General features: G+C 40.8%; 2 protein-coding genes and 2 pseudogenes across 2 annotated transcripts; all 4 read left to right on the top strand.

Annotated features, from left to right (window-relative positions):
• The first annotated feature begins 21,628 nt into the window (after nt 1-21,628).
• Nucleotides 21,629-29,545, top strand: LOC143850595 (pentatricopeptide repeat-containing protein At3g05340-like). Its single transcript, XM_077359825.1, has 5 exons — nt 21,629-21,811; nt 28,570-28,708; nt 28,859-29,007; nt 29,082-29,278; nt 29,365-29,545. Exons 1-5 carry the CDS (start codon nt 21,629-21,631, stop codon nt 29,543-29,545), a joined length of 849 nt encoding a protein of 282 aa, XP_077215940.1.
• A 357-nt stretch (nt 29,546-29,902) lies between these two features.
• Nucleotides 29,903-30,855, top strand: LOC143851218 (purple acid phosphatase 18 pseudogene; annotated as a pseudogene).
• A 16,837-nt stretch (nt 30,856-47,692) lies between these two features.
• LOC143850594 (pentatricopeptide repeat-containing protein At2g37320-like) lies at nt 47,693-48,593 on the top strand. The gene is made up of 4 exons (XM_077359823.1): nt 47,693-47,796; nt 47,899-48,055; nt 48,130-48,326; nt 48,413-48,593. The coding sequence occupies exons 1-4, from the start codon at nt 47,693-47,695 to the stop codon at nt 48,591-48,593; spliced, it is 639 nt and encodes a 212-aa protein (XP_077215938.1).
• Nucleotides 48,594-48,950: 357 nt separating this feature from the next.
• On the top strand, nt 48,951-49,903 carry LOC143851243 (purple acid phosphatase 18 pseudogene; annotated as a pseudogene).
• Nucleotides 49,904-72,089: the final 22,186 nt, after the last annotated feature.

Here is a 72,089-nt window from a genome sequence, read left to right as displayed (position 1 = left end):
TGTTCCTCTTGAGGTGCCCGGAATCCATCAATATTTTGCAAGTGTCCTGCATGAGTAATATAAAGTAGTTGTTTCGTTATTGTCATATGTCTTTACTTGTTCTTGGTATTTTTTTTCCGTAATTGTAATAGACAGTTACCCTGTGTTGGTACTTTTCGTATGTAGATTACGATTTTACCCTAAAGAAAGTAGTTAATATCATAACTTATTATTAAAGATAATAGGCATAACACAGCTGGGATATAGATGGGATTTTTGGCAAAGGGTGGAAGAACTTAACCCACGATTCCGCCTTTATATATAGTAGTTATTATTATTATTATTATTATTAATTAATTAATTTATTATTATTATTATTATTATTATAGTAGTTATTATTATTAATTAATTATTATTATTATATTATTATTATTATAGTTATTATATTATTATTATTATTATTATTATTAGATTAGATTAGATTAGATTAGATTAGATTGGGGTTCTTGACAAGCCTAAACCAAACCATTTTCAAGATCAATTTAAGCATCTCTGATGAATACAGAAGAATATTTCATAGGCCTAGTTACTACCACATGAAAGGGTTTTACAGTTTCATCTAGGCCGTTGTCAGTAAAATATTTAAGCTTTCAAGCTCTATATTCAAAACCTAGATTCTTGAAGACTCTGATTCAGTTAGGATTAGAACGAAGGATCTTCTTAAAATTCTGAACGTCAAAACCCAAAAATTTCTTACCTTAAAACCCAAAAAAATCCCATCTTTCAACCCTAATACAGAAACTTACTAACCCAAAAATCCCATCTTGGCTTTTTAGATACTGGGCCGTTTGGATACGCAGATTTTAGATACATAGATTTCTTCAAAATTGTAGCTAGGAGACAAGAGAAGAAGCGGACCAGCCGTCGTTTTTTACTTGTTTTTGACTTCTTGCCATTCTTTCCATCAGCAAGCCATCTTTCTAGGTTTTAGAAATCTCAGGATGCGGGAGAGATTTTTAAAACCTGAATTTCTCACTTAAAATCCAAGAAACGATGTCAGGACAGCAGAAGCTTGATCATGAACTCTCTTTTACACTAAGGGGCCGTTTGGATACACGGATTTTAGAATCCAGGATTTCTTCAAAATTCTAGCTAAGAGATGAGAAGAAGCGGACCAACCAACGTTTTTTACTTCCGCCCTTCTTTCCATCAGCAAGAGAGTAGCAAATCCTTCCATATTTTCAGGTTTAAGAAATCTCAGGGTGCAGGAGAGATTTTTAAAACGTGAATTTCTCACTTAAAATTAGACCTGCGTGGGCCGGGCCGGGTTTGACCTGACCCGTACGGGTCCAGGTGAAACAGACCGGGCCAGAAATGGGTCACAAAATATACGGGTCACTAATCACCCGCACCCGGCCTGTACGGGCCCGTCTACCCGCGGGTCACCCGGTTTTTTGACATATTTTCTATTATTTTTTTTCCTGTTTTTAATTTTTATGCCCACACAGCCACACTATAATAGGATGATCCAAACCGTCCATGTGATGGGTTGGGAACCAAGCTTCTCCCACTGCGTCCCACATTTGAATGATCTGAACGGTCCATTCAATCAGATTGTGCAAATTTTAATCAGGTTCAACTGAAAATTTTTCAAGAATTTGCAAATTTTTAATAGGGTTCAAACAGTTCTAAAAACCCAAATTACCAACAAATCCCATACAACATGGACCCAAATCAGTTGTAATCACAGAAAATTAGTTGAATTACTTGCAACTTGTAATCACAGAAATCAGTTGTAATCACATACCCTAACCCTGTTAAGAAAATCAAGACAAGGGTTCAAACAGTTCTAAATGTTAAAGTATAAAAGATTAAATACTGCCTTTCTCCAACAGCTTAAGCTATTGGAGAAGTTGGTAAGTTAACATGGTATCAGAACAAATGCCTGGGTTCAAACCTCCTTGATAGCAAAATCCACATGCAATGACTAAACCCAAAAGTGGGGCCACATGTGCCACGTGTAGGCCAACCCTAGAAAGTGGGGCCACACGTGAGGGGGAGTGTTATAGTATAAAAGATTAAATACTGCCTTTCTCCAACAGCTTAAGCTATTGGAGAAGTTGGTAAGTTAACACTAAAAACCCTACCCCTAATAAAAACCCAAACCCTAACCCTATTGAAAAAAATCAGAGAAGAGAATAAGAGATAAAAGATATCCTAACTCTGCCCCAAAAATCTACAAACCCTATTAAACTCAAGAGAGAGAGAGAGAGAGAGAGAGAGAGAGAGAGAGAGAGCGAGAGAGAAGGCTGGAGAGAAAGAGAGAGAGAGAGAGGGGGGACTACGTCAGAAAACGGCGACCGACGGTCGGAGATGGCCGGAGTCAACGAAGAGAAGACGAGAGGAGGAAGGAGCAAGTTTTAGGTCAAAACAGAGGCTTCTTTTTGGGCATTGATATTTCCCGCCCGCCCCCGCCCCCCCCCACCATTTGACCGGTCTCTCTCTCTCTCTCTCTCTCTCTCTCTCTCTCTCTCTCCACACACAACAGGAACAATTGGTGGGCCCAACAGAAACCATTGGTGGAATGGTGGGCCCATCTTTGAACAACGTAGGCCCCGCCCATACCACACCATAGGATAATCCAAACCGTCCATTTGATGGGCCATAAACGTAAATAGGTTGCGTCCTAAAATATTTTTCTATAGGCGGATCCTAGCCCTCCGATCTAAATAGAAACTACATCTTATGCAACCTCTATAGATTGTAGGGTTGTGATCATCCTACGGTAATGATTTTTGGGGCACAACCTATTTACATTGTGGCCCATCAAATGGATGGCTCAGATCATCCTATGGTCTGAACGGTACACTTCATTTTCAAAAATATGGGTGGGGCCTAAATTGGTACGAACCACACCATAGGATGATCCAAACCATGGACGGCTTGGATCATCCTATGTTGTGGATGGTACGATTCAATTTGAAAAATATCGGTGGGGCCTACGATTGTGCCTTAATGTTAGTGTACGAGCAACTCCATAGGATTATCCAAACCATGGACGGCTTGGATCATCCTATGTTGTGGATGGGCCTTAATGTTACTGTACGACCACAGGTTGATCCAAACCATTCATTTGATGGGCCAACCCTTTTGGGGGCACAACCCATTTACGTTATGGCCCATCAAATGGACGGCTCGGATCATCCTATGGTCTGGACGGTACACTTCATTTTCAAAAATATGGGTGGGGCCTAAATTGGGCCTTAATGTTACTGTACGAACCACACCATAGGAGGATCCAAACCATGGACGGCTTGGATCATCCTATGTTGTGGATGGTACGCTTCAATTTGAAAAAAAATCGGTGGGGCCTACGATTGGGCCTTCATGTTACCAACTCCATAGGATTATCCAAACCATGGACAGCTTGGATCGTCCTATGTTGTGGACGGGCCTTAATGTTACTTTACGACCAACTCCATAGAATGATCCAAACCATTCATTTGATGGGCCACAATGTAAATAGGTTGTGCCCCAAAAATCATTTCCATAGGATGATCACAACCCTACAATCTATAGAGGTTGTATAAGATGTAGTTTCTATTTAGATCGGAGGGCTAGGATCTGCCTATGGAAATGATATTTTGGGACGCAACCTATTTACGTTTATGGCCCATCAAATGGACGGTTTGGATTATCCTACAGTGGTATGGGCGGGGCCTATGTTGTGTAAAGATGGGCCCACCATTCCACCAACGGTTGGGCCTACCAACTGTTCCTGTTGTGTCTGGAGAGAGAGAGAGAGAGAGAGAGAGAGAGACAGAGACCGGTCAAATGGTGGGAAAGTGACATATCCTAACGTTTAACGTTAGCCAGCCGTCAAGGGGGGCGGGGAATATCAGCGACCTTCTTTTTTGCTTTTGTAAAGCCGATTAAAAAAAATTCTGTTTTTGCTTCTGCAAAGTTGAAAATTCTAGACGACTTTGAAAAAGTAAAGTCGATATAAAAATTTTGTTTTACGTTTTACGGGCACCCGCGGGTCCACCCGGCCCGGACCTTTTTTCACATCACCTGTACGGGCCGGGTGAAAATTTCTACGGGTCATATTATTGTGACTTGGACGGACCCACGGGTCTGGGTCACTTTTTGCGAGGTCTACTTAAAATCCAAGAAACGTTGTCAGGACAGGCATGTAGCAGCTTGATCATGAACCCTCTTTTACACTGTTTTCAAACTAAAAACCTGGATTCTAAAATCCACGTATCCAAACGGCCCCTAGCTTTTCTAATTAAATTTGGTTTCTCAGCTCTTTTTATTTTAGGAAAAATTATATGTTGCCCGATCGGGTATGACCTTGAAAAAAATGCCATCCTTGATATTTGATCCAACAGCAGCCCCTTAAACCCTTTGTCTTTCTATATAAAGGCGCCTGCTGTTGGATCATTAAGGGTGGCGCTTTTTCCAACAGCATGCCCGATCGGGCATCATATAAAAACTCTTTTTTCAGAAACTTACTAACCCAAAAACCCTGTCTTTCTATATAAAATCACAGAAAAGTTACTTCTTTTATTACTCTACCGAATCCCAAACTTTACTAAACAAAATTTTCTCCAAAAATAACACTCACTCAAAACATTATAAAATTCACCCTTCTCATCCTCAATCCAAGGAGTTGTACGAGAAGGAAGAAAAAAGCCTTAAGATTTTTTTGTGGTTTTACAATGTCAATGCCATTTGAGCAGTACCAAGCCCCACCCATGGTTATAAATCAACATGAACCTCATAGTTCTCACAGTGGTTTTGGTTCGATGGGTTGGAAGATCGTCATTGTTGCCTCAATCCCGATCTTAGCCGTCCTTTCCTGCGTGATTAATCGTCTCTGCACTAAGAAATCAGAGCAAACTTCTTAAAATCCACAAGAAATTTCTGGTTCTTGACATGGATATAAGTTCTCTCAAGCTATGTTTGAAGTATCTGACTTAGTTTTTTGTTTCAGCACTTATTATTTTCTGTTATGTTAGTTTTTCTGGGTTTTTCATGGATGTAAGAGATCACTTAGACTGAGTTTTTTCGTTACCTGTTTTGTCTATATAGCCAATTTCTCCAATTTTTCTTTTTAGTAGTGTTTGGTTATCAACTGAAGTAGTTTCATAATGATTGTCATTGTGGCCCATCAAATGGATGGTTTGGATCATCCTATTGGAGATCATTTTTGGGGCAAAAAGAATGGTTTAGATCCGGCATGTTCGGCAACACTTCTCATTCTCGCCTAAAGAACTCGGCGTAAACGGAGTGATGAGAACTTTAGAAACGGTTATTTATCGCTTCGAGGTATCATATTTTTTAGTCGAAAACATAGCAGAAATTTTGGAAACGGACCTTAGCAGGTCACGCAGCCGAACAAGATTTTTGAGATTTTTTTGGCTTTCGTCATTCTCCACCCCTAAAAAAGGGGAAAATTCCGTAAAAGAATAGTTGCCAAACACGCCCGAATGTTCACAAAAAAAGTGTATTTTATGTTAAAAAATCACTTGAGCCCACTTGGTTTGGGTTCCGACGTAAATAGGCCTTGCCCTTAAAATCGTCTCCATAGGATGATTTTAGGTGGGCCCCAGTGTGTATTACTGGTGATCCTTTATTTTGAAAAATAAGATGAAGCCCATCATGTTCACAGATCCAGACTATTTAGTTGTCGGCCCCACCAATGTCTCATTGTGCCCCAAAAACCATCTCCATCGGGTGATCCTAACCCTCTAATTTGTAGATAAAATATACCATATAGAAATCTCTATAGATCGAAGAGTTGGGATCATCCAATGTTGATTTTTTTTTTGGTTACGGTGTATTTACGGTGGGGCCTACCAACTGAATGATTTAGATCTTTGAACGGTAGACCCCACTTTATTTTTAAAAAAAATACGTGCACCTCTGTATATACATGGAGTTGATTTTATAGCAAGACCTATTTATGTTGGGGTCAACAAATGAACGGTTTGGATCTTTCTGATGGGCCCAAGTTTTTTTTTTTTTCTAATACACTGCATGATGTCCACCTTCTTCAAAAGATGTAGACCATTCATCATTCTCTACTTTCACAGTTCTATATTCAATACCCAAAGTGTTTTACAGTTTTTGAAGAGGATTAAATAAAGATTAGAACTAAGGATCTTTCTAAGATTCTGAACCTCAAAACCCAGAAATTTCCAGGCCTAAAGCCAAGAAAAATCCCATCTTGAACCCTCATACAGGTTTTTTTCGAAAACTTACTAACCTAAAAACCCTAGGATTTCTAATTAAATCTGGAATTTCTCGGCTTTTATTTAAAGGAAATGATATCAGCCAAACTATATTTTGATATTTTCACAAACCACCTTGTCTTTTAGTATTAAGAGAGCTATCAAAAGGTCTTTACATGATTACCAAAAAATAAAGGTCATTACATTTCCCAAGAATCTCTTACAAGTAGGGTTGCGACTTGGGTCGGGTTTTACCTGATCCGCATCGACCCGACCCAAAAATAATCCGGGTCGTGTTTAGAAATAATGGGTCTTGGGTTAGGTAGAGTTTGAGGTTAAAAAACCCGACTCAATCTTGGGTCATATAAGATTTATTGAAAAAAAAAAAAAAAAAAAAAAACCGACCCGACTCTTATAGGAGTACTATGACTTTCTTAAATATCTCTCGAATAAAATGATAAATTATTTTCTAATATAGTAATATAATTGTTTTCATTATCTGTTTGTCATGTGAAAAAAATAATTTCTTTCTTAAATATATATACTTGATGATATAAATCTAGAGATTTTTTGGGTGAAATTCTGTTATTTTCCTGGGTCGGTTCGAGTTTATGAATCTAAGGTTTTCTCAAAGAAAACTAAATCCAACCGGTCCCGGTCAACCCACGTTGCAACCCTACTCATAACCCAATTAAAGAATACGTGACAGCTGACTTTGTGCAAATACCAAAATACGGTTTTGCTGATAACATCTCCATATACATTCCCCAAAAACCCCTAGTCTTTCCATATACATACAATTTTACAATCACAGAAAAATTTACTTCTTTTATCACTCTTCTTGCTTCATCCTTTCTGTACCGAATCCCATACTTTACAAATTTAAAATTTTCCCAAAATAACACTCACTCAAAAGTCAAAACACTATAAATTTCAGCCTTCTAATCTTCAATCCAAGGAATTGTAAAAGAAGAAGAAAGAAAGCCTAGATTTTTTTTTGGGTGGGTTTTATAATGTCAATGCCATTTGGGCAATACCAAACTCCTCCCCTGGTTATAAGTCCGGGAGAAGATGATAGTTCTCAAATAGGTTTTGGTTCCATGAGTCCGGCGATCTGGGTTCTCGTCCTAATCGCAATCTTAGCCTGCCTTGCTTGTGTGATTAGCCGTCTCACACAATCAAAAGAGCATAGTCCTCAAAACCCACCAGAGACTTCTGATTCTTGACATAGATATCTGTTCTCTCTAGCTATATATATAACTTTGAAGTATCGGGGTGGTTTTATCTTTCATCTTATTCTTTTGTCTTTACTGAATTTTCTGTTATATTAGTTTATCTGGGTTTTTCCATGGATGTGACAGATCCCAACAAAGGCTAATTAAAGAGGTAAAAGACAAGTTGAGTTCGTGCCATTATGAAAACATGTACTGCATGTACCAGTAGCCTTTTCTTTGACATTCCCACTACCATGTTTTAACGATGGGACAAACTCACATTCTCTTTTATTTTTTAGGAAAAATTGTGAATCGGTGACAGAAAAATGCAAAAATAGTGAATGGGTGACACCCTTTTGAAAGTTTGTGAACGGAGGTCGAAATACGTTTTCTGACATGGCCTTTTACGTAAATACCCTTGAGAACGAAAATGTACAGAGGCTTTTTTTTTAACTGTAGAGAGGCTTTTTTTCTCTTCGTTTTTAACTGTACAGAGGGTTTTTTTTTTTACTTTTACTCCATTTTCATTTGAACCACCTGAAACCCATCTTCTCCGGCGTGAGGTGTGACCGACGTGAATATCTCTCATTTTTCTCTGGAGTGGGGCGGTTGCCTGCATTATTCCGAACCTCTCTCCTCCGTTATCAAGTGTATTCCGGCAAGGGCTTCATTTTTCTCCGGCGAGGGCTTCATTTTTCCGGCGAGGGATTCATTTTTTCCGGCGTGGGCTTCATTTTTCCCCCATCCCCATCGTGCAGGTATGTTAGGGTGTTGTATTTCATATTTTTTTACTTTTTTTTTTCATTCTATTAAGTTACCTTTGTGGTGTATTGTTTCATTGTCAGTATTTGGAAGTCTTTCTACGTCTAGGGTTAAAAAAAAAAATTTGGTTCCCTATTTTGTTTGATTTTGACTGTGGAGAACCCCCTTTTGATAATCTCTCATTCTCGGTGTTGAGAATCCCCTTTTGAGATTCATAATATCCCTTTTTCAGTGTTGAGAACCCATTTCCAGTGTTGGGATGCTTTATATCCAGTGTTGGGACCTCCTTTTGAGGTTCATAATCCCTCAATTTAAGTGTTGAGGACTCCCTCCAGGTAGATTGATAATCCCTCATTGCCAGTGTTGAGAATCCCCTCATTTCCAGTGTTAGTAACCCTCTCTAGGATGTTGATAATCCCCCATTGCCAGTGTTGAGAACCCCCTCTAGGTAGTTCATAATGTCCCATTTGCAGTGTTGGGAACCCCTTTTCAGGCTGATAATCCCCCACTTTCAGTGTTGAGAATCCTTTCTAGGTACATTGATAATCCCCCTTCTCCACTGTTAAAAACCCCTTATTGAGGTTGATAATCCCCCTTCTCCAGTGTTGAAAACCTCTGAAGGGAGGTTGATAATCCCTATTGCCAGTGTTGGGAACCCCCTGTTGAGGTTGATAATCCCCATTCTCGTGTGTTGAGAATCCCCTGTGGTTGATAATCCCCCTTCTCTTCTGTTGAGAACCCCCTGTTGATGTTGATAATCCTCATTGTCCAGTGTTGAGAACCCCCTCCTGAGGTTGATAATCCCCCTTCTCCAGTGTTGAAAACCCCCTCAAGGGAGGTTGATAATCCCCATTTCCTGTGTTAAGAAACCCCTGTTGAGGTTGATAATCCCCTACTCCAGTGTTAAAACTCCCTATTGAGGTTGATAATCCCCCTTATCTAGTGTTGAAAACCCCCTCAGGGAGTTTATAATACCCATTTCCAGCGTTGTGAATCCCGGTTGAGGTTGGTAATTAATATTTGTAGTGTTGAGAACTCCCTGTTGAGGTTGATAATCCCCCTTCTCCAGTGTTGAAAACCCCCTCAAGGGAGGTTGATAATCCCCATTTTCAGATTGTTGCCAATCCTCTTTTGGATCATTGTTCATATAGTAATTTTTGGTATGGTTTCTATACTTGAGAATCACATATTTGAGTTGCGAACCCCATTTTAAGAAACATGACTTACATTACAATTAATTATGTTCTTTTTTTATGACAGTTATATAGTTGGATTGGGAGAAGGCAAAGTCTACAATGAAGACGCGTGTAAGTGTAGTCTTTTTTGTTCTCGTTTTAGATTGTTAGTCAATAGAATGCTCTTTTATTCTCTAATTGTGTTAATAGGCAAATGAGAGCCGGAGTCGAAAGTCTAATAGGAAGCCCGCAATGGGTTTAAAGAATGAGGAGATTAAAATGAAAGGTGGTAAGGGGATAATGAAATTGAAAGGTGAGAAGGCAAAAATGAAAAATAGAGGTGAGAAGAAGATAGTTGAAGTGAAAGGTCAGAAGATGAAAACCAAAGTGAAAGGTCAGAAGATGAAAAGAGATGTGAAAAGTGAGAAGATGAAAAGCAACGTGAAAGGTCAGAAGAGTGAAGTGAAGGCGAAACATGTAAGTGTATTTGATCTTTACAGTTTTAATCTAAGTTACTTGATAAAAGTTGAAGCTCTGATTATGTATGTTGTTTTACAGGATCCATATGTCCCTGCACGATGTTCTCCATCGTGCTTTATTAAGGAGATGCGGAGTACACAGTTCCGGCAGTCCCACTATGATGCTATAGGCAAGACCCCTTTCAAGGACTTCATCCGCTTAGAACAGAATCCACTAGAAGAGGCTGTCATGTATAAGCCTCTAATTAGAGCACTACACAGTAAGTGGGATCCGGCGACGAAGACATTCATGCTAGGAGGTATCGCAGTTCCATTTAGGGCTAGCGATGTTGCATTGGCTTTAGGCCTTCCCCTTAGAGGGGAAAAAATTATTTTGGCGAGGGTTCCGTGGACGGACAAGAGTAAACCCACTCCTTTACTGCCTGGGTGGCCATTTCGTAGAGGATCTGTTCTGGCATCTGACATTTCTGTGCAAATCAAGGCCTTAGTTGGTCTAGAGGACCAACCCTCCATAGAGACTTGTGTGAAATATGTCGTGCTACACCTATTCGCTACTGTGTTATTCACTCAGGCTGCACATCGGGCCGACCAGCTGTTTTGGCCCTATATCGATGATTTAGAGAAGATGTGCGACTATAACTGGGGGGAAGCAGTATACAATTGGTTACTCGAGTATTTAAACGCATCCGTCGCAGGGGAAAAATATCTTGGAGGTTGCTCCCTCACATTGCAGGTATCATGGCCTCTGCAATAGTTTGCCTTTTTATTTATCTTCCTATTAATAAAATATTAACAAAGTCTGTCTTGTGTGTGCAGGTGTGGCTTTTCGAGCACACGAAGTTGTGGATACCAAAAAATCCAGATGCCTCTCCACGTATTCTGAAGTGGAAGTCGAAAGGAAATGAAGCGAATAAGTACTATATGATTGAGCATGGGAAGATAGACAAATCTGAGGTGAGACCCTATCTACTAGATACCATTTTAGATAGTCTGTAATATTTTTTGATCTAACAACTTTCTCAAATCGTTAGGTAGTGGTGACATTGACGCCACGAGAGGACGAACTGCGGTACATTCCTGAGCAGGTATCGCAATGGACCTCTTTTTATATTATGTTTTATTTAACTTGGTAATGTTTACAAATTTTGTGTGTTGTATCCCTTATTTGTATATTAGGAAGCCGATGAAGAAGGAATCATTGGGCAGGGAGAACGATTAGGGCAGTCACCTACTGTCCCAGCATTGAGCGGCACACCTGCGTTTGAAGGAAGGGATACTGTAGTTGAGGAGGGTGGTCAGGAGGGTGCTGAGGAGGCCAGTGAGGATATGAGGATAAAAAGAGAGTGGGAGAAGATAGGAGAGGCATGGGACAATATAAAAAAAGAGAGGGGACAGAATGAAGAGGAGAAGTAGAGGTTAAGAAGAGTCAGGGTGGAGATTGAGGCGGAGAAGGAGAATTTACGAATACAGATTGCAGCTGAGAGGGAAATTATACAGAAGGAGTGGGAAGCGATGAGAAGACAGGAGGGAGACGAAGCTGAAATGGAGAAGGAAGAATTGAGAAAAGATGGGGAAAAAAGAAGAGAGGAGGAAGATATGGAGGTCATAAATGTGATGAGTCAGGCTGAAGATGTTGGCTTCGTAAATGAAGCAGTTGTAACAGGAGCGTCAGATGTTGTTACCATTCTCGATAGCCCTGAGGGTAAAGAGAAGAGGAAGAGGACGGAAAAATTAGGGAGCATTGAGAGGAGAGTGAAAAATCAGAGAAGGGATAGGAAACCAAGCTACGCCAAGAGTAGCCCCTATACAGTACCCCCAATGACAAAGAAAAAAAGTGAGAGGGCAACGAAGAAAGTAACACGAAGGCGAACTGATCTCATTGAGAAGTTGAAAAAGCAAGACCAAAGGCAAGTACACTTGTTTTCAATTAACCATTATTCAAAGTTAGATACTTGCTTCCTCTAACCTTTGTATATTTTTGCAGTCGTATTCTCATGACCGTTGACGGGGTAAAAGTCTTGGCCGAGGATCTCGAAACGTTGTGGAACCTGAAAGGAGTCCTCAGTGGCCAAGTAAGTGTCATTTTTTAAATTAAGTGTTGTCTTCAGTACCCATTGTTGAGGTAATTAAGAAATTTTTTTGAGTTGTAGGTGTTGGATGTATATGGGAAGTATTTGTGCGCCTCCAGCAATGCCTTGATTGGACGGATTGTATATATTCATTCGTCAGTACATGTAAGATGCTTTTTTGTAGCTATACATGTTACTTTACAACTTATCCATGATTTAGTGTTCCCACAAAATTCATTTCATTGTATAGGGATATAAGACTTCAGGGCGTGATTCAATGGATGACAAAAATAAGTTGAACTCCGATCGGTTGGCGAACGAGCTATTGCATCGTACACTTGACCATATCCCTTCAGAAGATATTGGGATGCTTTTAATCCCATGCTGTCAAGACTTTCATTGGGCTCTTGTGCTTGTTGATATGGTGAATAAAAAGATGGTCGAGTTCAACTCAATGGAGGGGGACTCATTTCAGGAGCGAGCATCTCCCACTGTAAGTAAATTAACATCTTCCGTAACATTTAAAGTTACTTCCATATGTATAACACTAAATATTCCTTCGTTGTCTTAAATTCAGGTAGCATTAATGAAGGAATATTTGAAGGGCCGGGGTTGCAACATCGATGACTTTCCATATTCACAGATGAATGGCTTCCGAAAGTAGAACAATGGGTGGGTTCAAACTTAAAACTTTTGAATTTTTGTTAGTATTCCTATCTCATTCGTAGTTAGCTTAAAAGTAACTCCATTCAATGCATGCTTTTATACAGGGTTGATTGCGGCGCTTTTGTCCTAAAAGCGATTGAGCATCTCTACCATGGTCAACCACTGAACTTTGGGCCGACAGACATTCCTGAATTTCGGCTACAACTCTGTGAGAGATTTTTACGAGGAGAGTTTGGGGACTGCACACTTATATAGGAACACCTTCTAATGTTGATGGATGTTTATTTTTTCTGATGATCAAACTTTATTTTTTAATGGAGATTGGCAGGTGATTTGTTAAATGGCAAGGGAAGTTGTTATGGTCTGTGTTTTTGTTTGTGAATGGGTGGAGAACTTGTAAATTGAAATAGGTTTAATGGAAGTGTGTTTGTGTTTGTGAATGGGTGGAGAACTTGGTTGGTGAAACAGGTTTTATGGAATTGTGAACTTGTTTATAAATGTGGAGAAGTTGTAAATGTAAGCAGGTTTTATGGAATTGTGAACTTGTTTATGAATGTGGAGAAGTTGTAAATGTAAGCAGGTTTTATGGAAGTGTATTTGTGTTTGTGTTTCAATTTGAATATTGGAACTTGTAAATTTAAACAGGTTTTAGACATGTGTGTTTGTGTTTCTGAATGAGTAGGGAAGTTATAAATTAAAACATAATATGATGTGTGTTTGTGTTTGTGAACAGAATATGAAGTGTGTTTGTGTTTGTGTTTAAACAGGTTTTAGACATTTTCAATTCCAGCAGCTTTACTCCCCTGGAAAAGGGTTGGTGACCCTTTTTCTGGGTTGATAACCCACATTCGAAGGTTAATAACCCAAATTTTTCTGGGTTGGTAACCTTAAGTTCCAATTCCAGCAGCTTTACTCGGCTGGAAAAATGGTTGGTGACCCTCTTTCTGGGTTGATAACCCACATTCGAAGGTTAATAACCCAAAAAGGGAGGTTGGTAACCTTAAGTTCCAATTCCAGCAGCTTTACTCGGCTGGAAAAATGGTTGGTGACCCTTTTTCTGGGTTGATAACCCACATTCCAAGGTCAATGACCCAAAAAATGGGAGGTTGGTAACCTTAATTTTCAAGTCCAGCAGCTTCACTCCTCGGACGGAAAAATGGTTGGTGACCCTTTTTCTGGGTTGGTAACCCACATTCCAAGGTCAATGACCCAAAAAATGGGAGGTTGGTAACCTTAATTTTTCGGTCGATCACCCACTTTCGAATGTTGGTAACCTCGTTTTGAGGGAGTCGATAACCTGGATTTTGAATTCCAGTAGCTTTATCAACCAAGGGAATGGGTTGATGATCCAATTTTGAGTGTTGATAACCTCACTTCTGATTGGTTGATGACCTATTTTGGGGGAGTCGATAACCTAGATTTTGGTTGATAACCTAGGGAATTGGTTGATAATCCTATTGTTTGTGCCGGTAATCCAATTCTGACTGTTGATAAGTCGCTTTTCATGGTTTAGATGTAGGAGAGCGACAACTAAATAGAGAACAAATAGCATATCTATATCCAAAAAAAATGTTTATGTATTGATGTTCCAATTACAACCATTCTTTACAAAATAACAAAAAAGAAGTCATCACAATATTTGAGAAGATTCAAAAAATTCAATTACACCCTTACACAAAGAAGGGAGCTTGGCAAGGTACCCGTTATACGCCATTTGCAACCCTCTACCTTGCATCGAACGGTATACTTCTTCGGTGTTGACTTTGACCTCACGAATATAAACCTCTGCCGAATAGCGTACTCTTTGACATCCTTTTTGAAGTGTTGCATATTAGAAAATATTGCCCCAACCGTTAACTGCTCAAACTGAAGATTATTAGTATCTACATCATGGGCCCCAACAAACATCTCATCTGCTTTCATTGGCCGACTACTGTTAGTCGGAACCGGTTGAGATCCCTCTCTGATAGGAGAATCCGCACTGAAAGGCTGAGCGCATGGACTAACACCGATATTTCCATAATCGTCATCATCATCATCCTCTTCCTCCTCCTCATCATCATCATCACTACCATCATCATTATCATCATCATTTCTTTCTTCTTCTAAATCTAAACCCCTCACACAGAAACCGTCTTCAAAAACGTTACTGAAGTCCACTTCAAGATCTCCCACATTTTGGAAGTCATCAATACCTCCACAAACATGGTTGCCATACAAATCACTTGCCAATGTTTTATTTAAGTCAATTTCAGACCTGCATAGTTCGGCAATATATAATCAAGTTGGATCCATATGAATTATAAATTGAAATATGGAAGTATTCAAACATTGCCAAAGAACTACAATACCTTATGACAGGTTCTGCTGGAGCACATCTGATCTCTTCACTAACATATCTCCCATCAAATTCACTTTCGTAGTCTTTTTGCAAGTCCACTTTAAAACGAAGACGTTTTTAGGACGGAATCGAAGTAGAAGGAATGCTACGATTAAGAGAGGGTGTCTCCTAGTGCAGAGTTTGTTTGAGGGAAGCATTGACGAATTCAAGGAATTAATACATTTGTCATTTATGCTCTTAGTTATGTATATCATCACAGAATTGAACATGTATCTGTCAAACATCCTTAACATTGTTTGGAGGACATCATCATCATCGACGTCGATTAAAGTGACTATATATGGATCCACAACATATCGACATTTTATCGATAGTAAAACCTGCCTTTCTATAACATCAATCCTTCTTCGGATTGCAGCTTCAAATTCGTCGAAATTGATTCCGCGGTTGACAGATAACAATGTCTTCTTCCCTCCGATGTATTCCCAAGAAACATCATCCTTCAAATCTCCATCATAGTGTAAAAGAAGAGAAACCATTGTTTCAGACATTTTTATAAAATTCTAAATAGGGGTTCTAAACAGAGTTGTTACTAAAAGGGGATCTTCATATCTTCTTGAGGGGTATTCAAGTGTACACAATGGGTTACCAAGTTCATAAGTGGGGTTATGGACTCTAAATGGGGTTTTACTACCTCAATGGGGGTTTGAAAGTCAGTCCACAAGGTGTTCTAAGAGATTATTAGCTACCTAATGGGGGATTCAAGTCCGTACGGAGGCTTCTGTAAAGGGTAATCAAGTTGCAAATTAGGGGTTTTCAACTCTCTACACAAGGGGGTTTTCAAGTTTGTAAAGGGATTACCAAGTACATAGAAGGGGAGTTACCAACAATATACAAGGGCTTTTCAACACTCTCCAAGGGGGTTACCAAGCCTCTCCGAGGTGTATCAAGTGTCAAAACAAGTTTATCAGGTAAATATATGGGACTTACCAACAGCAAATAAGGGATTATCAAGTGCAAAAAATTGTGATTCATGTACAAAAGGGTTTACATAAACCATCTATATTCGTGTCATCAAACACTAATACCAACTTTATTAGTAGGGTACCAACTCTATAAGAACAATTTCAGAGATAATAGAAGCAGAAGCCCTAAGTCACCATTTTAAAAAGGTTATAAGATAGGGTTATCAATCACAATAAAGATAGGGTTATCATACACAATACAGACAGGGTTATTATCACACTCTAAAGACAGGGTTCAAACGCATTAATGGAAGCACTAATCCTAAGAGAGTAGATAAGCTACTAACCTTCACTTACACTTCGTGGGTTTCAGGCGTTAATGGAGAAATTTGCAAGAGGTAGGCGGTAAACTTTGGTAGGTGAAAAGTAACAGAGAGAAAAATCTAGTATACCGTGTTCTTTTTGCCATGAGGGGTATTTTGGTAAAAGGCCATGTCAGAAAAAGGTGTTTCGACCTCCGTTCACCAACTTTCAAAAGGGTGTCACCTATTCACTATTTTCGTATTTTTCTGTCACTAGTTGACAATTTTTCCTATTTTTTAACTAGCTGTCAAAAGCTATTACAATTAAAGAGGAAGTGACAAGTGGGGTTCGTGCCATTATCAAAACATGGTAGTGCATGTATCTGTAGCCTTTTCTTTGATATTCCTCTGTTTGTCTTTGAGGAGCCCATTTTATAGGATGATCTAAACGGTTCATTTCTTGGCGCACATCATTAATTGAGGTTTTATATGGTGTAAGCCCGTATGGTCCAGTATTTTTCAAAAAGTACTGTACAAGGATGATCCAAACTGTCCATTTGATGAGCCAGAACGTAAACATGTTGTGCCCAAAAAATCATCTCCAAAGTATCATCCTGGCCCTCCGATCTATAGAGGAACGTCATGATGGTGCCGGAATCCGGGTCTGCGATTGCGCAGTGGGTAGAGGGCCTTCGCCGGTGTCTGCAATCACAAACAGAGGGGTCAGGGAGGTCCGGGGTGGGTCCCGGACGACCACTTCGACACCGAAGTCAGATTCTGGACCAGCAATATAATGAACAACAAGAAATGGCTGAGGTATGATCAGGTGTACCGAGACCAATACGCAGGTTCTTTCTCTGATATCTGGGAGGGCGGACGGGTCGGAGGCAGCGGGTAGGAAAAGGAGGGGAGGGGGGGGGGAGGGAATAAGGCGTCTAGCACCTCTTTCCCCTCTCTTGCCTAGGGTCCGGCAATCTTGGTGACAAACCCAGAGCTTCCTTTTAATGGTGCCTCATTTTTTAGAGTAGCTCCTTTCCTTTGGCCGGGTTGGAAGGGGGGATAGGATGGGTTCCAATCCCCTTTCTTTTTCTTGAGTCGTTCCTCCTCCTTTTCTTAGGGACTTAATGGTGTATTTATACTTTGATCTCGCATGAAATTCTCTTTAAGGGGCGCCACGTGGACATTTTTTATCATTTCAGAGAGAAAGCCTTCTTTTGCTGGATTGGGTTGCTCCCCTGGTTAAACGGTGCGCGTGACTTTGTTGTGTAATCTTGTCCATAATCGTGATGATGAAGCTTTTGGAGGCGGGGAGGTGACAAGTGGCAGAATCACACGGTCTTACCGTGTACTAAGGTCTCTTTTAATCATGATTAGATTCTTCCGCCGCATGTGTGACACGTGGTGGGATCGAACGGTCCGTCGTGTTTATGCCCTATCATAATACCCCCTACTCCTTTGGTCCATTGAATGGACCAAGGGAGTAAGTTCGTTTATTTGGTCAAAGAATGTCGTGATGAGGGCATTTATAGGAACCTTGGAGTACGAGGAGACGTGCTGTTCCGTTTGGCGGTTCCTTCCTGAGGAATTGTAGTGCCATTATGTGGCATTGGTCGGTCATCCAATAGAAGGGGGACACACGTAGGGTAAGTCACTTCGTTTCCTAACCTAAGGGTTTTTCTTTGGGTTTATAAAGGAAGGTTTTTTCCACCTTTTAGACAGATCGCTTTTCCAAACCTTTTCCTTCTTTGACAATATGTCCAAATCTTTCGCCGGCTCTTCTTCGCTGGTCAGGGACAAGGCCTCTCTTTCTCAGGAGTCTTCGAGTGACCTTGACCTGTATTCTGACTCGGAGGAAGACCTCATAGCCCATCAAAAGAAGGCTAGAAGGGATTCAGGCCCTCCTCCAAGCTTCCCCCCTCTCTGCCTCTCTTCCTTGCCTAGCAAGGACAAGTCTTCTCGTTCCTATGTTGAGAAGGAATGGTCTTTTTTATCCAAGGCCTATCGGCAAGGGATGGAATTGTGCGACCAAGTCTTGAAAATGAGCAAGGAGATTGAGGACTTGAAGCGAAGAAACGAGGAGCTGCAAAGGAAGGTCCACGCTCTCAACGAGCAATTGCTAGAATATGAGTTGGACCCCTGCTGGAGAGCTCCTGGGAGGAGGAGGAGGATTCTCTAGAAGAGAAGTCTACCCCTAGTCTTTCAGACTGATTTGGGGGTGGAAGACGGGAGGTCAGCTTCTCAGGGGCCAGGCTTCCTCTTTTTCTCTCTTCTTTTCTTTTTTGTATTGGGGGTCCTGGGGGCCCGGGCCTGCGTGCCCCGTGTTCTGTGTCTTTCTCCCCCCATTTTTTGTAGATCTGTGGGCTTGAAGAAGATAATCATGAATAGTTTTTTTGTGTGCTTCTGACGTGTTTCTTATGCATCTGTGTGGTAGTTAAGTTTATTTGAACGGAGTGGTAGTAATAAGGCCAGGCCTTTGTTATGGGACCTGAGCCCTTTCCCCTGTACTTGGTATTTTTTGTTTCGTGGGATTGTAGTGGCCCTGCCGGACCTTTGCGCTGGGTCCCGAGCCTTTTCTCACCGTACTTGGTCTTTTTCATCTGGTGGAATTGTATGTCGGGCCCTTGTGCTGGGTTCCGAGCCTTTTCCCACCGTACTTAGTATTTTTCATCTAGTGGAATGGTACGCCAGACCCTTGTGCTGGGTTTCGAGCCTTCTCCCACCGTACTTGGTATTTTCCATCTGGTGGAATTGCATGCCAGACCCTTGTGCTGTGTTCCGAGCCTTTTCCCACCGTACTTGGTATTTTCCATCTGGTGGAATTGTATGCCAGACCCTTGTGCTGGGTTCTGAGCCTTTTCCAACCGTACTTGGTATTTTTCATCTGGTGGAATTGTATGCCGGAGCCTTGTGCTGAGTTCGGAGCCTTTTCTCACCGTACTTGGTATTTTCCATTCGGTGGAATTGTATGCCGGACCCTTGTGCTGGGTTCCGAGCCTTTTCCCACTGTACTTGGTATTTTCCATCTGGTGGAATTGTATGCCGGACCCTTGTGCTGGGATCCGAACCCTTTCTGTTACGAGTACGGTTGGGTGATTTAAAATCTGAGCCCTCTTTTTCATCAGGTGGGGCCAAGTTTGGGGAGGATGCTTCAAATGACGTTTCACCTTGTTTTAGGCGGGAACGTTGTAGGCATAACTTGCTCGGGAAGTTAGTGGTAGGGGTAGAAATCTCTTTTAGCCAGAAGAAATGGTGCTTCGATTTTCGGCGGTTTCCTCGAATTCCCAGGCGCCACGTCTGTACGTCCCATCCGATTGGAAAGGGAGGGAGGTTGGTTGACACGTGTCAAAACCCTAACTTTTAAGGCTTTATAGGGATTGTTTTGCCTTATTTCTTCGTCTTCTTTGAGTGAAGTGGGCTTTTTTCCGCAGCAATTTTGTCCGGCGGCCGATCTTTGTCAACTCTTCTCCGGTTCTTGTTCGTCTTCATTATTCGCTCAGGTGAGTTCCGTGCCTTTTGTTTCAACTGATTTCTGCTTCTTTTATGATGTCTGATGCAACCGGTTCTCAAAGTCCATCTAATGAGTCAGTAGAAGTAGTGGAGTGGGACCTGCCAAGAAAAAGGAGGCGGTTGGTAAAAGGCGGTGGTGGCGGTTCCCGAGATGAATAGATGCCCAGAGAGTTGGAAGATAATCTCGGGGCTTCTGGCTCGTCATCGGGGACCGCTTCTTCTGAACCCCTCGCTCGAGTTCCTTCAACTCGCGAGGCGGAGATTAGGGATATATGGTCCGGTGCTGTTATCCGCCATGGTCGGGTGGCGTCGTGCAAGAGTTTCTTGGAAAAAGGGGCGGCAGTGAGGATTAGAAAAGAGTATCACATTCCCGATGATTGCAGGATTAGGGTCCCTTCTTCTCGGGATGGGGTGTGTGAGGACGTCACAGAGGAGGAGGTGGCTTTTTACGTGGAGGCTTTTAGGGCAGGGGTTAGGTTCCCGCTCTTGGGCATTATAGTCGAGGCCCTCGAATTTTATCGGGTGGCCCCCTCCCAACTGGCGCCCAACAGTTGGCGCACTCTCTTGGCCTTTGTGGCCAAAGTGGGTCTTCACAAGATACAGCCTACCCTCCATTTGGTTAGGAGTTGCGTCGCCCTTAGCCCTTTGGTGAAGGGTGAGGACAGTTGGTTGTACCTGACCCAGTGTCCTCAGGTGAAGATTGCGGGGAACTTACCTTCTTCCATTAAGAAGTGGAAAGAGGAGTATGTGTTTATAATCCCTCCGTTGGATGCGGGTTGGGGCTTCCCTAGGTCCTGGAGGCGCTCTGACGAGTGGTGAAGGAAGTCCACCCCCAACGAGTCTGATTATAGCAAGTTTGATCTGGAGAAGCTTGCCTTTAGGGAGGCTATTGATGTTTCCGAGTTTCGATGGAATTTGAGGAGGTATGGTCTGTTCCGTGCTATGGGTGAGGGTTCCGCCAGTCATCGTGGTGAGCCCCTCCCCTTGTTAATAATTCTTTCTAGGTTTGTCTTTCTTTGGTGTTCTTTCCTGAGTTTTTTTTTTTTTGTGCTCCTTGTGCCAGGTATGTCTTCTTCCGAGGACGATGTTAAGGGAAAGGGGGTCATGGTGGAGGTGACGAGGGGTCCATCTGGTCGGCCGAAGATCCCTTCCGGTTCCATGGCCGTGGCCAGGCTTCCCGAGCCTACCATCTAGCTCCTCCGGCCGCTCGGTTGGGGTAAAATATACGACAAGATCTCCTTCTAAGGAGTTGGAGCCTCCCGCCAAGAGGGTCATTCCCCCTCGTGCCACTCAGGGGAAAACCGGTCGGCCAGCCCGTGCTCCGACCGCACCTGCAGAGGACATGCCCAGCCGGTTAGAGGGGTCGGTCATGACCAAGCTGCTCTTGGATATAATGGAGGTCCTGGCACATTGTTACCAGGTGCAAGGAGAAATGTTCAAGCCGGAGTGGAAGATTGGTGTTGAGGAAGGTGTCCTTTCGAACCCACGGGTTGGAGTAGAGCTGGGGTTGACGACTGCTCTTCCTGGTGATGAGGCCGAGTTGGAGAACTTCCCCCGTAGGGCGTTGGGGGCCCGATACCTTCATTCTACATCCTGTGTAAGTATTGGGTGGTTGACTTTCTTTTCTTCTATTGTCTTGAGATTGCATGTGGCGAATTGCTAATGGTCCGTTTGTGGTGAGACTCTGCAGGCTCCGAGTTATGCCAAGAAGATGCTGCAGTACATGATCGAGGATGAGTCTGAGATGGGTACTTTTGAAGAGCGTATCCGTAAGCTGAGGGAGGATCTTGAGAAGGCCCAAGCCCAGAAAGCGACGCTTGATGACACCGTCGAGAACCTTCAGGGGTAGCTCCAGATGTTTGAGCAGGGGAGGGATTGGGCGGAGAATAACCTGCTGGTGGCCTGACTGGCACATGCTGAGGAGCTGGTGAAAATGCGAGAGGAATGGCGAGATTCCGAGGAGTTCTTTAGGGCCGCAGCTGCGTTTAGCGTCGATGTCGAGATAGAGGCTTTTATCGAATGCCGGTGGCGCGTTCGTGATGTCGATCCTTGTTTTCCTTTGGTGAAGTTGGTGCATGATGCTAAGGATGCCGTTCCGGAGGACCTCTCTCAGGGGGTAGTGGATGCCGGGGGGGGGGGGGGGGGTCAAGGATCTGGTGGCAGCTCCAAATGCCTCTACCGAAGCTGAGGCTCCCGCAGGAGGCCAGTAAGATGCAGATACTTTTGAACTTTTCCCGACCTTTGTTTCTTTAGGACCTTGTTTGAGGTTGATGTGTTTGGTTTGTAATAACTCTTTGAACACTCTTTCTTTTTTCTCCTTTCTCCCCCCCCTTTTTTGTTGTGAGGACCCCAGAAAGGAAGGCTCGCTTGCTTCCTGTATTTTATGTGACACTGTATATGGTGGCTGAGCCCTCTTGTAGGTTTTTCTTCTTGATGGAATGTTGTTGATTTTTAATCCAGTCGGCAATAATACCTCTATTGCGCCCTCGCGGGGTGTCACTCCTGGGTATCTTGTTCGTGGAAGGGCTATCTTCCTCTCGAGTGATCAGCACGGAGTTGATGGGCCCTGCCTACCCTTTACAAAGGACATGTCCTTTTCTCATGGGGAGCGTTTTAGGGTATTTTCGGGGGGATCAACCCAGATGTTACCTCTGTCTTCCTCCCTGTGTTCTTTCGGGCCCATATATGTCACGGGCTAGAAAGTGGAGATGCGTAGACTTTTGGAGGGAATGCTATTCATTGATCGAAAAGGAAATACATAGCTTTGTGCTGAAAATAACAAAAGGAGACAAACAAACAAAACATTCATAACAACTTAAAAGACAACACAGCTCTTACCCTTTCTTTTTACTGATAAAACTTTCGGAGGTTGTCCATGTTCCAGCTTCGAGGGACTGGGGTCCCGTCGAGGTGTTCAAGTTGGAAGGCTCCAGGGCAGAGCACTCAAGCGACCTTGTAGGGTCCCTCCCATTTTGGTGCGAGCTTTCAGGAGTTTCGGGGGTCGGATACCTCTGCTCGCCGTAATACCAGATCCCCGGGTTTTACCGTGCGCTTTTTCACGCTGGAGTTGTAGTATCGCGCCACCTTTGGTTGGTAGGAGGCGATCCGGAGATGGGCCTGCTCTCTTTTTTCCAAGACAAGGTCGAGAGTGATCCGGAGGAGCTCGAAATTTTCATGCTCGTCATAATTTTCTGTGTGGAAAGTGGAGAGGCCAATTTCTACTGGGATGGCCGCTTCGACCCCAAAGGTTAAGCTGAAGGGAGATTCCCTTGTCGCGCACGGCCCGCGACGTTGTCCGGTAGGCCCAGAGGACACTGGGGAGCGCCTCTGCCCAGCACTTCCCTGCTTCTCCCAACCGCTTTTTGAGACTCTGGAGTAGGATCCTGTTGGTTACCTCCACTTGTCCGTTGGCCTGAGAGTGCGCTACGGAAGCGAACTGGTGTTCAATGCTCAGATTATCACAGAACTTGCAAAATTCAGCACTTGCGAACTGCGGTCTGTTGTCCGTTACAAGCACTTTTGGGATACCGAAGCGACAGACCATGTCATGATAGAAAATTTTTTCTGTTGCCTTAGAGTTTGGTCTTGCCACAGCTTTAACCTCGACCCACTTGGTGAAATAATCGATGGCGACATATAGCATTGTGTGCCCTCTTGGGGCTTTTGGGAATGGGCTGACCAAGTCCATGCCCCACATGGCGAAGGGCAGCAGCCCCGCTACTGAGGTGTACGGGTGGCTAGCTGATGGGGGGTGGTGGCGAATCTCTGGCATGGGCAGCACTTTCTGACGAATTCCTGAGCGTCTCTGAGGATCGTAGGCCAAAAATAGCCGTGTCTTATGATTTTCTGGGCTAGAGTCCTTCCGCCTCCATGGTCTCCGCAGATCCCCTCGTGTACCTCCCGTAGTGCGTATTCTGATTCGAAGGGTACCAGGCATTGGAGGTATGGCCATGTGTATGACCGTTTGTATAACTTGGATCTGTGGAGTACGTAGTGGGCGGCCTTCGCGATTAGTCGCCGGGCTTCCAGTTTGTCCTCGAGTAGTATCCCATCTTTCAAGTATCGTACTATGGGATCCATCCAGTTTGGCCCTGCCGGGATTTCCAAGACTTGCATTTCATCGATGATGGGGTGAAGCATTATCTCTATGTACATGAAACCAAAGTTATGGTTCTCTTCAGAGGCCATTTTGGAGAGGGCGTCGGCGCAATCGTTCATGCCTCGTGGCACCTGGAGAATTTTGACTTCCCCCATTCCTTTCAGCTTCTCCCTTACCTTTTGGAGGTATCTTTTCATCCTGAGCTCTTTGGCCTCGTACGTCCTGTTTACTTGTTCGACCACCAGTTGTGAATCACTGTAGATTTTTAATTTCCTTGTGCCTAGTTCCGTGGCTAGACTCAGCCCTGCTAATTAGGCCTCGTATTCAGCCTTGTTATTGGAGGCTTTGAAGTCTAGTCGTAGGGCGTACTCTGCTATGAATCCATCCGGGCCCTGGAGGACCACTCCTGCCCCGCACCCTCCTTTACTCGCTGAACCGTCCACGTGCAGGGTCCAGTGGACCTCGTTGTCATCTTCGGGTAATCCAGGCCCATCGCGTTTGCCTCCATGGATCGTTTGCTCGGCGGGGGCCCTGGTTTCGTCCATCACCATCGGTTCCGTGGCAGGGGCGGTGAATTCCACTATAAAATCGGCGAGGACCTGGGATTTGATGGCCGGTCTTGGTCGGACCTATATGTCAAATTCTCCCAACTCGACGGCCCAGCTTACCATTCTTCTTGAGGTCTCCGGCTTTTGTAGAATTTTTCTGAGGGGTTGGTCAGTTAGAAGTATTATGGGGTGGGCCTGGGAGTAGGGACGGAGCTTCCGGGCGACGATGACGACGGCGAGGGCGAACTTCTCTATATCTAGGTACCGAACCTCCGCACCATGGAGGATCCTGCTCATGTAGTACACTGGATGTTCCTGCTTGTCTCTTTGCCTAACCAGTACCGCGCTTACCGTCGTAGGACTGACAACCAAATACAAGAACAGCTCTTCCCCGGGCTCGGGCTTGGTCAGTACTGGCGGCGTTTGGAGGTATTGTTTTAAGGCGTTGAAAGTTTCTTGACAGGCCAGGATCCACTCGAAATCCCGTATGTTCTTTAGCTGCTTAAAGAATGGCTGGCATTTTTCCGCCGATCTGGACATAAAACGGCCGAGGGCGGCGACCCGTCCCATAAGCCGCTGCACCTCTACTGCCGTTGCCGGGGCTCCATGTTTAGGATGGCTTGGATCTTTTTAGGGTTAGTCCCGATGTCTCTTTGGCTAACCATGAATCCTAAGAATTTCTCAGAGGTCACCCCAAAGGCACACTTTGCTAGGTTGAGCTTAATCCGGGCTCGTCGCAGAGTGTCGAAGGTTTCTTGGAGGTTGGAGATGTGTTTGTGGGCTTCCAGGATTTTTACCAGCATGTCATCCATGTATACTTCCACGTTTCTACCTATCTGCTTCTAGAATAGCTTGTTCATGAGCCGCTAATACGTGGCCCCACGTTTTTCAACCCGAAGGGCATGACAGTTTAGCAATAGGCGCCCTGGTAAGTGATGAACGCAATTTTTAGAATATCGGGCTGCTCATACATTTTTATCTGGTTCTAGCCGGAGAAGGCATCTAGGAAGGTGAGAAGTTTGTGTCCGGAAGTGGCATCGATGAGCTGGTCTATGCGTGGAAGGGGGTAGGGGTCTTTTGGGTAGGCTCAGTTCAGATATGTAACGTCTATGCAAGCCCGCCAACCTCTATTGGCCTTTTTGAGCATGACCACATTGGACAGCCACTCGGGATACCAGATTTCCCAAACAAATTCGGCTTGTAGCAATTTTTCCACTTCCGCTTTGATGTGAGTTTGTCGTTCTGCCATGAAGTTTCTCCCCTTTTGTCGGGCGGGCTTGAGGGTCGGATTTACGTTCAGCCGGTGAACTGTCATCTCAGCAGGTATGCCGGGCATGTCCGAGGCAGACCACACGAACACATCTTTGTTGGCTCTAAGGAAGCTGATCATTTGGTCCCGTAAGGTGCCCTTTAGTAGGGAACCAATTCGGACCTCTCTCTCTGGCTGCTCCTCGGATATAGGGATGGAGTCTAGCTCCTCAATTGGCTCCCCTCTAACCGTGCGGGCTCGCTCTCGGGGGTCTTCACTCCCGATCGTGAAATTTTCGGCGGGGGCGTTGCTTTTCTTTGAAGCTCGCCGCGTAGCACTGGCATGCTATCATCTGCTGCCCTCGGACTTCACCTATCCCGGTCCGGGCGTGAAACTTCATTTTGAGGTGAGGGGTAGAAACTACTGATCCCAGTCTCTCAGGGCCGGGCGTCCTATGATGGCGCTGTAAGTGAAAGGTATATCCACGACAAAAAGGTGGCCATAATGGTTTGTTGTAGGGGATATGTCCCGATGGTTATGGGTAAATCGATTTTGCCGCTGACTTGTACGGACGTCCCAGAAAACCCGTAGATGGAGTACTCCGCGGGCCCCAATCTTCCCTCGCCCAATTTCATTTCTTCGAAGGTTTCAAGGTTCAGCACGTTGATAGAGCTCCCCGTGTCTACCAAGATCTTTCCTATATCGAAGTTGGCGATGATCAACCTGATTACCAGCGCATCGTCATGAGGAACTTGCAGTCCGTTGAAGTCTTTGGAAGAGAAAGAGATGACCTGGTCTTCTCGGGGAGGATCCGGCCGGGCCTTTTTGGAAGGTATTTCCAGGGAGAATACCCGTTCTGCGTATGCTCACCGACCGGCTGTCGTTGGCCCCCCTGCTGCAGGTCTTCCCGCGATGATGTTGATCTTTCCAACAATAGTAGGTGGCTGACGAGGGGGTTCTCCTCTTTTGAGGGACCGGTGGTGCAGTGAGCGATGGCGACGGCCTCGGGAGCGATGTATGTTGGAGGATCGGTGTTTGGTGCGGGATCGATGCCGGCCCCTTCGTGCGAGCGTTCAATTCACACGGGGCTCCTGAGGTATTGATTTAAATGACCCTCCTCGACCAGTTTTTCTAATTGGAGTCTGAGATGGAAGCAATGTCGGTTTCGTGGGCCGTGGTCCCTATGAAAATTTCAAAACCTTCCGGTGGAGCGCTTCTTTGGGTTCGTGCTCATTTTCTTTGGAGGGGTTAGAAGACCCTGATCTCTAATGGCGAACAGTACATGGGAGAGGGGGACGTTCAGGGGAGCGTTTCCTAACCTTTCAAAGATGGGGGTGGGGTTCCGGTTCACCTGTCTTTCTTAGGCTCACTGTTTCCCGGCCCCTCTATCAACAATCCCTCACTATTTTTTTAAAGGAAAACAAATAAAAAATAATAATAATAATAATAAATTCTAAGTCAATATATCAAGTATAACTGACATTGCCACTGCGACTAAGAAGAGAACATTTATAATGAATCTTCTCAATTGGAGTTTTGTAGGACAGTTACGATACTTAATATACTGTGGGCACTGGTTCACGCAGCGGTTGCGCTTTCTATTTACATAGGTGTAGACACCCCATTTTGACCGAACCCCAAATAGGTTAGTTCCAGATCCTATGTAGGTCTTAGCAAGGTTTCAAGTGAATCAAACGAAGCATGGTAGAAAAAAAGGAGGCGAGCTTGTGCCATCATCCAAAGTTAAGTGTGTGGGTCTCATTTTTCTTATCAACAGGCAAACCAAAGAGAAAAGAGAAAGGACTAGTTGAGTCTGTGTCAATATCAATCCGCAGGGGTGCCCATATCATTTTCCTGCAAGAAGCAAAAAGAAAAGCAATTCATGTTCTTCCTGTTTTTCCATGGACCCCCATATAAGGTAAAGGAGTAATCAGAATACACTATGAGGGGGTTGTCCCAAGAGAGAAAAGGGGTGTGATATATCATTTATTTTTTAGGTTTGTACCCCTGCTCTTACCAAAGACCACCCCTTGTAGAGTGAAGGAGTAGGCATAAATATACTAAGAGGGAGCTGTTCCAGGGAGAATGTAGGGTGCAAATTTATTTGTTTCTCCTTTTAAAGCAGCAAATTAGGGCTTCAAGGGGTGGAGCGGATTTCGTTGATAAAAGGGGGAGTTAGGTTTTTTTTTGCAGAAGGGGAGGCGCCTCATTTTTTTGAGAAAAAGGAGAGGGAGAAAGAGATTGCAGAGAAGGGGAGGAGCTGCCATCTTCACCATCTCCGGTCCCCACTCCGGCCGTCCCATCTCCATCCCCTTCTTCTTCTTCTTCTTTTTCTTCTTCTTCTTCTTCCCCACCTCCGACCACCATCCCCATCTCCGGCCGCCTCCATCAAAGCCACACCCAACCACCAACAGCCACCACCTCCATTGAAACCCACCTCCGTCTACCATCTTCTCCGGTGAGAAATCCCCAAATCCAACCATCCCTACCCTAATTTCTCACTCCCTCCTCGCCTTTGCAATCTCCTCCAATCGGTTCCAACCCCGATTTCCACCCCCACCACCATCGTCCTCTAAAATCCAAAACCCATCTCAAAGCTCCATTTTCGTTGGGGAATGATTGTAAAACAGAGCAGAGAGAGGGCGATTGAGAGAGATAGATAGATAGAGATCCGACTACCATTTTTCCGACCATCTTCGTTGTCTCCATTAAACCCTCGTTGAAATCCATACCAGCAGATCCCATTCTCTCCACTTCTTCCATCTCCATCCTTTGTCTCATTTTCGTAGCCACCAATCCTTCATCTCAACCATTTCCTCCAAACCGACACTCTATCTTATAATGCCCTCATTACAGGCTGTGTCCAAAACCAAAGATTCAAAGAAGCCATAGCCTTTTTTTCGCCCAAATGACCCACAGTTCAACTAGGCCTGGCACTTTCACATACACAATTATCATTCCATGTTGCAATTTGAAAGGTGGGAGACGAATTCATTCACAAATCATTCAGGTTTATTCGTGTTCGGACGCCTTTCTGGGCAAATCTTGTGAAAATGTATGCGGAATCTGGAGAAATGGGGGGCGCGCGGAAGGTGTTTGATAAAATGCCTGATAGAGGTTTGGTATCTTGGAATGCTTTGATTGCTTGCCATTCAAAGTAGCTCTTTAGAGAAATGGTTTGGGAAAGAATGGGGGTAGACGAGTGCACTTTAGCGACTATGCTTAATGAATTTGCTTTGAATTCTCGAGTTTTTTGAAGCAATGCAGCGCGGGTGTTTGAGGAAATTCGTGAACCAGACGTGGTTTCTTGGACGGCGATGCTCGTTGGGCTCACGCAAAATGGTTGTGAGAAGGATGCAATGTCGGAGTTTGAATGGATGCGTTGTCGGGATTGGAACCCAATTCTTTTACCTTTGGTGGGTTGCTTAGTGCCTGTGCTAGTGCTAATGCATTTGGAAGGGGTTAGCGATATCATGGTCTTGTTTTGAAGTTTGGATTGGAATTTGATATGGTTGTGGGAAGTGCAATTATAGATATGTACTCAGAGTGCGGGGAAATGAGCGATGCATTTAGACTCTTTCAGAGCATGCCAGAGAAAGATTTTGTTTCTTGGAATGGAATCATATGTGGGTTTGCCCAAAGTGGAGAAGGTATGAAAGCTTTGGAGCCTTTTGATGAGATGGTGAGGTCAGATCAAACTATGATCGCTCCTAACCGGGTCACATTCGTCGGCTTGTTAAGTGTGTATAGCCATTGTGGTCTGGTTCTCGAAGGCCGTCGCTTTTCAATGACATGATCAATGTGTATAAGATTGAGCCGACAACAGAGCATTACACATGTATCATCGATATCTTGGCACGGGCCGGACATTTGAAGGAGGCAGAAGCTTTCCTTCTTGCCTTGCCGTGGAAGCCTGATAGTGTAATGTGGGGTGCATTTGCTCGAGGCTTGTAAAATATATGGGAATTTGAACGTGGCTAGGCGTATTTCAGAACGGATTTTTATGGATGAGCTAGAGGGCTCTTCAAGTTATGTGCTTTTGGCCAGCATGTATGTTGACAATGGTGAATGGGGTGATGCGCTGGAAGTTAGAGAGGTGATAAGTATCATCATCAAATCCAATCAATTCAGGGGGTGGTGCAGAGATTTTGTTTACAAATGGTGGAGGAAAGGACTACGCATTTGGATGTTCAGCCTCAACAGCAGGAAAACTACACCGGTGGCAAATCGTCGAAGATCGGCGAATGCTCGGCAATTGTGATGGCGGCTCTCAATCTAAGGCTTTTGCAGGTTCACATTTCTTTGGCGGGGGATAAACAAATGCGAATCACATGGATCACGGATGATGACGATGACAATGATTCCCCTTCAGTTGTCGAATATGGAACATCACCTGGAAAATACACATCGTCATCTCAAGGAGAAAGCACATCCTACAGTTACTTATTCTATAGTTCTGGAACGATACATCATGTTGTCATTGGACCTCTGGAAGATGACACAATTTACTTTTATCGATGCGGGGGACAAGGTCCAGAGTTCAACCTCAAGACCCCTCCCTCTCAATTCCCGATTACTTTTGCTGTGGCCGGTGATCTTGGTCAATCCGGCTGGACTTCATCAACTCTAGACCATATAGGCAAGTACAAATACGATGTGCATATGCTCCCTGGAGACCTCTCCTATGCTGATTACATGCAACACCTGTGGGACTCGTTTGGCGAGCTGGTGCAACCACTTGCAAGTGCAAGACCATGGATGGTAACTGAAGGGAACCATGAAAAAGAGAGCATACCTTTAACTAAAGCTGGGTTTGAATCCTATAATGCACGGTGGAAGATGCCTTTTGAAGAGAGCGGATCTGGTTCAAATTTGTATTACTCCTTTGAAGTTGCAGGAGTGCATATTGTCATGCTTGGTTCTTATGCAGACTATGATGAGTACTCAGATCAGTATAGTTGGCTTAAGGCCGATCTCTCGAAGGTAAACCGTCAAAGGACATCCTGGCTGCTAGTGTTTTTTTCATGTGCCGTGGTATAACAGTAACAGAGCTCATCAAGGTGAAGGAAACAAGATGATGGCTTCCATGAAGCCATTGCTTTATGAGGCCAGTGTGGATATTGTAGTTGCTGGCCATGTACATGCTTATGAGCGCTCGAAACGCGTCAGCAATGGAAAAGTAGATCCTTGTGGTCCTGTCCACATTACCATCGGTGATGGAGGTAACAGGGAAGGTTTAGCTCAAAGGTAAGACTCTTTATTTACCTAGCCTCATGTTAGGGTGGCCTCCTCTTTTAGAGCGAGTCGGCCTTTAGAGTTGTTGTCATTCATCCTCGTTTGAGACTAACTCAGTCTTATTAGAGCCTTCAGTGCTAGGGATCTTAGATCATTTTCATTTTTCTTGGGGCACCAGTTACTTGTTGTGGATCGTCTCTTTGAGGCGTTAGTTGCTTGTTCGGGGTTTTCCCCTTTGGATTTAGGGCTTTTCCCTAGTTTGTGGTTGTGCTTGCGTGTTCCCTTTAAGATTGAAAACATTTAAAGTTTTAGAGCATTGGAAAAACTTTAAAGTCCAAAAAACATTAGAAATTTAAAATTCAAAAACATTGAAATATCTTAAAATTCAAAAACAGTTGAAAAATATCAAAAATCTTAAGTCATTTTGAAATGCTTTTGAGCTTTAGGAGCGTAGTAGGAGAGTTCGTTTCGAACTACGTTGGCTTGATCCTCTTCCACGAGGTACGTAGTGCAGCTTGAGATTCTTATCCCAAGTCCAGCCAAAATTTGTAAATAAATGCTTTAACACTTTTTCTTCAAAACTTTGTTTTCAACAAGATCTTCCTCTAGAGTTAGGACTTTGTCTTAGATGGAGGGTTTTAGAGTTAGGGTTTGTCTTTGATTTGTTGTGTGCTTGTTGTGTGTTTGTATTAGAGTTAGGAGTTTGTCCTAGCTAGGAGCGCCTCCGTCCGGTCAGTTGGCGATTCACATCGTCGATTGATGACTAGGTCTAAGATGCGTTAGTGATCCCATGGTTTTCCTTAGGAAATACAACCTAGTTACACATAGGTTGTAGGAACCACCTGCATTAGCTTAGGGCTAACCTGCATTTAGTTAGGGCATATAGGGTGTCCTAAAATCTACAATTCACTGGAATTTAAATAATCGTACAAGAAGCTTTAAGAACTGGTCCGGTCTTTTAGATCGAGTCTAGGATAGAGGTCTAGGTGTCTCAGGCATCCTAGCTTAGAATAGGCGCGAAGAACTACGTTGCCTTGATTCTCGTGGAGGCGGGGATACGTAGGCTTCTTTGGATGAACATCAGACCATCCGAGGACTCAGGCTAAATCGTTTAGAGTCTTAGGATTTGTTGTGTTATATTGTATATTTTATATTTTGTTGTGTTTTCTTACTTTCCTGTGCAGACCTATACCTTTAGCTGTAGCATGTATGTGCTTGTTCACCAGAACTTAGACACCAATTAGGCATGTCACTCATAACCTAGCTGTCATTAGGTGACACATCTTTTACTTTATTTTGTGTGTGCTTATTATTTTATCCCCTGGTCATGCATGATTAGGTAGACGTCTTCCCGGGGATATTTTGTTCCCATTTCACATGCTTTTGCCCAAAACTCTTCGAGGTTAATAATAAATGGCATAAGAGACCAAGTGTTCGCACTCGGGCGAATTGGGGGCGCTCTTCAGACCTTCTCCATTCGTCATCAGGCACGGACCTTTGTATCTCTGGTTATCCATTGCAAACAGAGCATTTGTTTTGGTTCCATGGCGCATCCATGGATGGCGACTCTGAGTTATTTTTCAGATATATCTTGGTTTCGAGCCCTGGCTCCGGATCCGGATGTATCTCTTTCTTTTTATATCGCCACTCATGCTATGCTGTGAGAGTGGCATCCGTTTCGAGAGTTCCTTGGCAGAGCTCTCCTTCACTTTGTGGAGATCTTAGAGGATTGCAGGAGGGATCTCGCGTCCCTCGGCACCGTCCTTGGATCGGGGTCCACAGGCTGGCGACTCTGCTGGGGAGTTCTTGAAACATTGCCTAACTCTTTAAAAATGCCATTTTATTAACTTTGGAGAAATTTGAGCTAAAATCATTTTAAATAGGAATTCTATCATTAGAATCCAGAGGCACCAGATAGGTGCGTAATTAAAACAAGGGATTCTGTAGACACCCCATTTTGACCGAACCCCAAATTGTCATTCTGAATAAGGTTCGTCTAAATAAGTGAATTAGTGTTCCCAAATATGCCCTAACCTGGTTTAGAACCTCAATAATGTGTCCGCCAAATTTCGTCGAAAACCGTCGGGGTTTGCCTAGCAAACGAGCCTAATGCAGTTGGCACGGTGCAAAGGCAGAGGGGGAGCGGATTTTCCATTTAGGAAGGTGCCCATATCAATCCAGAAAGGAAGAGAAAGTGTGTCCTGTTTTCTGCTTAGACCACCCCATTTAGGATGAAAAAGAGTGAGAAATACACTAGTAGGGGCTGTCCAGAGCAAAGGAGGGGGTGTATGATATATCATTTCCCTTAAAAGGGAAACGAATTAAGGTTTGAGAGGGAGAGCCACATTTTCTGAGGAAGAGGGAGAGGGGCAGCCGCAAGAATGGCAGAGAGAGGAGGGATGAGGGTTTTGGTGGCTAGCCACCATTTTCTCCCCCACGGCTGCACCTCGCCGCCGTCGCCAGCAAGCCTCGATCATCTTCTAGCTTCTTCTCCTAGCAGCCGCCTCCTCCAACCACCTCTAGCCGCCTCTAGCCACCGACCGCCACCACCATCAAACCCTCTCCACCATAGCAGCCACCACTCCAACCACCTCCACCAACCACCATTAAATCCGCCCAACCTCCACTCTCACCATTTTCGCCTCTAACCCTCATCTTTATTAAACCCATTCCATCTCTTTTCTCAGCCACCATCTTTACATCCATTAAAACCCCTCCCCATCTCCTCCACAAAGCCACCGTTTCCACCATTTCTTCCCTACAAACCCACATCAACCTCACTCTCCGACCACCTTTAACCCATCCACCATCGCCACCCCCATTTGCAGGTATCAAAACCCTCTTCTTTAACCCCTCTTCACCGCCACAACCTCTATCATCTCCTCCCTCCATCGTCACCACTGCCACTTCTTCAATTCCATCTCCGGCGATTCTCGCCGGAATCCGACGATCTATGTCCCAAATCCAATTCGTCTTCACCTCCGGTAATTTCGCCCCAATCCGCTGTCTCTGCGCTTAATTCAGAAGAATTAGAGGAAGAAGGAGCGAGAGTGCGAGCATACATGTCTCTAATTTCGAGTAATCCTCTCAATCCTCCTGTATCAATTCTCGGTGCTCTGTATTTCTCTTGCTATCTCTTTCATTTTTTATTTTATTTTGTATGATCTCCATCCCATGCAATTTGGTTTCGGTTTGGGAGAGCAAGTGATAGACAGGTGTTTTGTTTATGCCTATGATCTGTTCAAGTTTATGCCTCTAAGTGCATAATGTTTGTGTTGCATTGAAATTTTATTTGATGTGATCGTGGTTTAAAGCTCTATTGTTTGGGGTGACAATATGTTTGGTCACGGCAGTCAGCATGAACAGAGCTTAATTTGATGACGTTCTAATTGAGAATCTGCGCATTAAATGATTTCTATTGAAAATTTAGATTTGCTCATCTAAAAACTCTAAAGTGTCCGCCCATTGAATGGTTTCCATCGGGGTTTTCGCTGTGTTGCAGGGTGGTTTTGAGATCATCAAGCGATCTTCATTTGAAACCATAGGGATACTCAATTGGCAATTTTTATTGTGTCTGCTCGTTAAGCGTGTTGCATTTACCTAGGGATTGTGAGTTTATCAAATCATCTCCGTTGAAGACTTTGATTCTGCATGTTTAATGATCGTCATTGTATTGCCAATCCAATGTTGTAGACATTCACAGCACTTCACTACATCACAGTTAATACTTGAGATGAAATGATGTTGTTGCCTTATGGTGCTGCCCCTACCATTTCACATTACCGGTTCAATTAAAACCATTAGCAACTGTACTGGCTTTGTATTGTCCTGAAAATGATATATTCATTCTCTATATTGTACATGATTCTGATTTAGTTTCCTTCATTGAGCTTACAATATTTATAATTCAGAAACTCTTGTATTTCAATACCAAATTCTGTTTCTATTCGGACTAAGGAAATGTAGTTTCATGTATAGTGTGAATCATTGGAATAAGGTGTTTATGAGTATCCATGTTTGCTATATGTCTTGATATTCCATAACTGGATTGACCTCCTTTTATGAGTGGCAATGATAATGTAGTTTTCTTGGGTGTGTAATCTCGGATTATTCTTTCATCTCATCCAGGCTGGCCTTATTTTTAATAGACTCAGTTGATTGAGGTACTCGATCTCATTTTTCGTCAGTGTCATTTCATTTCTTGATCAAGTTCAACCCATACTTCAGCCCTGTTTTTACGTAGGTTTAGTCCATAATTCAGCTCCTATTGGTGCATGGGTTTGGCTCATGAATCAGCCCTGTTTGTGCACAAAATGCAGTCATGGTTCTCCCATGTATCCTTGAGATAGTACCCATATATCTTAGGGGCGATGAAGGCGCTAGCCCAAGCCCATCTTTAGGGGACTCGCTCAATCCAAGTAGCGCTCCCCTCTTTTGTTTAGTAGGCCTACCCAATCTTTTGGATTTCTTTTAACCTTTTTTTTTTTTTTTTAAAGAACCCTTCTCTGGGCAATGATAAGGTTACTTGGAGCCCGTCTTTGTGTTTTGTGGCTCACTGTTTTTTGCACTTGAATATGCATAAGTTGATACCCTTGTTACACACTAAAATTTTTACAAATTGGGAATATTATTGAATATATTGAAGATTTAACACTTCTCTTATATTAAGCATTTGAGTTAGGTTTTGAAGACGGTAATAAATGGATTATTCAGGTGAGACTATCTTGAGGCTTATGATATTTATTTCTCTTTTATTTAAATAAATTGTTTTAAGAAAGAAGGAGATCGGATGACTACTCTATTCGATATTATCGACATGAGTACTGTCTGATTTCAAGGCGGGATTAGAAATATTATCATGTGTATTATGATATCAGATGATTACTTTAGCATCATCTGATTTCATCCCCATATTGGGGTGGTGTTTGTGTTTGGGCATAGAAGTGTTTGATATTGTTTTTGCTTTATTAGGCTATCCAGCGGCTGGTCTGGACTAATTAATGAGTGTTTATCATTTTATGATTGCTACAGGTTGTGCACTCTTTAGTTGTAGATCATATTTTGCTGATATTTGATTTGTTTTTATAATAATTGATTGAAAATTTGAGATTATCTGGTATCCTTTTTCCTCTCTCTTTGGGTAGACTAGCACAGTCTTTTGGGTTTCTGATTAGATTTCTTTAGACACTATAACCCGTACAAGGAGACATACTCTGTCTCGTTAGGCAATCCTCCTTTGGGGGCAAGCCTCATTTTTAGCTTAACCTCAAGGAGGTTGCTTTGATTTTGATAAATGGTGTACCCATAGGAGGCATGCCTTGCCTCATTTAGAGAGCCTTTGAATCATTCGTTTGTGTGGTGATGTTATCGGGGGAGTCTTTGACTCATTTGATCTTTTTTGTTGTTATTAGGGAGTCATCTGTCTTGGCTTTGTAAGTAATTAGCCTTTAGAAGGTCTGCTTTGCCTCATTTGTAGAATCCTCTCTGAGGTTGCACCTCAATTTGTGCCTCTGTTAATTAGAGACCAATTTGGTCAATTAGTTGTCTTAGCCTTGCTTACCCCTTGCAAGGGCAATGATAAGGTTACTTGGAGCCCATCTTTGTGTGTGTTTGGGAGACCCGCCCGGTCTCATTCTCTCGTTAGTCCTCCTCTTTGTGCGTCGTTTGGTTTTGGGAGAACACCCTACTCGGCTTGGCAGCATACCCCTACCCTTATGGGTATTGGGTTGCACATTTGTTGCACCCTAGGGCTAGGTAGCTGTCCGGCCCGGCTGGGTGTTTTACCTCTGCCAAATGTGCAAATTCGTGTTTCCTTTTTCTTTTAGAGAGTCTTTGACTCATTTATCTTTTAGTTGGTGTTATTGGAGTCTTTGACTCATGTTTCCATTTCTTTTAGAGAGTCTTTAACTCGTCTATTCTTTAGTTGGTGTTAATGGAGTCTTTGACTCGTGTTTCCATTTCTTTTAGAGAGTCTTTGACTCATTTATCCTTTAGTTGGTGTTAGTGGAGTCTTTGACTCGTGTTTCCATTTCTTTTAGAGAGTCTTTGACTCATTTATCCTTTAGTTGGTGTTAGTGGAGTCTTTGACTCGTGTTTCCTTTTCTTTTAGAGTCTTTGACTCGTCTATTCTTTAGTTGGTGTTAGTGGAGTCTTTGACTCTTGTTTCCATTTCTCTTAGAGAGTCTTTGACTCATCTATCCTTTAGTTGGTGTTAGTGGAGTCTTTGACTCGTGTTTCCTTCTCTTTTAGAGAGTCTTTGACTCATCTATCCTTTAGTTGATATTAGTGGAGTCTTTGACTCGTGTTTCATTCTCTTTTAGAGAGTCTTTGACTCGTCTATTCTTTAGTTGGTGTTATTGGAGTCTTTGACTCATGTTTCCATTTCTTTTAGAGAGTCTTTGACTCATTTATCCTTTAGTTGGTGTTATTGGAGTCTTTGACTCATGTTTCCATTTCTTTCAGAGAGTCATTGACTCACTTGTCCTTTGCGGTGTTATTAGAGAGTCTTTGACTCATTTGCTCTTATAATGATATTATTAGAGCCTAGTTTCCCCTTTTAGCCCTAGGATTTGGCCATAGGGTGTTGTTTTTTGTATTTTCCCTCCGGTCTTTGACCAAAAGGGTGAAAGCATCAGAAACCGATAATCCAAAAATATCGAAGCATTTGAATTGTTTTAAAATGTTCTGAGTGTGGTTAGGAGAGTTCGATTTTCGAACTACGTTGGCTTGATCCTCTTCCGAGGTACGTAGCGCAGCTTGGGATCTTCATCCCAAGTCCAGCCAAACTTTGTAAATAAACCATTCAAACTCTTTAAAAAGGTACAAAAATATTTCATAAACCTGTTTTCGAAAAATCTTCCTCTAGAGTTAGGACTTTGTCCTAGATAGAGAGCTTTAGAGTTAGGTTTTTGTATTTGATTTGTTGTGTGCTTGTTTGTGATTGCTTTAGAGTTAGGGGTTTGTCCTAGAGTTATAGGAGCGCCTCCGTCCGGTCAGTTGGCGATTCACATCACCGATTGATGACTAGGTCTAAGATGCGTTAGTGATCCCATTGTTTTCCTTAGGGAATACAGCCTAGTTACACATAGGTTGTAGGAACCACCTGCATTAGCTTAGGGCTAACCTGCATTTAGCTAGGGCATATAGGGTGTCCTAAAATCTACAATTCACTGAAACCTAAATAATCGTTCATGAAGCTTTAATAACTAGTCTGGTCTTTTAGATCGAGTCTAGGATAGAGGTCTAGGTGTCTTAGGCATCATAGCTTAGAATAGGTGCGAAGAACTACGTTGCCTTGATTCTCGTGGAGGCGGGGATACGTAGGCTTCTTTGGATGAACATCAGACCATCCAAGGACTCGGGCTAAATCGTTTAGAGTCTTAGGATTTGTTGTGTCGTTATATTGTATATTTTGTTGTGTTTTCTTACTTTCTTGTGCAGACCTATACCTTTAGCTGTAGCATGTATGTGTTTGTTCACCAGAACTTAGACACCAGTTAGGCATGTCACTCATAACCTAGTTATCATAGATGACATTTATTTCGATTCTTTTGTGTGTGCTTATTTTCATCTCCGAGACATGCATGATTAGATAGACGTTTTCTCGGAGATGCGTGTTCCCATTTCATATGATTTTCGCTTGAAATTCTTCAAGGTTAATAATAAATGGCATAAGAGACCAAGTGTTCGCACTCGGGCGAATTGGGGGCGCTCTTCGGACCTTCTCCATTCGTCATCAGGCACGGACATTTTGTATCTCTGGTTATCCATTGCAAACAGAGCATTTGTTTTGGTTCCATGGCGTGTCCATGGATGGCGACTCTGAGTTATTTTTAGGTACATCTCGGTTTCGAGCCTTGGCTCATGATCAGGATGTATCTCATTCGTTTTGTATCGCCACTCATGCTATGCTATGAGAGTGGCACCTATTTCGAGAGTTCCTTGGTAGAGCTCTCCTTCACATGTGGAGATCTTTGAGGATTGCTGTGGGGACCTCGCGTCCCTCGCCGCACTCGTCCTCGGATCGGGGTCCACAGATTCACACACTGCACATCATATGTTATCATATTGTTTATTCTTTACTTCTTTCGTTGTTTTTCATTATTGGCTCCACGGGATAGATTCAATGCGTGCCCGACTGGGATGTTATTACACCCTGATGGTACTGTTGAATCTATTTCCAAGCTATGCGCTGGTGCTGCAGCCGTAAACACTGGGCGTACTTGTGTTTACAGCAGCCGATGAGCAATGAAGCATACTATGTATAACATTGGGCGTACTTTTGTTATACATATTAAGTATGGTTCATACGCATAGTACCCGATAGATTGACTCCGGAGCCCTACTTTGTTTTATATATTATGTATATACTTACTGACCTAGTGAAACCCAACTAGGAAGTACCCGTGTTTATATAAGTATATTGCATTTATATAGGGGTCGAACGTGTGTTGCTTACACATGTGGAGCCTAGAGTTAGGAGCCTTGTCCCATCTGTAGACTAGGGTAGCTCACCTTGCGTGGCTACAACACGGTCCTAGTACACTCATCAGTCTGTCTTGAGTCGAGACTTTCTCGACTCCGCTAGATCAGGTTAGGGCTGGTGCCCCTGGTTAGGGTGTATATATATATATATGTATATATATATATGTGTGTATAGTGTATTATTCTTAGATTAGGGCTTATCCTTTCGAATAAGGTTTCTCTATCTAGTTCAGTCATACCATTCTTTCAGACTCTTGCTCTTGCTTGGTCATCATCCAGATCGCGGTCTACCATGTCATCTTTATCATATGATTATTCTTATATCTCGGATTTATATCTGTTTTTGTCGGTTGAGATCGGGGCCTACTTTCTACTGAGATTTTCTGACCTATTATCATTGATTAGAGTTCGTTCACTATTTCAGTTTTGGATCAGGCCAATGATTCTTGTTCACCACCTTTTATAGCCTGGGTTCATTTCTTGATTCTTTGTTATCCATTCTTCTTGCTAGCTGTTAGACCAGGGCCTGTCTATCAATGAAGTTTTCTGGTCTATCCATTAGCCACATTGTTTCATTCCCCAGCCTTCGGACCTGGTCAGTAATTTTCCTCTATCATTATTCTGACCATGGTCTGCCTTTTGTCTCTCGAGCGTACATTTGTGTCGTTCCTTTGTACGTGACTTATTTGCTGAGTCGATTTGTAGTTACCTTCTTGTACCTACACCATTTGTTGAGCTGATTGTCTAGATTAGGACCCATTTTCAGTGGGTATTCCTGGTCTAATTCATCCTATCTACATTCTCTTGATTCGGTTGGTGGCATTTCCATTGCCATTGTTGAAACCGCAATCTGTCTTCTCGTCCTCGGATTGTACATATCTCTTGTTTCTATATGATTCTGTCGGTTGATTAGATTAGGACTCATTTCTAGTGGGGGATTCCTGGTTTAATCAATTATATTTACATTCTTTTAGATTCACCTGACGGGTGGCCCGTACTTGTCACTCGCATGGCCACAGTCTACTTGCTGCCATTTTCATTGTATATCCATTTTTTGTTGTGTCTTAGATCTGATCGATGGCTTCTCCGGTGTCTCTATAGCCATGATATATCTTTTGGTCGCAAATCCAACCCATGACCAAGCGTCGTCATTCATGGTCAGTCCTTCATGTGATTACATCTCCGTGGTGACCATATTCCGCTTGCTGATTGTGTGCTTATCTTGCCATCATTATTTGAGTGCAAGTATCCTTGCTGAGAGTCCTACATTACTGAGTTTCTATTCATTTACCCTTATGTTGAGTTGTGGGGATCACCTTATATAGCCGTCATGCTGCCAGATTTTATATAAACACCTTTAGCATGATTGCTATCTTTTCAGAGTTATGGATAAGCGATGAGTTTACTCTACCACGATCCTTTTAGGGTCGTCATGCTGCCGGATTTTACTCTAACTCATTTTCAGTATGATCGCTATCATTTAGGGTTATTGATAAGTCATGTGCTTACCCTACCATGATCCCTCTTACAATGGTTATGATGCTGGTTCCTACCCAATGCAGAGATACATTTGTATTATCTCTTGTTTCAACTTGTGTATATCATTTTCATGAGATTGCCTCATACTAAAATCAGTTTTTGTCAATTCCATGACAGGAGTCAAACCTAATTGACCTCACCCATTTGTTGAACCAGCGGCCTTTCATTTCACCTAATCAAGTCAACAGGACTTATATCTGGGTTGAACCCCAAGTCATTGACATCATGGAAGAAGGTGTACTACTCATATATTTTCAGTGCCAGTTCATCTGTATCGAAAAAAAAAATGTCATGTGTTGTTAAGGTTTGTCTTTCATTAAGTTTGTACCAACTTTCTTCTCTCAGAGTTGGTAAGTCTTACTATGTTAATGTCAAAAGAAAAAAAAAAGTGTGTCATGTTTGTCAGTCGTGTTCATTCATAGTCTGTTATTTCCATCCTTTGTCAAGTTCAATGTAGAGCCCATTGAGGCGCGTCGAAAAAAAAAAGAGTTACTGATGTACTTAAGAGTCTTCAATTCAATAAAGTTGTTGGTTTCAAATCTTTGATGTTCTATGATTCACTCTTAGATCTAATGTTTAAATAACTAAAGACACCCTCTTGGATCAGATTGCAGACGAAATTCCACTTGAGATCTGAAAATGTCAAACGAGAGGAAGAGCGTCTAGCATAGCCACTTGAAGAAGAAATCGAAGCTATCGATAGTGGTATCGAAATCCGTAACTCGGGAAAGATGGATTGACAAAACTTTATCTCCCGAGGAGCGTGAAGAAATGATAAACCTATTTAGAGGGGTTCAAGAAAGTCTTGTTTGATCCTACAAGGATAAACCAGGTGAATGCTTGCAAGACAGGGCTCCACCATCTTTAGACATCAAGTTGAAAGTGAAAATTTTAGAGAGTGAAGCATCAGACATCCAGTGGAGCTGATAAGATACTGAGAGAGGACTTTCAGAAAATGAAGTCACAGATTTGAGCCCTAAAGAAAAGAAACCCTTGGTCTACGTGTATTCAATGGGATTCTGAGTCGTAACATCTCAAGCGTATGGACATTTCTAATGTATAAAGGCAAAAAAAAAAAAGGTGTGAGAGAAAGATAAAAAGAGAAGTGAATGAGACTCTAAGACAACTCCCTAGAAATATCAAGGACCCAGAGGATGGAGTCAGTGAGATAAATTGAATATAATTATTGTCTTCAACATTTGGAGACTCATGAGAGTTGGAGAATCTTAGACGTGGATTCGAGATTTTCAAGACAAGAGATGGGCACCGTGGTTGAAGTCTCGCCAGGAAACCGCCAGACTCCTCAACAAAAATATTCAATGCCTTTGAACCTTCTTCACTCAAAAGAGCTTGTACATCAAATATATCAGGAGGCCATCCTTGGACGTTTGAACCTTTATTAGCCAAAATCCTAACGTTTTAAAATCCATTTGTAAACCTTTTGGGCCAAAAGTCAAATCAAACCCTTTCTTTCTAGCCACAATATAAACCAGGGGCATTTTTTTTAGAGGTTTGAACTACGTTATGACCTAATCCCCACATCTTCAGGGGTACGTAGGCGTCTGATTAATTCAGATTCGGTCGGCCTTGGGGATAAAAGCTAAATCATTCCCCTTTGAAAATTTTGAAGCTTAAAGCTAAACCATCCTTTGTTAAACCCCAAACGAACTACGTGGATCTGATCCTCCTTTTTTGGGGTACGTAGGAAGTTTGACAAGATCAGATTCGATCCAAATCGTTTGAACTTTAGGTATCCAACCCTTTTGAACCCAAGCCCACCTAGAAAGTCCTTCTGGTGAAACAAGCAAAGGTTCAAGGCAAATGAAAACAAAAACAGAAAAAAGAACGAGAGTCTGAAGACCCACTAGGTTGAAAATCCGAAAGGGCGGCCTAGAGAAAGGTGAAAGTTGTTTTCTTGTTAAGTCAATAACCAAAGGGATTGGCTTATGCAAAGTAAGGGTAGCGGTCTGCTGGATTGAAAATTTGAAGAGGCAATCTAGTCAGAGGCAAAGAATTCCCATGAAGAGAGAATTGATGAGATACAGAATGAGTTATTCAGTTATGCATAATTTTCAAGTTTGAGTTGTGACTTCTTTTGAAGAGAGAAATCAAGGAGACAGAGAAGCATTCTCAAGCAGGGCAGGATCTCAGAATCCGAGTAGTGTCGGCAAGACTTGCTTTGATACTTTTCTAAACTAGGGGCATTGAGATGGAACAATCCGAAGGGGGTAATAACCATGACGAAAATCCTGATGGAGGAAATTAGAGCCTCTTGGCATAGTTTTCGAGATTACTCGGAGGGTGGCTGACCTTACCATTTAAAAAATAACCCATTTTATCTAAAGGTGAATCAAAAGTGAGTTGAGTTCTTTGAATAATGTACATCTTCTTTGATAGAGTCCTTGGGAGTCTGTCCTCCATTTATATTTGTTTTCTTTCAAGGTCTAAGTTGTCCGGCACTGGAAGGAAGGAGTGTACACCTTCCAAAATGAAAGATCTTGGTTTATATATCCTATTCAGACAGTTTGAATATGTCAAGTTTCAAACAGTGGGTGGCGGAAAGAACGAACCTCAAATAGTGATCAATGAAAGGAGAAGTTTTTGAGCTTAGCAATTTTTCCATCTTTATTCCCAAGAAAGAACCTATGCAAATCCAAAAATTTCCTTATCTATCCTTGTTCTACTTTTCTTGAGACTCTTGTCATGGAAGTACAATACACTAGGGGCATCTTTTATGACTTGCGTCATAAAAGATATCAAGCATACAAAGGCAATCCGTGCCAGTGTTTACAACAAGTTGAAGTAAGAGAGATGCGAGCACGTTTTGAGCCAAATCTTTGAACTCTTCAAGTGGGCCCTCTTTTTTAAAAAGGGTCAATTTCCAAAGAAAATCAATTTCCCCAGCGGAGTTTAGAATTTACTCCCGCAACTTCAAACCTCAGCAGACTGCTTTTCATCTGTTAAAGAAGGGTCAATATCCAAATCCCTGTAAGTTATTTGAGTCCGATCCTCAGCAAGGAACTCGTACTCCCATTTTTCCCGGCAAAAGGCATTTAATCCCAGAAAAATCAATTCTCCAATCAGTAAGTTTTCTGTGTAGGTCTTATGCATTCTTGGCTCTTCGTGGTCTACCATTCAAGTATACCATGGACCCTTGCTTCCCGCCTGGTTCTTCGAGATCTGCCTTTCAAGCCGTATCATGGACCCACTATCCATACTCATTCTATTAATCTCCAGTGCTTGTCATTATCCTTGTTCATTCTTGGCTCTTCATGGTCTACCAGTCAGGTACACCATGGACCCTTGCTCTACGAGTGGCTCTTTGTGATGTATCCTTTTGTATATCATGGACCCACTATCCATGATCATTCCATTCGTTTCCATTACTTATCTTTGTTCCTTTTGGGCTCTTCGTCGCTTATTGCTGCAGACCCCGGATTTAATGCTTGGCTCTTCACGGTTTATTGTAGTGAACCCTCGATTCCTTTTCAGCTGGGCTCTTCGTGGCTAATTGCCATGGACCTCTGATTTATTGCTATGCTCTTCATGCTCGATTTCTGTTTGCTTAACTCTTCGTGGTATAATGCCACAGACCTTGGATTTCCTGCGTGGCTCTTAATGGTTATTACTATGGACCCTCGATTTCCAGTTTCTTTTTCAAATAAAAAATAAAAAAATAAAAATCCAATCCTCATTGGAATTTGGAATTCAGTTTTGCAATTTTCAAGATATAGGCAGAGTTTTTGGTTTACTTGTTTAAAGAGGCCAATGCCCGCAAGATTTCATCAAATTTCTTCGAGTTGTACCTTTGGTAAAAGTCATGTTTTCCTAACCGTTTCCAGCTATGCTATGTTTTAACTCTTTTTCCTCCTCTCTGACCTCTAGGAGGTTATGTTAGGAGCGATCTGACCGTCATTTTCAGAATAAAAAAACTCGAGATATCATCACCCCATCCGGTATTGAAAATTTGAGTCTTCTCAAATATTCTCTACCCGTCTTGTATTCCGGTATTGAAAGTTTGAGTCTTCTCAAACATTTTTTACCCGTTTTGAAATCCGGTATTGAAAATTTGAGTCTTCTCAAATATTCTCTACCCGTCTTGTATTCCGGTATTGAAAGTTTGAGTCTTCTCAAACATTCTTTACCCGTTTTGAAATCCGGTATTGAAAATTTGAGTCTTCTCAAATATTCTCTACCCGTCTTGTATTCTGGTATTGAAAGTTTGAGTCTTCTCAAACATTCTTTACCCGTCTTGTATTCCGGTATTGATAATTTGAGTCTCCTCAAATATTCTCTACCTGTCTTGTATTCCGGTATTGAAAGTTTGAGTCTTCTCAAACATTCTTTACCCGTTTTGAAATCCGGTATTGAAAATTTGAGTCTTCTCAAATATTCTCTACCCGTCTTGTATTCCGGTATTGAAAATTTGAGTCTTCTCAAACATTCTTTACCCGTTTTGAAATCCGGTATTGAAAATTTGAGTCTTCTCAAATATTCTCTACCCGTCTTGTATTCCGGTATTGAAAGTTTGAGTCTTCTCAAACATTCTTTACCCGTTTTGAATGATCTGGCTCTCGATTCCAGGATAAAAACTCGATGTAATCCGGTATTGAAAGTTTGAGTCTTCTCAAGCGTTCTCTACCCGTTTTGTAATCCGGTATTGAAAGTTTGAGTCTACTCAAGCGTTCTCTACCCGTTTTGTGATCCGGTATTGAAAGTTTGAGTCTCCTCAAACATTCTTTACCCGTTTTGAATGATCTGGCTCTCGATTCCAGGATAAAAACTCGATGTATCCGGTATTGATAGTTTGAGTCTCCTCAAACGTTCTCTACCCGTCTTGTATTCCGGTATTGATAGTTTGAGTCTCCTCGAACGTTCTCTACCCGTCTTGTATTCCGGTATTGATAGTTTGAGTCTTCTCAAATGTTCTCTACCCGTCTTGTATTCCGGTATTGATAGTTTGTGTCTCCTCAAACGTTCTCTACCCGTCTTGTATTCCGGTATTGACAGTTTGAGTCTTCTCAAACGTTCTTTACCCGTTTTGGTAATTTCATAATCCTGTTTTGAGTCTTCTCAAGTATTTTTTTACCCGTTTTAGCTCCCGATAATTAGCCAAGTGATTCTTGGTTTAAATTGTCAATCAAAATCTTCATTCTTCAATGCAAGCACCGAGTTAAGAGTCGGTGAGAGGTTATCTCCCCTTTGCTTTCAGTCTTTGAGTCTCGTAGTGTTATTCTGTTGTTTTACCCTTGTGAATATCATTTTAGAGTCAAAACCCAAAAATTTGTTTTGTTTTGACAATCGGGTCGGCCAAAATGTGTTGTCTTGTCAGCTTTGCCATTCGTGTGACAAGCACACTCTGCCAAAGAGGGGCATCTGTAGACACCCCATTTTGACCGAACCCCAAATAGGTTAGTTCCAGATCCTATGTAGGTCTTAGCAAGGTTTCAAGTGAATCAAACGAAGCATGGTAGAAAAAAAGGAGGCGAGCTTGTGCCATCATCCAAAGTTAAGTGTGTGGGTCTCATTTTTCTTATCAATAGGCAAACCAAAGAGAAAAGAGAAAGGACTAGTTGAGTCCGTGTCAATATCAATCCGCAGGGGTGCCCATATCATTTTCCTGCAAGAAGCAAAAAGAAAAGCAATTCATGTTCTTCCTGTTTTTCCATGGACCCCCATATAAGGTAAAGGAGTAATCAGAATACACTATGAGGGGGTTGTCCCAAGAGAGAAAAGGGGTGTGATATATCATTTATTTTTTAGGTTTGTACCCCTGCTCTTACCAAAGACCACCCTTTGTAGAGTGAAGGAGTAGGCATAAATATACTAAGAGGGAGCTGTTCCAGGGAGAATGGAGGGTGCAAATTTATTTGTTTCTCCTTTTAAAGCAGCAAATTAGGGCTTCAAGGGGTGGAGCGGATTTCGTTGATAAAAGGGGGAGTTAGGTTTTTTTTTGGAGGGGTTAGGTTTTTTTTTGCAGAAGGGGAGGCGCCTCATTTTTTTGAGAAAAAGGAGAGGGAGAAAGAGATCGCAGAGAAGGGGAGGAGCTGCCATCTTCACCATCTCCGGTCCCCACTCCGGCCGTCCCATCTCCGGCCCCTTCTTCTTCTTCTTCTTCTTTTTCTTCTTCTTCTTCTTCCCCACCTCCGACCACCATCCCCATCTCCGGCCGCCTCCATCAAAGCCACACCCAACCACCAACAGCCACCACCTCCATTGAAACCCACCTCCGTCTACCATCTTCTCCGGTGAGAAATCCCCAAATCCAACCATCCCTACCCTAATTTCCCACTCCCTCCTCGCCTCTGCAATCTCCTCCAATCGGTTCCAACCCCGATTTCCACCCCCACCACCATCGTCCTCTAAAATCCAAAACCCATCTCAAAGCTCCATTTTCGTTGGGGAATGATTGTAAAACAGAGCAGAGAGAGGGCGATTGAGAGAGATAGATAGATAGAGATCCGGCTACCATTTTTCCGACCATCTTCGTTGTCTCCATTAAACCCTCATTGAAATCCATACCAGTAGATCCCATTCTCTCCACTTCTTCCATCTCCATCCTTTGTCTCATTTTCGTAGCCACCAATCCTTCATCTCAACCATTTCCTCCAAACCGACACTCTATCTTATAATGCCCTCATTACAGGCTGTGTCCAAAACCAAAGATTCAAAGAAGCCATAGCCTTTTTTTCGCCCAAATGACCCACAGTTCAACTAGGCCTGGCACTTTCACATACACAATTATCATTCCATGTTGCAATTTGAAAGGTGGGAGACGAATTCATTCACAAATCATTCAGGTTTATTCGTGTTCGGACACCTTTCTGGGCAAATCTTGTGAAAATGTATGCGGAATCTGGAGAAATGGGGGGCGCGCGGAAGGTGTTTGATAAAATGCCTGATAGAGGTTTGGTATCTTGGAATGCTTTGATTGCTTGCCATTCAAAGTAGCTCTTTAGAGAAATGGTTTGGGAAAGAATGGGGGTAGACGAGTGCACTTTAGCGACTATGCTTAATGAATTTGCTTTGAATTCTCGAGTTTTTTGAAGCAATGCAGCGCGGGTGTTTGAGGAAATTCGTGAACCAGACGTGGTTTCTTGGACGGCGATGCTCGTTGGGCTCATGCAAAATGGTTGTGAGAAGGATGCAATGTCGGAGTTTGAATGGATGCGTTGTCGGGATTGGAACCCAATTCTTTTACCTTTGGTGGGTTGCTTAGTGCCTGTGCTAGTGCTAATGCATTTGGAAGGGGTTAGCAATATCATGGTCTTGTTTTGAAGTTTGGATTGGAATTTGATATGGTTGTGGGAAGTGCAATTATAGATATGTACTCAGAGTGCGGGGAAATGAGCGATGCATTTAGACTCTTTCAGAGCATGCCAGAGAAAGATTTTGTTTCTTGGAATGGAATCATATGTGGGTTTGCCCAAAGTGGAGAAGGTATGAAAGCTTTGGAGCCTTTTGATGAGATGGTGAGGTCAGATCAAACTATGATCGCTCCTAACCGGGTCACATTCGTCGGCTTGTTAAGTGTGTATAGCCATTGTGGTCTGGTTCTCGAAGGCCGTCGCTTTTCAATGACATGATCAATGTGTATAAGATTGAGCCGACAACAGAGCATTACACATGTATCATCGATATCTTGGCACGGGCCGGACATTTGAAGGAGGCAGAAGCTTTCCTTCTTGCCTTGCCGTGGAAGCCTGATAGTGTAATGTGGGGTGCATTTGCTCGAGGCTTGTAAAATATATGGGAATTTGAACGTGGCTAGGCGTATTTCAGAACGGATTTTTATGGATGAGCTAGAGGGCTCTTCAAGTTATGTGCTTTTGGCCAGCATGTATGTTGACAATGGTGAATGGGGTGATGCGCTGGAAGTTAGAGAGGTGATAAGTATCATCATCAAATCCAATCAATTCAGGGGGTGGTGCAGAGATTTTGTTTACAAATGGTGGAGGAAAGGACTACGCATTTGGATGTTCAGCCTCAACAGCAGGAAAACTACACCGGTGGCAAATCGTCGAAGATCGGCGAATGCTCGGCAATTGTGATGGCGGCTCTCAATCTAAGGCTTTTGCAGGTTCACATTTCTTTGGCGGGGGATAAACAAATGCGAATCACATGGATCACGGATGATGACGATGACAATGATTCCCCTTCAGTTGTCGAATATGGAACATCACCTGGAAAATACACATCGTCATCTCAAGGAGAAAGCACATCCTACAGTTACTTATTCTATAGTTCTGGAACGATACATCATGTTGTCATTGGACCTCTGGAAGATGACACAATTTACTTTTATCGATGCGGGGGACAAGGTCCAGAGTTCAACCTCAAGACCCCTCCCTCTCAATTCCCGATTACTTTTGCTGTGGCCGGTGATCTTGGTCAATCCGGCTGGACTTCATCAACTCTAGACCATATAGGCAAGTACAAATACGATGTGCATATGCTCCCTGGAGACCTCTCCTATGCTGATTACATGCAACACCTGTGGGACTCGTTTGGCGAGCTGGTGCAACCACTTGCAAGTGCAAGACCATGGATGGTAACTGAAGGGAACCATGAAAAAGAGAGCATACCTTTAACTAAAGCTGGGTTTGAATCCTATAATGCACGGTGGAAGATGCCTTTTGAAGAGAGCAGATCTGGTTCAAATTTGTATTACTCCTTTGAAGTTGCAGGAGTGCATATTGTCATGCTTGGTTCTTATGCAGATTATGATGAGTACTCAGATCAGTATAGTTGGCTTAAGGCCGATCTCTTGAAGGTAAACCGTCAAAGGACATCCTGGCTGCTAGTGTTTTTTTCATGTGCCGTGGTATAACAGTAACAGAGCTCATCAAGGTGAAGGAAACAAGATGATGGCTTCCATGAAGCCATTGCTTTATGAGGCCAGTGTGGATATTGTAGTTGCTGGCCATGTACATGCTTATGAGCGCTCGAAACGCGTCAGCAATGGAAAAGTAGATCCTTGTGGTCCTGTCCACATTACCATCGGTGATGGAGGTAACAGGGAAGGTTTAGCTCAAAGGTAAGACTCTTTATTTACCTAGCCTCATGTTAGGGCGGCCTCCTCTTTTAGAGCGAGTCGGCCTTTAGAGTTGTTGTCATTCATCCTCGTTTGAGACTAACTCAGTCTTATTAGAGCCTTCAGTGCTAGGGATCTTAGATCATTTTCATTTTTCTTGGGGCACCAGTTACTTGTTGTGGATCGTCTCTTTGAGGCGTTAGTTGTTTGTTCGGGGTTTTCCCCTTTGGATTTAGGGCTTTGCCCTAGTTTGTGGTTGAGCTTGCGTGTTCCCTTTAAGATTGAAAACATTTAAAGTTTCAGAGCATTGGAAAAGCTTTAAAATCCAAAAAACATTAGAAATTTAAAATTCAAAAACATTGAAATATCTTAAAATTCAAAAACAGTTGAAAAATATCAAAAATCTTAAGTCATTTTGAAATGCTTTTGAGCTTTAGGAGCGTAGTAGGAGAGTTCGTTTCGAACTACGTTGGCTTGATCCTCTTCCACGAGGTACGTAGTGCAGCTTGGGATTCTTATCCCAAGTCCAGCCAAACTTTGTAAATAAATGCTTTAACACTTTTTCTTCAAAACTTTGTTTTCAACAAGATCTTCCTCTAGAGTTAGGACTTTGTCTTAGATGGAGGGTTTTAGAGTTAGGGTTTGTCTTTGATTTGTTGTGTGCTTGTTGTGTGTTTGTATTAGAGTTAGGAGTTTGTCCTAGCTAGGAGCGCCTCCGTCCGGTCAGTTGGCGATTCACATCGCCGATTGATGACTAGGTCTAAGATGCGTTAGTGATCCCATGGTTTTCCTTAGGAAATACAACCTAGTTACACATAGGTTGTAGGAACCACCTGCATTAGCTTAGGGCTAACCTGCATTTAGTTAGGGCATATAGGGTATCCTAAAATCTACAATTCACTGGAATTTAAATAATCGTACAAGAAGCTTTAAGAACTGGTCCGGTCTTTTAGATCGAGTCTAGGATAGAGGTCTAGGTGTCTCAGGCATCCTAGTTTAGAATAGGCGCGAAGAACTACGTTGCCTTGATTCTCGTGGAGGCGGGGATACGTAGGCTTCTTTGGATGAACATCAGACCATCCGAGGACTCAGGCTAAATCGTTTAGAGTCTTAGGATTTGTTGTGTTATATTGTATATTTTATATTTTGTTGTGTTTTCTTACTTTCCTGTGCAGACCTATACCTTTAGCTGTAGCATGTATGTGCTTGTTCACCAGAACTTAGACACCAGTTAGGCATGTCACTCATAACCTAGCTGTCATTAGGTTACACATCTTTTACTTTATTTTGTGTGTGCTTATTATTTTATCCCCTGCTCATGCATGATTAGGTAGACGTCTTCCCGGGGATATTTTGTTCCCATTTCACATGATTTTGCCCAAAACTCTTCGAGGTTAATAATAAATGGCATAAGAGACCAAGTGTTCGCACTCGGGCGAATTGGGGGCGCTCTTCAGACCTTCTCCATTCGTCATCAGGCACGGACCTTTGTATCTCTGGTTATCCATTGCAAACAGAGCATTTGTTTTGGTTCCATGGCGCATCCATGGATGGCGACTCTGAGTTATTTTTCAGATATATCTTGGTTTCGAGCCGTGGCTCCGGATCAGGATGTATCTCTTTCTTTTTATATCGCCACTCATGCTATGCTGTGAGAGTGGCATCCGTTTCGAGAGTTCCTTGGCAGAGCTCCCCTTCACTTTGTGGAGATCTTAGAGGATTGCAGGAGGGATCTCGCGTCCCTCGGCAGCGTCCTCGGATCGGGGTCCACAATAGGTCATGCGCTTACCTCGTTTCGCAAGTGCTCTAGGACTATACCAGACTAGTCCATAGGAAGCGACCCTGACTTCCTCACTTGAATACGTAAGTTTATCAAGGGTGCTTTTGCAACAACTTATTCACCCCCACTAGATTTATAAGTCTGTTAAAAACTATAAAAGTTTAGCCTCACCGTACTTTGCGAAAGTAAACAGTGCATTTACCTCAGGAATGGGATTTTAATAAGAGTCATCTCTAATACTCTTATAGAGTTTAATGCACCTGAAATATAGCCTCTCGCTAAATTTCTCAAGAGACATCACTTAGTTGAAATCCTTTGAAATTCCCCTCGAGGTTTGACATATTCGATCTCTATGTAATGCTTTATTAAGAGGGTCTGCTAGCATTTGATTTGTTGGAAGATATTCCAACAACACCTTTCCCTTCTTTACTAATTTTCGAATATGATGATATCTCATTGAGATATGTCTTGATTCTCTTGTAAAGCGTTTATTAGTCGCAAAATATATTGCAGACTTATTATCACAGTATAATGTCACTGGTTGTATAGATTTTTCAAGGAATGGTATATTCCTTAACAACCGCCTCATCAATATAATATATGTACCTGCTAAAGACATAGAAATGTACTCTGATTCCATGGATGACATAGCAATACATTTTTATTTCTTTGATGACCAAGAAACAACTCCACCACCCAAAGTAAACAACCATCCACTAGTAGATTTATAATCCTTACCAGATATCGAATTTGCATCACTATAACATTCAAGAATAGAAGGAGTACCACAATACTGTAATCCACAATTTATTGTACCCTTTAGATATCTTAATACTCTAAATATTTCATTCCATTGCTCAGAGTTAGGATTACTAGTAAATCTACTTAAATTACTTACAGCATATGCTATATCGGGTATAGTACATGTCATGGCATACATTAGACTCCCAATATTTTTAGCATATTCAGGTTGATTAATAGGTTTACCATTATTCTTCTTTAACTTTTTATTAAAGTCAATGGGTATACCACTTGGTTCACAATCAAAACAATTAAATTTCCTTAACACTTTCTTTATGTAATGAGACTACGTTAAAATAATTTTTCCACTTTCTCTTATTACCTTAATTCCCAAGATCACATTTATAGGACCTAAGTCCTTAATCTCAAATACTTGGGAAAGGTACTGTTTGGTTTCATTTATTAATTCAATATTTGAAGCAAAGATTAATAAATCATCAACATAAAGAGTTACAACAATACATGAACTACCAGTACCTTTAGTAAACATGCAACTTTCTACTTTATTACTCTTAAAACCAAAATTTTTAATTTCATGTTTGAATTCCTTATTCCATTGTCTAGATGCTTGTTTTAGACCGTATAATGATTTGTTCAATTTACAAACCTTATTCTCTTGTCCAATTTCAACATAACCCTCAGGTTGATCAATATAGATTTCTTCTTCTAGTTCTCCATTTAAAAAAGCAATTTTTACATCCATTTGATGTATTTCTAGATTGTTTATGGAGGCTAAGGCTAACATAGTTCTAATAGTTATCATTTTTGTAACGGGTGAAAACATTTCAAAGTAGTCAAAGCCTTCTTTTTATTTAAATCATTTACCAACCAATCTAGCCTTGCATTTATCTATACTACCATTAGGATTGAGTTTCCTTTTTAAAACCCATTTACTTCCTAAGGTTTTGTATTGGTTGGTAAATCTGTTAGTGTCCAAGTATCTTTTTCTTTTATAGATTTGATTTCATCATCCATTGCAATTTTTCAATATTTTGAGTCGGGAAAAGACATAGCTTCTTGGAAGTTTTTAGGTTCTTCTAGAATATATGTAAACATACATGGTCCCAAGTCTTTTTCAAATCTCTGTCTCTTACTTCTTCTAAGTTCTACTTCTTCTTGTGGGTTATTTTGTTCTATATTGTCTTGTGCTAGTGAATTTTCATTTTGCTGTTCAACATTATCATCTTGTAATGACTTCCTCAAATCTGATTCAATCTCTAAGTATTAACATCTTTGATTGTTAAATGTTCTAAGAACTCGGCATTTATAGCTTCTAGTGTAGAATTAGATTCTAAGTTTAGGAATCTATAGGCTTTTTTATTTTGAGCATAGCCTAAGAATACTGATTTTATTCCTTTAGAACCAACTTTAGATCTTTTTTGAGAAGGATCTAAAACATAAGCAATACACCCCCACGCTTTCAAATAATTTAAATTTGATTTTTTATTTTTTCATAATTCATATGGTGTTTCTTTAAAACTGTTAGCCCAAGGGTTCCCATGGGTTCAACTATTTACCTTTACCTTCTTGTTTTGATACTAACAAACCCAAATTAATTAGTCTTTATGGACTAATGTGTTGCTTTGGAGTGTTGTGCGTTAAACAGGAACTTCATATGTCATATCGCCATTACACAATACAACACAACACAAGGCTTGAGGATCAACATGCGCAAAGGAACTAAGAGAGCTTGCACACATTGGAGGCATCATCCTTGGAAGATTTATAATTATTTGAACAAGGGTTAGATTTAGACTTGCGTTGATTTCAAAATCCTAATTGAACTTATAATTGCTTATTGTTAAAATTAGTTTTAACATTACACTTAATTAGGGCAAAAATTTTAGTAACCCAATTCACCCTCCTCTTGTGTTGCCTATTGGGATTTTAAAAACCTTTGTGCAAAACTCTGTTACCATTGTAACAAGCGGTAAGCATTGCCTCACCCCATAAATTAGATGGTAACTTTGAACTTATTAACATGGCACTAACCATCTAAAGTAAAGTTCTATTTTTCCGCTCGGCCACTCCATTTTGATGAGGGCTATAAGGAGCGGTTACTTGATGTATTATCCCATGAGTTTCACAAAAGATTTTAAATTCATTTGATAAATATTTTCCTCCTCTGTCACTTCTAAGAATTTTAATTTTTCTTCCTAGTTGGTTTTCTACTTCTGATTTATATATCTTAAATTTCACAAAGGCTTCATCTTTATTTCTAATTAAATATACATAGGTATATCTACTATAATCGTCTATAAAAGTAACAAAATACCTTTTACCACCTCTTGTTTCAATAGTTTTATTGTCACAAATATCTGTGTGTACTAATTCTAATAAATTAGTATTCCTCTTTAACCTTTTAACAGATTTCTTACTTAACTTTGCTTGTATGCAACATTCATATTTGTATGTTGGCATGGTATGGTTAACTTTAGGAAGTAGTTCTAACTTAATCATATCATTTAAGCTATTAATCTTAATATGTCCTAGTGTATAATGCCAAACATTACTTAAGTCACACAAATAAAAGGAATCATAACCAACTTTATTAATAGTGCTTAACAGATACATCTTGTACTTGGCATATCCCTTTCCAATAAATGATCCATTTTTAGTAATGATCATTTTATCGGCTTCAAATACAACATGACATCCATGATGACTAAGTAAGAATACAGAAATAAGACTCTTTCGAAGAGTTGGAACATGAAGAACATTATTGAGAGAAAGAGTCTTTCTAGAAGTAAGTGCAAGGTCCACCGTTCCCATGCTGATTACTTTGCTTGAAGCGGAGTCCCCCATGTAAAGTTTTACATCATCTTCAATGATCTTGCAGGATTTGAAAGCACTCCAATTAGGAGTCACATGGCAAGTGCAACTTGAGTCGACCCACCATCCATCATCTACATCAACAGTGAAGGCTTCTTCTAAAATCACTGCAGCCACATGATTGTCATCAACAATGTTTGTTTCATTGTTTTGGCCTTTACGGTGTCAGCATACTCTTGCATAGTGTCCTAGTTTACCACAAACATAGCAAGGACCTTTCCCATTCTTCTCGTTTTTTGATTTAAAGTTCTTCTTATTGCTCTTAAAGTTCACACCCTTAGAATTATTTCTCTTATTCTTCTTAGTAGGAACAGATGTATCTACTAAGTTCACTTTATCCACTTTATTTTATTTTTCTTCTAACATATCCCATTCTCTTGCCTGTTCTTCAATTTGTAGATGTTGGAGAAGTTGTTCCAATGTCTGTAAACCTGATTTATGTTTCAACAATTTTCGGTAATCTTTCCATGAAGGAGGAAGTTTACCAATTATTGTAGAACTTGAAATGTTTCAAAAATTGGTCCTAAAAATTGCTTTTCCCACGGAGGGTGGCTCGACCATGTGCTTGGGGGTGCACCATGAAGGTCATATGGGTTGGGTTCATTCATAAAAAGTTTGGATTTAATAAGATTTTATTGAATTTTTATTTAAAAAATCCAAAAAACAATTTAAAAAGGCCCATTGGACAAAAGCCCATGTGGGAGGCCCATGTGGACTCACCCATGCGGGTTGGCCCACATGGTTGGGCGCTCATATGGGTAGCCCACTTAGTTGGACGTCCAACATGGGGTGAGATGGGTGTTGACATCATATTTGTTTTGAAAAAAAAATAATAAAGAGAAAAAGAAAGGAAGAGTTGTAATTAGAAAGGGCTAGTATGGCCAGGTAACTAAAATGGCCATAAATTTTTATCTACTTGTTCAAAAAATTTATAAATATACTTTTTTCAAACGGCTCGAAAAGATCTACAACTTTCTAGTTTACGACTTTTCTTGATTCGGCCCCTAAATAGTTCAAACATGAGCTCCAACGTTGGGCAGTCTTCTTTCGACGGAAATCTTTCATATATATTTTATTTCCATTGTGTGGGAGCTTCTAAAAGAGTCTTGAAAGATCTACCTTATGCAAAATAGTATGCCTTGGCTTGCAAGGAATCATAATTAGAATTCAAATTAATTTGAAAACTAAGAGAAACGGAAGGTTAGTATGTAAATAAGAAAACTAACTAAAAAAAGGACTCTACACAGTGGAAACAACCCATCCTTTGCAAACCCTAATCCTTTTCTATATAAACAACATCACCCAAACCCAAAATCTCTCTTGAAATTCGTGCAACACTCCCCCCTTTTCAAAAAATTTCATCCCACACTATTTGGGTCATAATTCATCACTTTCAGGTGGGCTCCATTGAAGCATACCTGGATATCTTCTTCTCATCTTCAACATACTTCAATTTGGGGTTATCATTCTTCGATCATCGGGTTTTCTAAGGTGTACTAAGAGCTGGTCAAAACGTATATCTTGGATTACCAGCCTTAGAAACAAGGAAAAGCGATCAACGGTTAGTATCCGTCTCCCTTGAAAACTAGGAACTAGAAAAAGCATATTAGGTTAGGTTTTTGGGTTTTCTTTCATAGATGATGCATATGGATGTATTTTTGGATAAAATTTTGACATGATCTAATATGAATCATATTATTTTTAAATCCAGATTTTTGCTGAAAAATTAATTTTTTATGATTTAAAAATTAATTTTCTTTCAAATATCTTTCGATATGGGTTTAAACTCGATTTTCAAAGCAAGTTGTTTGAATCAATGGTTTTCTTCAAACCCAATTTTTTTTCAGATTAAAACATAATTAAAAACTTCTGAAAACCTAAATTCCCAGCCAAGATTGGCTCGTTTGGACGTCGATATTGCTCTTCGAGCCATTGCCCAGAAAAGAGTGATTTTTCGATAAAAAAAATCAAAATCTATAGTAAAACATGTTGGAATTGGCTGAAATTTTGGATCCAGTAGTTTTTTACTATTTTCAGATCACTAATAATTTTCATGATTTTTAGAATTTATTTAATATGACTTTTAATTGATTTAAGGTCTGTTTTAGTTCGAATAAATATTAAATGAATTTTAAAAATCACGAAACTCTCCAGAATAATATCTTATAAATATTTAAGAGTTTTTGTTGAAGAAAATTTTTAAAAATAAATTTCCTTCATTGTTTTAAAATCACAACTTCGTTTTGCGTATAAAGTGGCTATTGTTCCAATAAACGTTGATTTTTTCGATTACATTCTGATTTTCTGAAGCTGAAATTTGGAAAAAACTAATATGACTCATATTAGATCATTTTGACTTTTTCATGATTTTAGGATACGAATTGATATGTGTTTTTTTGTTTTTCTTTCAAAATTGACATATTGTTTCTGAATTTTAATTTGTGGTAAATCGTAATAAAAATTGATTAGATTTTTACAGTAGGCTTGTAATAATAATATATTATTATTGTAAAATTTAATATCGAATTAGAAAAGGATTTATATATGTTGCTTTGTAATTTTACTACCTAGTCGGATTTAGAAAAAACCTTATAAAAGATTTATTTTAATTTCAAAAATCATGAAACATTATCAGAATATTATATTTTATCATTATTGAATTTCTATGAAAGTTTGAGTCAAATTGGAATAGAATTGGTATGTGTTACTTTGTAAAATCACAATCTGGTCTGAAATTGATAAATCCATTAAAAATCTAATTTAAGTCCAAAAGTCACATAAATTTTCAGAACATCTTAATTCCTAAATATGCATTTAATCCTTGACGTACTTAAGCAGAAACCTTAAAAGTCTACAATTTTCTTTGAAATTGGCTTTTTTAGGTCTTTTAGGTGCATGGGTTGAACTCATAATCGTTTACCAATTGCGATCTATCTTGTACGGTTTAAGTATCTAAGTTATAATATGTTGTTGGCTCCGAGGTCGTTGTCCATGGAAATTCTGAGAACATGCCAGGCAATAAGATATTATAACTTATATGCTAAATTGTGTAAGTGTAGAAAGCATGATTTCTTGCCATGAGTGCAACCTCAGCAAGAAATTTGTTAACCCTCAGAGCCTTAGGTTTTTCTTAAATTTTATACATTAGGAACCCTTAAGAGAACCGAAAATTAGTAACTTAATAAATTGAGTTGGATTAATCAATGTTTAGTCATTTTGGAACCGTTCGATTACGGTATCATCTCGTAGGAACCTTTAGAGCCCTCTTTAGAAATCCTAACGTCACGATCTAGGTTTTAGGGTGTCCTAGAGTTAGGAGTCCAGCCTCATCACGGCCAATTATTATTGATAGCAATTGGGCCATAGATTTAGTTATACTAGTTAACCGTTTTCCCTTAAGACAAGCCTAGTTAACCTAGGATGTAGGTTCACCTGCATTAGTTTAAGGGGATGTCTTGCACTTAGATAGGACCATATAGTATCTTTGATGAAGTCCTAGGATAATAAAAGCTACTCAACTTGAATTAAATAATCTCTTTTAAACTATTGAAACAGTTAGTCTAGTCTAGATTGATGTCTTAGATTAGCTAGGCATATAGCTTAGTTTTGGCACCGAACTACGATCGACTCTGATTCCAGTGAGGCTTGGATACGTAGGCAACTTTGGATGCTTGGATGGCATACCGAGTACGAGTCGGCCCCACATACTTCATGTGGGATTTTTAGGATTTTGTTTTGATTATTTCTTTATTATTTTTCGAACCCTAAATTAATTTGATTAAAACACTTAGGATATTTCCAAATTTAGAATTTATGAGAACTTTCACATAGATTGAACTGAATCAATCTTAAAAAATCAAAAAACACATCTAGGAACCACATCAAGATTAGATTTTTAGGGTGCATGTCACATAGATCACATCAATGGAGTTTAAATGAGTCATTTAAAAGAAATTCAAGAGAGTTAACTTTTGGAATTGAAGACTGGATTATCGGGCAAGAATGATGCATGTGGTGGTAACTCCCCATACCTTCCATTCTCGTAATCAGGTAACGAATCTAGATTTCTGGTCACTTATGGGTCCTAGATCTCTCATCTAGGTGGTGACTCTGTCATTCTCTTTTTAGTGAAATTCGGATTGGTTTAGTGATCCCAAGTTCACGGAAAAGATGAATTCATATCAATAATCCAAAGCACACGCCATTCGCGTGGGTACGAGAGACCAAGAGAGAGGCAGTTGCGCCCCTCTCGTGGGATCGGGTCCCACAATATTATATATATTATATAATATATATATATATATAAACTATTCCCTAGGCTAGCCATAAAGGCCAAGCCGTGGGCCCTCACACATGTGAGGACTTGTGTCAAGGGAAGAGAGGTAAATGCTATATTTATAACCTCCATTCTCTCCTCAAAATCTACAAGTCGATGCGGGACTATAAAATCCCAAGTGCTTTTTACATTGCTTCATACTCTTTTGTCTTATATAAATTTTTATTTTTTTGTTTTTAGCAATAGTCAAAGTTACTTTTTCCTTCACTCAAAAAGTAACATTTTTAATGTTTTTAAAAAATATATCAACACTAGTATGTTGCCCTTCCTGATGGATGAGATTTGAGGACATCCAATCATTATCCTAAAGAATGAGAACGTGGGGGAGTGAAAATATCATCCAAAAACGTACCACGACAGGACGATCTTAAAGGATGAGAACGTGGGGGAGTGAAAATATCATCCAAACTGTTCATTTCTTGGGCCACAACATATATAAGATGCACCGCATAAATCATCTCCTTTGGATGATCCCAACCCTAAGATCTATATAGGTTTCTATAACGAACAATCCCATTGTAGATAGGATGATTAGCATCATCCAATTGAGATGATTTACCAGGTGTAGTCTATTTCTGATGTGGCCCAACGAATGAACAATTTGGATCATCTATGAAGTGGGGCCCGCAATACTTTAAAAAAAAATAATGGAGTACTTTAGATTTTAGGTGCACACAACAAGTAAAATCTCATAATTACTTAGGTAGCATATAACATCTTGTACCTAGGGTGACATTCCCTTAGCCCCTTATCCAGATTTGCTAAGTAATGAAGAGAGAGAACTGATAATTTATAAACAATAAGAGAGAGAGAGAGAAGGAACTGGTTTAAGAAAAAAAATCTGAAAATAAAGGGGGCAAATTTACCGAAAAAATAAAACTAAACAGAGAGAGTGTAGGAACTGATTTAAGCAAAAAATTCTCGAAAATAAAGGGGCAAATTAACGAAAAAAAAATCAAAGAGAGATCTATAAGAAAAAATCCTGAAATTAGGGGGGCTAACTTTACGAAAAAAATCAAAATAAATCTATCGACTTAAGCCTAATAAAAAAAATCGTAACTTTTAGGGGAGCAATTGCCCTCCTCACCCCCTGGCTCCGTCAATGCGCCGCCGGTTTCTAGAGTACGCCGCTGGATTTTAAAGTACGCCGCCAGAATATCAAGGGGTATGCCGACAGAAAGAGGGTGTAAGTGGAAATAATGGGTACGCCGGCGAATTCTAGAGTACGTCGCCGGAATATTGAGTACGCTGTCAGATTTTTTGGGTTCAAACATGTGTTCCAAACGTATCGAGTACGCCAAATATCAAATACGTCGCCGGATTCTAGAGTACGCCGCCGAATTATAGAGTACGCAGGCGGAAATAGGGTGTAAGCAGAAATAATGGGTACGCCGGCGGATTCTACAATACGCCGCTGGAATACCGAGTACGCTGCCGAATTTTCTGGGTTCAAACATGTGTTCCAAACGTATCGAGTACGCCGCTGAAATATCGAATTCGCCGCCGGATTCTAGAGTACGCCGCCGGAATATCAAGGTGTATGCTGGCGGAAATAGGGTGTAAGCGGAAATAATGGGTATGCCGACGGGAATAATGGGTACGCCGGCAGAATCTCATACAAAGAGGTCATATTATTAGAAGATGCCACCGTTCCATATTGATCTCCACGTGTCGTGGATCTGACCGTCTATGCATATTGGCGACAACCAAGATTTAAACGAACCCAAGGGACTCTGGGTTCAAAGAAAGATTTCATATCCAAACCAAACCAACTGTGTATAAAGGCGCCAGCGTTCCAAAAAAAAAGTTATTCAACACATGTGAAGCATCCATCCTTCTCTAGTTACTTCCGACGGCCAAGATAGAAACGAACCCAAGGTTCTGTCGGTTCAAATTCACATTCAGACGAACCACAAAAAGCCTTGTGAAGCGCGCCAATTTAATGGGCACTAATGAAAAAAGAGATTTCTGTTGATGTCAGAAGGGTATCAGGGTCTTTTTTCCACCCGAGTCACCTGTGTTTCATGCTAGTTTTAAAAGGTACCCGAAATCCATAATTTCTCGAAACTCGCATTCCGTACTTTTCTCAAAAATCAATAAAAACATTCCCTCAATAAATAATAGAAAACACTTTCAAAACTCTTTATTCTTTGAATATTCTGCGAATATAAAAAGGCATGTCAGCCTTTAACTTAATAACACAGACGTCTTCTTCCTCTAGAGAATTTATATGAGTGAAAACATGTGAAGTCTAAAAAAGTAGGTACGACCCAATCCAGATGATGATCCAAACTGTTCATTTGATTGGGCACAACATAAATAGGTTGTGCCCCAAAAATCATTTCCATAGGATGATCCTAACTTGTTTGGACTTCACGTGTTTTCACGGCCACCCATCATACAAATTCTCCTTACTCTGTTACTCGTGATGGAGTTTGAATTTCTTTGTTTTCTCTTGTACGGTTGTACTATATATTACTTGGGATTAGGAGAGTCTCTTACCACACATGACCAAAATGCCCCTTGTAATTGGAATTGAGATTCATTATTACTGTGTATCCCAGGCTGTGAATTAAATGACAAAAATGCCCCTCATGGAATAGAAAAATGCCTACCCAACATCACGTGGATCAAGGAATCTTTACGATTAAATCTAGGGTTGCAACTCGGGTCGAGCAGGTCAGGTTTTGAAGCACCCTACCCTACCCATGAAACTATTTCGGGTCGGGTCGGGTCGGTTTCCTTTTAAAAAATCCATGATTTATAAACCCGGCCCTACCCATGATAGATTCTCGGGTTGGGTCGGGTCGGGCCGGGTTTTCCCACATTGCCGCGTTGTTTTAGCTTTATTTGAAGAATGATATTCACACCCCATTGCATTAATCACGAGCCGAAGGGGGCCTAAGTTGGTATTGGTGTTGTTTTGCGGCCGGGTATAAATAGGGAGTGGTAGTAATTGTTTAAAGGGATTTGGTATAAATAGGGTAATGGTAATCCATTTAGGGGCTCACTTTTGCAAGAGAGAACAGCCACACAAGCACACTTTTCACTAGATTGTCTGATTCTTCTGGTTCATCTGACGTGGCTGTTCTCTCTGCAAAAGTGAGCCTTAGCAAATCTTTTTTTTTGAAATTAAAAAATTTAAATTATACACCCTTATCCCTTATGGTGAAAAAGAAATCTTGTTTCCAAAACATTTCTATGGTAAAATAAAAGTGCCATTACTGAGAAAAGGTGAGCAGATAATAATTCCTAAAAATAATAGAGAAAGAAAGAGAATTTCGGGATAAATTGATGTTAAAAGGTAGGACTAGGAAGTTTGTAAAGTTGAGTTAACCAGAGAGAGAGAGAGAGAGAGAGAGAGACGTGGGTAACTAAGAAAGACAAGAAAAATGGGAAATTCCGAAATTTAAGTGTTTGCTTCTTTTTATCGTAAATACAAAACATACAAAAAAACGTTACTCTCGGGTTTTCAGCGTGTAAACCTGACCCTACCCGAGAATCCATCGGGTTTTTTAATCTAAAATCCTACCAGGCCCAAGACCCAGAATTGTAAGACCCGACCCTAAAGATTTTCGGGTCGGGTAAAACCCGACCCAAGTTGCAACCTTAATTAAATCCATATGATTTGATCAATTTCACTGCCCAGATGGTACCCTTTATTTACTCGGATGGCTGGCGTTTGGTTCTTGTCAATACCTTTGGCTCTGTTAATCTTGTTGAGATCTTCATCGTTTTAGAATTTAAAACTTTCTAGCCGAGGATATTGTCGGTGTAAAAGTTACTTATAAAGTTGAAGGGTAATTTGGTAGTTTCAAACGAGGAGACTAGGGGAATTAATGGATCCAGCCGGTCCAATGGATTGTCTAGTGGATCCAAACGTGAATGATTAACATTCTGACACAACAGTTACATTGAATAGAAAAGTACGGAATGGGGGAAAAGTGTCGAGGAATTACGGATTTCGGGTACCTTTTAAAACAAGAATGGAACACGGACTATTCTTCAAAATCGGGTTGGGAAAATTCAAAATCGGGTGGGAAAAAGACCCCAATACCCTTCGGACACCATGAAGACCAAGATGGAGTCCTCGTATGTTGGTCCACATCATTCACCTTTTCATTATTTTACTATTTTATTTTGAGAGAAAACCCCCTGTATTTAATGCATCTCACCCCCATTTACGTTTGGCGCACTGCACGAGGCTTCCTTTGGTTCGTGTGAATGTGTATTTGATCCGACAGAAGCTTGGGTTCGTTTGGATCCTGGCCGTCGGAAATAGCTGCAGACGGAACTGCAGACGGAAGGATGCTTGACACGTCGTAAAAAAACTTTCCGAATGGTAGCGCCTTCATTGACGGCTGGTTTGGTTTGAATTCAAAATTTCCCTTTGAACCCAGAGTTCCTTGGGTTCGTTTAAATCTTGGTCGTCGCCAATATGCATAGACGGTAGGATCCATGACACGTGGACAATTATATGGAAGGGTGGAGTCCTTTACTAATACCGCCATCTCTTTATTTCATCTTATTTCATTCCTATTGTCTGTTCAACCTTGCCTTCAATTTCCGGTGCCGTTATGTCCCTAAATATAGAGACACTGTCCCAACCCTTACATATTGATGAACAAATCATTTTGGTGAGGTGTCCAGAGCGTTTACATTAGTGTACCTAATAATTACGCTAGAGTACCCATTATTTACGCCGGCGGACCAAAATTAACGCTGGCGTACAACAATTAAGGCTGGCGTACCATATATTCTGGTGGCGTACCCAATCTTTACGCAGGCTTACCATTAGTTATGCCGATGTAAGTGAAATTTACCCGGTTAATCATTTTCTTCTGATTTCTATCTACGTTTAGGTAATGAATCTGGTTTGTTTTTTACCCAATAAATTATCCAGTGAGTCAATTTGGTTCGAAGTGTGGTGAGAGTAAGTTTCCATTGAATAATCATGGACATTTTGTATCAGATACTTCATTTGTGATGAAACCAGAAGTTAATATCAGATGGATTGGGCCTTGACGACATGAACAAAACAAAGAAGAATGGTATTGATTAATCTATCATCTATACACGGGTCTGAACAATCAATCATCTTCTACTACATATCTTCTAACAATTCGCCTTCCAAACATTTGTATCGAACATCTCTACTCCCTACATCGTATAATCCCCGCTGAATCTGCAGTAGTGAAGAAGAGAAGCTACATGTGCCTACATTCCCAAATCATCTCGCATGTTCTCTCCATGCGTAGGCGACGTATATCCTCCTGCCATAGGTTACAACTGTAAGTACTCGACCAATGAGTAATTTCTTTGTATGCTTTTAACAATTAGTATCTTAGTGAAGTCGATTTGTTTGTACTGGTATAGAGCTTTTATGAACTCGATCACGAATACCCCACAATCGAACCTAGCATTTAAAATTTTAGTAGTTGATATTATTTAACCTGCACTTGGAAATAGATGAAGAGTATATTGTCTTGATGGTGCAGGACGAGTACTCACGGGTTTTCTTGCGTTGGTCTTCTTGTTTCAACGATATCTTTCCATGTATCCGCTTCAGGTTGAAATCTTTTTAGAACCCTCCTAAAGAAAGTAATCTGCATGCAGAAATTATTGAGTAAATCCATCCTAACGTACTGAACTATGTAATATCACTACGCAAGAAACCTACCATTCCCCTTGCAAGCTTCCTACAATGAGCTCTGGCCAGTGAATCATACATTATATATTTTCCTTCGTTCATACTGACCATTAATAATATCCAGTGTTTCCCGTCCCCTATTGGGACCAGGATTCTGTCCACTCCATTCATGTCGCTTAGGAAGGAATCGATGATGCTCGCATCTTCCTTACCATGCTTCACAAGCTCCTAACAATCATGGTAATGAAAGGGCAACGCATAAGCATGGGATAAAAACAGAGGATATGGTAATGCTAAAGCGTTCAGGTTCAAAAATTACTGAGACATAGGTAGGGAGGCATATTGTTAGCCCAAGGGTTCCCATGGGTTCAATTAGTCACCTTTACCTTATTGTTTTGATGCTAGCAAACCCAAATTGATTAGCCTTTATTGACTAATGTGTTTCTTTGTAGTATTGTGCATTAGACAAGAAAGTCAAATGTCAAACCAAAGTTAGCACAACTAGCACAATACAACTCAACACATGGCTTGCGGCTCAACATGCATAATGAACAAAACAAGCTTGTACATTCATTTGAGACATCATCCTTGGAAGATGTTCAAGTCAAGAGCTCAAGTTAAAGTCCCACAAGAATGCCTTGCAAAGTGCCAAAAGAAGCTTGGAGATGAACTAGCATTGGTGACCACCTCATGTGCCATTGAAGATGTTCAAAGCTTCGAGGAAGTCACAAGATTCAAAGAAAGTTGAAGAGATCACTCACAAGTTGAAGACGTCGAAGAAAGTGCCAAGGAGCCAAGACAACAAGAAGACTCAAGGTTCTACCTTTTATAGATTGTATTGGAGTCCTTTTGTCAAAATATATTTGCACTTTCAAAAGGTTTTCAAATGATTTTCATAGATATCTTTGAAAACCATTCACACACCCCAATATGCGTTTGAAAACCTTGGACAAAATTCCAAAGCCCAAAGCCCTAGAGTTCAAACAAGTAAAAACAAGTTTTCAAAACAGGGTAGGTAGACAGGGGCTTCCCGGGTGACCGCAGGATGGATGTTGGAACTCCAACATCTACCCGACAAAAGTGGGCCGGTCAACCGAGGAAACCCCTGTCGACCGCGGATGGGCTCCTGAAAATTTGGGAGCCATCCAGAATGGTCTTGGCAGTCGACCGCCATAGGTTTGACCGACCACGGATAGGTTTGGATGAAAATTGTAATCGTCCAGAAAGCCCACGGCGGGCGACCGCGACTACCTCATTCGACCGCGGAGGTTTGAAATTTGAAATAAAAAAGGAGTGCTTGATAAGGTCGGGAGACCACGACATCCTGGTCGACTGCCCCCATTTGGCAAAGTAGCCGTTGGGGCCTGCGCGACTTTATTTTTCTTGACCAGTTATTTATGGTTTTGCCCCCAAACGGTCATATTACTACTTGGGCTATTTATACCCTATCCTTGACCTTCTAAATAACCTTTTGCAAGATCATTTCACATCTTACACTTTCAACTCTAAGGTTTTTAGGTTTATCCTCTCTTATGCTTTGATTTGTGTATTTTACATTCAATAAGAGGATCTCCAAATGACTCTATTGGTATAATATTTTGGTGAGATTATGAGCTATTGATTGTCTGTATTAGCCTATCAAGAGGCATTGAGTGAGCTTTCATATTCTTCCTATTCATTGTAATTGGGGTCTACGATTCGGCCCGACAACAAAGGTGAATCTGGCGCGAAGAGGGATCACTACCTTGGAGGCGGTTCGCAAAGAGGAGTGATTTTCTTTGAAGCGGTTTGAGAAGATGGTTAATCTCCTTGGAGGTGGTTCGCAAAGAGAAGTGTTTCCCTTGGAGGCGGTGTGCGAAGAGGGTTAATCTTCTTGAAGGCATTTTTGCAAAGAGGGTTTGTTCCCTTGGAGGCGGTGTTCATTGTAAAGCTTGGGGATTCGGCATTTTAAGAATCTCATCATAGTGAAGGAAAATCTCAAGGAAAAACCAAGTACTTGGGTAGTGGAGTAGGTCCGTTTGTGACCGAGCCATTATAAATCTTTGTGTGGTCTCCTTCTTGCCTCCTTTGGGTGTTTTGGTACTATCTAACGTTTCTTTATGTTTATAATTATTTGAACAAGAGTTAGATTTAGACTTGTGTTGATTTCAAAATCTTAATTAAATTCGATTAAAAAAATTAATTACCCAATTCACCCCCCTCTGGTGTTGCTTATTGGGATTTCAATTGGTATCAAAGCTAAAAGCTCTTAAATATGTTTTCACTTGAAATCTCCTAGAGAAAATATTAAAGGCAACTAATGGACTCTAGACTTTTCTCATTCGATGGATCCGATTACGGTTCTTGGTCAACCCGTATGAAGATCTATCTTAGAAGTGTAGAGTTTGGGGTTTGGCAAGCTATTGAAAGAGGTTTTTCTATTACAAACCCTAGAAAATTAAAAGAAAAGGACATTAGATAGTCATCCTTAAACACTAAGGCCACAATTGTATTATGTTGTGCTTCGTGACCTTGCATATTTGATAAAGTATTATCTTGTAAAAATGATAGTGAAATTTGGACTACACTTGAAAAGAGCTACAAAAAAAATATTTGTCTAATGGCTTTAGAAAAATATAATGAAGAAGATGATGATAATGAATGTACATCATATGGAGAACTATATGATACTTGTGAAAAATTTCATGATGTCCTAATGGAACAAGTATCTATAAATTATGTCTTGACTAAAGATATGGACAAATTAAAAATTGAATTTGATACTGTAGACACCCCCATTTTGCTATGCTTTAGAAAAGTAAAAGGTTTGATAGGTCCGTCTAATCCAGAGTCAGTCCCCTTACATTAGTTCATGAGCTTCCACATCTCAGGGCAAATTTCTCATCATTTTGAGTGTTCTTGTGGCGATTTACGATCTTGAAGGGTTCCAGAGGGTTCCATGAGTCTCCGAATATTGATATTTCATGTTTCCAATTAAGTGTGAAAACATGCTATTTTTGAAATTTCTTAGGGTCCCTATTTTCATCATTTTCTGCATCTTAGGGGTATTTTGGTCATTTTCATTATGTCCCAAATTATCTCGAAAGTTTGCTTGAGAAATCATAGATGATTTCAAGCATGTTGCTATTTTTAGAATTTCTCAGGGTTTCTCTCATTTTTGGAAATTTTGCATTCTAAGGGTATTTTAGGTGTTTCTAGGGTATCCCGAACGGTCATGTTTGATGTCATCCATCATTTCAAGTGCATTTTAATACTCTCTATTTTTTAAGTTCCCCTCGCCTACCTGCTATTTTTATCATCACCCTAAAGGGGTATTCCGGCTTGGGGGCATTTTGGTCACTTTTGATGTATGTTGATCGAATGGGACCCATTTTGATGAAATCAATTTTTCCAAGAGGGGTGGATGGTTTGGCTATGTGTGTGGGACCCACCATGTGCATCACATGGTGTGGGCCCATCCTTATAATTTTTGAATTATCGATTTAAGATGAGTTAGTTTTCATAAAAGTCCAAAATAGAGTCCAAAATGCCCATGGATCAAAGGCCCATGCACCAAAGCCCATGTGGGAACCACATATGTGGTTCGGCCACATGTGTTGGTCGGCCATCTATGTGGTCCCCACATGTTGGGCGTCCCATATATTGGGTGAATTTGGTATTAAAAATAAAAAGATTTGAAAAAGATACTTGCTTTTGTGGTGTTTCTAGAAAGCAACATGCAATATTCTCTTTTAACATAATTAGCATGTCTTAACCACAAAGCAAGCTGATTATTGTGGAAAAAAGAAACACTCATATTAAGTAATTAAGAGGAAAAGCAAGCAAGGAAAGAAAATTATAAAGAATGCAAAGAAAGAACTCATACAATGGAAATTGCTAATTCTTTCTTTTACCTTAACTTTCTCTATAAATACGAGCATTGCCAACCCATTCATACCCTGGGGAAAATTCGTCCAACCCTTCCTCTCTAACTGAAAATTTCGATCAGCCCTTTGGCATACAAAATTTGTCCATATTAGGTGAAGTTTGGTGAAGAGCACTCATCTATATCATCTGTCTTTTGTCATCTTGCATCTTCGTCTTCATCTTCGACGGGTCGCACCTTCGACTTTGGGTTAAAGCTTCTTCAAAAAAGGTCTTTCTTGAGAGAGGATTTAAAGATATTGGATTAGCTAACCAAAGGTTGGTGCCCTAAGCTTTGTAGGTAGAACTTAGTAGCATGTCTAGGGTTGTTCTTTTCTGATTTTTCTATGTTTGTTCATGAAGAATATGAATGACATTTTCACTATGATTCCAGTATGTTATATAATAAATCAATCCATATTGTTACCAATTTTTGCAAAAGAAAATTCATTTTTTAAAATTATTTAAAAATTGATTTAATAAAATAAGGTTCAAACCCTTTTTGAGTCACTTTTCAAAGAAACTATTTTAAAACTCTAAATTTTTTTCGAGGCTTTTAATTTCTAAGTCTTATTTACGTCAAAAGAGGACTGTAAATCAAAATTTTCAGTCAAAGTTCGTTTGTTTTGATGGCTTAAGAGTGCTTTGAAAAACACTAAGAAATGGGTATTTCTCGAAGAATAATTCAAATAAATATCAAAACGAATCGAAATTCGTTGAAATTTTATTTCCAAAAACCTTCTGATAGAAATCAAAATTAGCAAAAGTGATCAAAAATTTGTAAAAATTTCCAAAATCCTTATTTTGATTTATTCCAGTAGTCATTATTAATGTTTTGAAAAACATATTATTTTCATGGATTTTGCAATAATAAATTAATTTATTCATCGTAATTGGTAATAAATACTTAAACTAATAATTTTCCAAATTTGATTTTTGAAATAAACTAAGAATTTTACTGGAACCTTACAAATAATTTTTGGTAATTTTTAGTCTATTTTGGTAATTTAATAGCAATTAACATGAGAAAATTTATTTAAAAATAAGGAAAATAATTGTTTTTCTACTTGAATGATGATTCTGGTGTCAAACAAACTTTTCATAAGCTAATTTTCAGAGCAATATGGATTGTTATATTAATATCATGCTTTGAATTTTTCATAATTTTTTAGCATGATTAGGTATTTTTAATAATTTTTATTCAAATCAGTAAGAATCCAAAGAAATTAACCAAAAATAGTAAACTTCAGTAAAAATGGTTGAAATTTTTACTGTAGTTTTCTACTATTATGAGCATGCTAGTTTACTGTTTTGGACTGAATTGAATGAGATTTGGTATGTTTTGATCTAAACTTTGCTAAATTGAGAATATTGTTAAAAATCATTAAGAAATAGTAATAACTCGAAAAAAATCTCAAAAATTTCAGCATGTTGAAATATTCCAGAATGAACATAATATGTAAAGAACTGAAGTGAAAACCCTTAAAAATCGATAAATATCTTCATACTATGTTAAATCGATCATAACCCTAATCTGAGTGAAGAACCCTTAGAGCCTTAGAATACCTTGAGTTTCTAGGTGTTAGGGACTCCTAAAAGCTGAAATTAACCAACTTAATAATTTGGGTTGGTCAAACCCAAGTTCAGATCAATTCTGGAACCGTTGGATCACGGTCCCACCTCATAGGAGCCTTTAGAGCCTCCTTAGGAATACTTAGGTCATGGGAGTCCTAGAGTTAGGAGTCTGGTAAGCCTCAATCACAGCTGGTTGCTCTTGTTAGCAACTAAGCCTTAGATTAGGTTTTACATAGTCAACCCTCTTTCCATATAGGACATGCCTAGTCAACCTCGGTTGTAGGGTCCACTTGCATTGCATTAGTTTAGAAAAATCTTTGCATTTAGATAGGATCATGTATCATAAATGGAGTCTAAGATAAGAAAACATAATCAACTTGAATTAATTAAGCATCTCTCATAAACTATTAAAACAGTTTGTCCAGTCTAGATCGGTGTCCTAGATGATTTAGCATATATAGCTTAGTTTAGGTCACCGAACTACGATATGATCTTGATCCCAGTGAGGCTTGAATACGCAGGCAACTTAGATGCAAATCAAGCCCAGATTAAAACTTTGCATATTTTTACTTTGTTTTAAAGTCCTTCTACTGGACATGCACACTAAGTGATATAATTTTAATGTGGTTCATAGATGCATCTTTTGATTCTCTTGATTTGGTTTGATTGAATCTATGTGAAAGTTCTCCTAAAATCTAATTTGAGAGAAATTCTAAGTGATTTAATCAATTTATTTTCAACTTTAGTGTGAATTAGTTAATTAATTTAGGGTTTGAAAAATGATAAAGAAATAAAATATAACCCTAAAATCCTACTGAAGTGTGTGTAGGGTTAACTTGAGCTTGGAATATCATCCAAGTTGCCTACATACTCAAGCCTTACTGGGACCAAAGTCGACGTAGTTCGGTGCGCCTAAACTAAGCTACTTATGCCTAACTCATTTAGGACACCGATCTAAACTAGACTCAGCTGTTTCAACAGTTTAAGAGAAATTAATTAATTCAAGTTGATTAAGTTTTATTATCTTATGACTCCATCTAAGATGCTATATGATCATATCTAAATGCAAGACACTCCGTAGACAAATGCAGGTGGGTCCTACATCATAGGTTAACTAGGTATGTCCTATCTGGAAAAGGGGCGAGCTAGTGAAACCTAATTCATGGCTCAGTTGCTATCAATAGCATCCGACCACGATGAGGCTAATTGGACTCCTAACCCTAGGACTCCCTAAGACCTAGAACTCGACGTGACGTAAGTGTTCCTAAAGGGGCTCTAAAGGCTCCTACCAGGTGGGATCGTGATCCAACGGTTCCGGAGTTGATCTGA

The sequence above is a fragment of the Tasmannia lanceolata genome, unplaced genomic scaffold (assembly GCF_043159265.1).
Source record: "Tasmannia lanceolata isolate RefF3 unplaced genomic scaffold, GAP_Taslan_0.1 ptg000018l, whole genome shotgun sequence".
Taxonomy (NCBI): domain Eukaryota; kingdom Viridiplantae; phylum Streptophyta; class Magnoliopsida; order Canellales; family Winteraceae; genus Tasmannia; species Tasmannia lanceolata.
The sequence above is the reverse complement of the archived record's forward strand: the minus strand, read 5'-3'. Positions and strand labels throughout refer to the sequence as shown.

What these genes read in the sequence shown, in the direction of transcription:
- LOC143850595 (XM_077359825.1), top strand. Translation starts at nt 21,629, where the DNA reads ATGCGAGAGGAATGGCGAGATTCCGAGGAGTTCTTTAGGGCCGCAGCT. An exon ending in TGATAAAATGCCTGATAGAG is followed by an intron (nt 28,709 to 28,858) that starts GTTTGGTATCTT and finishes GAAGCAATGCAG; the next exon opens with CGCGGGTGTTTGAGGAAATT. An exon ending in ACCCAATTCTTTTACCTTTG is followed by an intron (nt 29,008 to 29,081) that starts GTGGGTTGCTTA and finishes CTTGTTTTGAAG; the next exon opens with TTTGGATTGGAATTTGATAT.
- LOC143850594 (XM_077359823.1), top strand. Translation starts at nt 47,693, where the DNA reads ATGTATGCGGAATCTGGAGAAATGGGGGGCGCGCGGAAGGTGTTTGAT. An exon ending in ACCCAATTCTTTTACCTTTG is followed by an intron (nt 48,056 to 48,129) that starts GTGGGTTGCTTA and finishes CTTGTTTTGAAG; the next exon opens with TTTGGATTGGAATTTGATAT. An exon ending in CCTTTTGATGAGATGGTGAG is followed by an intron (nt 48,327 to 48,412) that starts GTCAGATCAAAC and finishes TGGTTCTCGAAG; the next exon opens with GCCGTCGCTTTTCAATGACA.